Genomic DNA, 72,089 nt, shown 5'->3' on the forward strand with positions numbered 1-72,089 from the left:
CCCATCTCACTTAAGAGGCCGAGGGCCAGCGCTGTCCGGAGACACTTCCGGGTCACGTGGCCAGCGTGACAAAGCCGCATCTGGCGAGCCAGCGCAGCACACGGAAACGCCGTTTACCTTCCCGCCAGTAAGCGGTCCCTATTTATCTACTTGCACCTGGAGGTGCTTTTGAACTGCTAGGTTGGCAGGCGCTGGGACCGAGCAACGGGAGCGCACCCCGCCGCGGGGATTCGAACCGCTGACCTTTCGATCGGCAAGCCCTAGGCGCTGAGGCTTTTACCCACAGCGCCACCCGTGTCCCCATGCTTCTAGTATTATATAGTAAATGTGGAGTTGTGCTTGCTGCAATTACACAGCTTCAGCAGATGGCCGTTTAAACATGGGCCAGTTTAGCCCACTTTGTGTTAAGTCATCTTTGGCTTTCGGGAAGGGGAAAATGTTATGTTCTAGGAGTAAGGAAGGTAAAGGTAAGGTAAGGGAATCCTGGACAGTTAAGTCCAGTCAAGGCGACTATGAGTTGTAGCACTCATCTTGCTTCAGGCCAAGGGAACCAGCATTTGTCCATAGACAGCTTTCCAGGTCATGTGGCCAGCATGACTAAACAGAAGCAACTGAACACCCTGATGGAAACCAGAGCACACAGAATTGCCATTTACCTTCCTGCCACAGCAGTACCTATTAATCTACTTGCACTGGTATGCTTTCAAACTGCAGAAGCTGGGACAGAGCAACGGGAGCTCACCCCATTGTCCTGATTCAAACCACCGACTTTTTGAGTGGCAAGCCCAAGAGACTCAGAAGTCAACTAAAATATTTTAGACAACATAGTGAAGGTCTAGTTACTCAGGGCTTTTTGTTCTATTACATTCTTATCCCACCTTTCCTCCTAGAACAATGTGCTCTGTTCAGTACTTGACCTTTTTAGACTGGGGATGGGGCGGGTTTTTTGGCCCAAGGGATGCATTCACTCTCTGGTGGCCATATGCAAGCAATGGGTGTGCTGTATGGAAGTTCAGTTAGCCAAGTCTTAGTCTGAAATTCTACAAACACTTACTCGAAAGTAAGGGTGCAATCTTATGCATGCGTACTAGTTCCTGATGTCCCACTTGTTCCTGATGTAGATCCTCACTCACCCCTTCTTCCCTAGCAGGGAAGGGGGCACCATTCTGTGGTTCGCCTCAGTTGCCAAAATGTCTTGGGCTGGCCCTGTCACTTGGACAGTGCTCTTTAAGAGGGATGTTGCTTGGTATTCTGTGACAGGTGAGGCAAGCAACTAACATTATGGCATTTTATCACATTCACCTCACAGAAGTGCCGGTTCTAAGATCATGGCATATACAGATCACCAGTTTTCAAGTCCATTTCCCTGCTCTTTAAGCATTCCTCTCTGCAGCGTTGAATTTCCAATGTGATTTGCCACCTTCGTGCAAACTCTGATTTCCAGCTGCACATCACAGGAAGAACAACCCCAAACTCTTGGAGGCTGCAAAATGTTTCTGTGTGGTTAAAAACAATTTTGGCAAACATGCTTAATTTCAAGCATCTTTCTGTTATGCTTAAATGGCAGGCAATGGATAAGACCTTTTTAAAAATAAAAATGTCTCACAAAGACACAATGAAATGCTTGTCTTCCCCAATCACAGATTTACAAAAATACTGCTGACTGATGTGCCCAAAAGATGACATCTGTATTGTATTGGTCGACTGGCTGAACCAGTGTAATGGCTTGGAATGTTCAGTTGCTCCGGGAACAAAGCAGTTTGCAGACCAGCTTCTGCAAAGGAAGGGGAAATTTTCATTGGTTTGGCTGGGGTTAAAACCTCACACAGTGGATGGGAAAGCTCCCTCTAGCTCTCCTCATAATTAGCTTGGTATTTCTAAGATGTCACAGAAAATTCCTGGAAAATACTCAGGGTCTTTCTGAGGGTTCTCTGAAAAGCTTTGAAAGATCAAGTCTCCAAGTGATTACCCCCATCCCCATTCCAAGCAAACTTATTCTCACTAGCCACAAAGTTTATTTTTGTTAGCCAAGCAAGCTCATAATAACCGCTATGACTATGTTCTACCTATGCTGTTTTGGAGGCAGTATGCCTCTGAATGCCAGTTGCTGGGGAAAGCACTGTTGTGCTCATGTCTGCTTGAGGGCATCACATAGACATCTGGTTGGCCTTTGGTCTGATCCAAAAGGCTCTTCCTATGTCCTTATGCTCACAAAGTTTGTATGTGGGGGCAATGGTGACTAAGGAGTGCTGGACGGAGGCAGCAGAGGTTTCATGAACGTCATCTTTAAGGCCTGGTATTCTCAGGAGCATCCTTTGCTGCTGTGATGCATAGGAACTATAATTTTAAATGCCTCCTAGCTCAATTTATTAAAGTTGGAGGTAGGGATGGATCAATATGTCAATCTCAGTTTAATTCATTTCTGATTTCCCCCCAGTCTGAAATTCAATTAACCCTACTTCCGCATCAGTTTGCAAAAAAAAAAAAAATCCAAAAAAAAATATCAAATGAACATGAAAATTCAGCATTTCATGTGAGTTTCTCCTAATATACACCTTTTTGCCAACAACGTCCCCTAAAGTACTGCATTTTAATACCGGTATATGGATTTTTGTGCACACTTTCCCACAATTATGCTATTCGGTTGGAGAAATGTATCACCAAATTCAGAGAAGTGCAAATTTCAGCTGGTAGCTGTGTTTCAGTTCACATACTGGTTCTGGAATTGCTAACTAGGTAGACATTAAAATGTGAACTGAGTGGATTTCTCTCCCACCCCTGTTAACATTGGAAACTACAATTCACATGCATCCACATAGCAAGAAACACTGATGAACAGGCTATGGTGTATCTGGGCCTTAGGGATGTTGCCCCTACAAGTCTTCTTTATTCCTTGTTGTTGTTGTTCTTTAGTCATTTAGTCATGTCCGACTCTTCGTGACCCCATGGACCAGAGCACGCCAGGCACCCCTGTCCTCCACCGCCCCCCGCAGCCTGATCAAACTCATGCTGGTAGCCTCGAGAACACTATCCAACCATCTCTTCCTCTGTCGTCCCCTTCTCCTTGTGCCCTCAATCTTTCCCAGCATCAGGGTCTTTTCCAGGGAGTCTTCTCTTCTCATGAGGCGGCCAAAGTATTGGAGCCTCAGCTTCACAATCTGTCCTTCCAGTGAGCACTCAGGGCTGATTTCCTTAAGAATGGAGAGGTTTGATCTTCTTGCAGTCCATAGGATTCTCAAGAGTCTCCTCCAGCACCAGAATTCAAAAGCATTAGTTGACCCTTTTTCCTGGGGGGTTTTCCCTTTGCAATGATACATTTCCTTGGGAAAAGGGAGGGCTGCTAAAGAGGAGCACTGGGGTTGAATCCCTTATGGGCTATTATGGAATTTTGGAAGCAATTTAGACGCAACCCGGGAATTCTCAACTGCAGGAGATTGTTCCTGATTCACCCTTCCATTCCAAAATTTTCCATTATCACTACAGAAGACTTGAAAGAAGTCCTGGGAGATAGGAAAGATATATCTTTAAAGAGGACTCAGATTAGATTTGTATTCCCTGCCTTCATTTGCATTTGACAGATGGACAAAACCATCTGAATGTTGATATAGTTGTCTGGCTTCTTGAATGTTTCAAGTGGCCATTTTTTCTTAATTTTAGCCAACCTGGTGTCCTCCAGACACTGTAGATTACTGCTCTCATCAGACCTGGCCAGCACTGCTAATATCCAGGGGTGATAAGAGTTGAAACCCAAAACATCTACAGGCCCCCATTTTGGCTACCTCTGGTCTAGCCATTCTAGATACGCCAATGACACATTCATATTCATCCTGAAGTCCATTGTTCTCTGAACCTCCTTGTACATCACCTTTGCTTCTGCTAGGAATAGCATGCACACCTGAGGCGTGGGGTGCAGAAGCGCCTCAGCCTACTTGGGATGGATAAGTACATTCCAGCACACCTGGCCTGAAGTCCACACTGGTGGGGAGAGTGTAATATTTCCTCCATGCCACTGTTTGTCATTTGTGTTCAGATAAGGTGGGATGATACATAGAGGGAAGGAAAGTAGAACTCTTCAGGCTCAGTAAAAACAAATGTTTCCTTCACATAACGAAGAAGATTGGGAAACAATTTAAAACTAAAAAAAGACTCTGAGTAGAGATGCATAGGATTAACTCTCAAACGCAATCACTTGATGTGATTCGCCAGCTGCATTGCTAGCGTAAGTGTCATGCTTAAGAAGCAGCCAAGATATTTCACAATATATGGAAAAATGTACATATTCTGTAAGGGTGGACCATAGATGAGGCACTTGGAATGAATAATGAGAAATTCAGCTGGTTTCGTTTCTTTGATGGCCATGTTTATGACAGAAACCATTTAACAGCCTTGGTCTGGTAAAGATTTCTTATCTGAAGTCACTCTGCCTGTCCATGTTTTTGTCTCCCTATCTCCATGGAAAATTCAAGGCATGCTTTCTTTCCTACATAGATAATTCCTAGCATCACAGTAAAAATGGAATATAGTGACTACAGAAACACAATCCAGCCAAAGCAGAACATATTCAGCCTGCATAAGTTCACTGTTCAAACCAATGGGACCTATGAATGCTTAACTTTGGCAGTCCACTCATTTATCAAAGAATGCAACTCCTTTCCTGCTTTTGTAGCCTAGGTCATAAATGCCACCAGGCATAGCTGCTTTAAGGGCTGCTTGGCGTTCCAGCAGTTAAGAGCGTTCAGCCTCTTCAGACTTCATTTGGTTCATAAACACATACATTTTTGCCTTGCTGCCAGGCCCATCCAGTCCAGCATTTTGTATCCACAGCACCCAGTCAGATTTCCTATGGATGCACACAATCAGGGCAACAAAAGAAATGTCCATACCCTGGACATTTGCCATGTGTCACTCACTCTTGTACATATCTTCATAGAGAAGTTCTCAAGTGATGTTTACGTTTGCAAGTGCTGAGACAATGAAAGCTTCAAGTGTACACGATGGCTGCTGTCACCATTTGCAGGATAGGGAAAATATTCAGGTTAATTCACTGGCTTCAGATTTGGTGCTACGATGAGTGAGAGTCCGTTAGATCCAATCAATAGACTGGTAGACGTGTCACCCTGAATCTCAATGAGTATTCTACTAAAAACTTCTAACTCACATATAGAGCAACATGGGAGCAGGGTTGGATGTGTAGATGTTGGAGGAAGGAATTTATTAATACATTAAATATCAGGTGTGGTGCTGCCACTCCCTTGGTGCTTCACATGGGAGCTGGAATACCCGAAGAATGAGTTATTGAGAAAATCAGATACCCCTAGCATTCATTCATTCATTTAATTTGTAAGCGGCTTTTGCACAACAAAGCATGCTGTAAGCAGCTTATGACAAAAAAATAGGGATGCATTCAAAGCAAGCACTACAAAACAACAATAATGTAGTAAAATAAAAATATAATAACATACAAAACATCACATTTCAATACTATAAATATAACAATATTACCATATTTTTCACCCCATAAGGTGCACCTACTTTTTTTGGGTGGGGTGGGGGGATTCAAGGGAAAAAAATATGCGGCTCTTGGGGGCTTTTGCAGAGGTGGGGCAAGTGAGAGAGCCTCGCTCTGTCCCTTCCCCCACCTCCCGCAAAAGCCAGGGATAGCCGCGTGAAGCCTCCCCAGGGCAGCGGGATGAAGGCTCCCTGCTGCCCTGCGGAGGCTTCACGGGCTACCCCAGAGCTGCCTTCCCGCTGCTCCCAGAGCTTGTCGGGGCTGGCGAGGGAAGCCCGGGTCCCCCAACCCCAGGGACCACACATTCACTCCATAAGACGCACAGACATTTCCCCTTAGATTTTAAGAGGAAAAAAGTGTGTCTTATGGAGCGAAAAATACGGTACTTAGACAACATGCCGCATCATGTAGCAAAAATAACAAGGGAGCCTCATTGTTTCACTCATTTATTTATACATACATACATACATACATACATACATCTGGCTGAGTTGCCCCAGCCACTCTTAGTCCTAGAAACAGCTGTCCCATGTTGCTCACAGTTTCTCTGCTGCAGCTGCTTCTTAGCAGGCTTCCAAAGGCAAGGGCTGGGGGTGGGGATAGCTGGAAAGACCCACAATGTGATGAGGTGCTTTCTGCACAACAAACAAGCAACAAGTATAGCCCTGTTAAGGAGCTTGCCTGAGCACATGTGGAATTAAGCTGAGGATAAGGGCAAGGACATGTCTATACGTCCAATGTCCCCAGAAGCACAGGCTCCTCTGTAAACCTTTGCATGCTTAGAATCTTCTCCTATTGCAAGTCTCAGTAGTGACAATATAAAAGGATATTATTAAAATAACGAGGTGGCCTCCCTGTTAAGAAGCACCCTTCAAACCCAATGACAAATGGCCTCTATGATACAGGCTTTTAAGTGAGTCTTAGAACTCACCTTTCCTTGGGCCCATGTAGCTAGTGAGGTTTTTGCTTGACTTTTTGTTTTCAGATTTCAGAGCTGTTTGAAAATGTTTCATGTAAACTTTGATGGAAAAGTTCCGGTTGCTGTTTTATAGTGGCTTTACAATAGTTTGATTTTCTTACAGCATTACCCTGTTTCATATGTTGCCTGAAAGGTAGCCTTTAAAATGGATGGATAGATTCAACTTAAAAGTGCTTAAGGTGGACCTTGACCAGCAATGATGATGTTGATGATTCTGTGTTATTTCAAAAGAAACATCAAGAGCCAATCCATTAAAAAAAACAACACACAACTTACTGGGCACAGGAACTCCTCTTACTTATATAGGAAAAAGAAAGTTCAATTGCTTTTTGGACTCTCTGAATATTTTCTCTCCCCCCCCCCCAATATTGTACAGCCACTACTCCTAAATGATAGCAGCCAGTTGTCCTGAAACAATAATACCAAAGAGGACTTTTATTAACCATTTCCTGGCTGTGTGCCCCCCTCCCCAATTGCCAAGAGGGTATGGGAACTGATAATTGAAACATTCAGTGAAAATCAGGCAAGCTTTAACTGGAGCTGTGTGCATAATGCATTAAAGTGAGAAAAATGCATGTCTGTCCCATGACTCACAGAGCAATTAAAATGTATTTCAGTGAATTAATTTCCCATAATAGCTATGACACAGCTGATCAGGAGGAATCAAGTAAGAATTGAATTCACACATTTAAAAGAATAAATAATAGTAATCAACATCATCACAATCTTCTAAGTTAGGTGGAGAATTAGCATCAGCCTCACCAATTATTTTCCTTCAGGGGCCCCTCCTCTTTCTACATGAAAATAATACAATAAAATTGTCCGAGGCTTTGGCAACAGGCTTTTGTGGGATTGTGTGTGTGTGTGCGTGCGCGTGCCTTTCATATGATAATTGAGAGATTCTATGGCAACCATTGAAAAAGAAAAGGGGGGGGGGGGTCTGAAAACAAAAGCTGTAGCAGAAGAGGATCAGTGCACATTCAGAGCATCTGCAGGAATAACGGCAAGTCTCGCCTTCTAGATGTAAAAAGTGCCTGATGATAGGCTAGCAAAGGCACTGATTTAACTCAAGCAGAGACAGTATGTAATTAATGCAGTTCCCAGCTTTAGCTTTCAAATCTGCCCAGCTATGCTCTTCTGTACCATCCATTTAAATGCGTCCTGCACCATAGGGACAGATTACACCAGCATGCCCTGTTGGAGCAATTATTACAGCATACGATAGCACTGTTTATTTAAATAGTGCCATCAATCCACTAGCAGTCCATTATGGAAATGTTTCTGTCTCAAAGACCAAAGTGGTTCCAAAGTGCTTACAATTTGTAAGGTCTCTGCCCCAACGTGCTTACAATTTGAAGTTGGGTTGTGACTAGAGAACAGCAGGGGAGATTTTGAGAGCAGTGGGTCTGAGGACAGTTAATGCTGAAGGATACCAGAATCACAGAAATGAATATATTGGAAGCCAAGGGCAGAAAGGCTAAGAGGGACAAGGCCATGGAGAGTTTTAAAGGGAAGGAATTGTATATCTGATGTGGAAAAGGGGAAAGGATAGGACTGCACCATGGAATGGTCGGAAGCAGAATGGTGGGAAGAACCAGGTGGGGAACCCCCAAGGGAAGAAGGCTCAGACCCCGCAGATTGGTGGTGGGACAATGAAGAGGGAGGAGGGAGCAGACTGGGAGGCGGAGGTGTTGGAAGCAGAAAAGGTAACAGAGCATAGTGAGCTGGGAGAGTTTGTGGCAGAGAGAAGTCTAGAATCAGAGGCAGAAGCTGAAGCAGGAGAATGGGATGAAGCTGGTGAAGAGTCATGGGTGGCTCCCCCTCCTTTTGTGACAAGCTCTCCTCCTGGTTGTCTCCCAGATCCATAAGAGGCTTGAAAAGGGAGGAGAAGAGATTGGTGGATTTTTTGGGGGAAACCCTGGAGAGGAAGGATTTAGGCAGCTGTGGGGAGGTGGTGGCCTTCAGTCTCAGGAACTTCTTCTTCCGCTTCTGTTTCATCTTCGTATTTGTGCATGCTACACAGACGCATTCTCTGAAGGCAGGCAGTTTGTCATTTGTGGAAATCATCCAAAGCTGGAAAACCAATGTCATGGCCACCATCCTTCACATAGTTAAGCATGCCCTATTCTGAGTTCAATGAGCTTAAGTATGTCTAACTCTGAGTAGTTTGTAGCCAAAATGACCTCCAGCCTTCCTCATTATTAAATTCATCTCGGAGGGTATAATTAGAAATATATGATTTGGCTCTAAGGCTCTTGGTCTCATGGACAGACTCTGCTTCCTTCTCTTCAGCCTGCTCCAGAATGTAAACAGTTGCTCGTTCTAGGCAAAAAGCAGTAACAGTTTTTTGAGCCTTGCTTGAGTCAGAACTAAACATTACTTGCAAAGGTAGGTATCAAAACTTGAATCACCGCTTTTGTTAGAAAAAGGCTGTTTTCTCCCTCCTTCTTAATTTTGGAGAAAATAAGTGTGCGTGGGGGGGGGTACTTAACCCTTCCCCACCCATCAAGTCTTCTCCAACCTCCCATATAATTCTAGAGAGATGTTCCAGTTCACAAACTTCTGGCTGTGACCTGTTTGTTGATATAGCACGGGGTGGGGAAGACAGAAGGAAGTAGCAGATGGAGAAACATATACACACATTCCCAGTTCCAAATCTTATTTCTTTACTTAGGTCACTTCCAGACCACCTTTCAATCGAAAAGTCCCTCAAAGTGAGGTATCTTCCCCAGCCTCCCTTTCTTGAACAAACGTTGCCATGCAGATTTTGTTCTATGCATTTAAGTGTAATGCTTAGTTCCATCCATAGGAGGCAATGATAAAAGTCTACTGCTTATTCAGCAGGCTCTAATATGTGGTTGGCCGAGGAAAATGAATTCACATCAATGCATTTGGAGTACAGTGTACATACACTGTTTCTTTGTTTGTGGTTTGTTTGGTTTTGGGGAAAAGTTGTTTCTAATTGACCTAAATACTATTCATTTTCAAGCATTTTTAATTTTTGGCACAGGATATTAAAATTTTAATGTGGGGCACTGTAGAAATAGGTTCAAGCAGCACATGATCTAGTGGCGTGCATCAGAGTCATGAAACAGGCAGCTGTCTTGCTAGGATTGCTTCCTCCTCCTAAAAACCACAACCCAAAGTCTTATGATTCCTAGAAAACAAGAGGGGGAGAAGGGGAAATTCCTGACTTCTAAAGAACAGAACCACTAGACCAGGGGTGTCAAACTCAAATTCATCGGGGGCCGCATCAGCAGTTTGGTCACCCTCAAAGGGCCGGTTGTATATTGCCAAACACTGTTTATTACACATATGGCAAACACAAGGCATTAACTTTTTTTTAACTTTTCTGACTAGATGGCTGACATCGTTTTCCTGAGGTCAGTCCATCGATGTCTGGCGTTAGGTCTTGTGCTGTAGCAATCCGCAAAACAGCATGGAGGTTATCATCAGTGATGCGTGATCTGAGCTTGGTCTTGTTCAGATTCATGACTGAAAACATCTGTTCACATAGATAGGTGCTCCCAAACATGGACAGAACACGTGCAGCTTGAAGTCGGAGCTGTGGCATCAAAGCAGGGGGGAGGAGACGGTAAAAGTCGTCGACTGTCGCATCCTGGAACTTCGCTTTCAGGCTGCTGTTGCACTGAAGTTCTATTAATTCCATTTGAAGGTGATGTGGTGCACTGTCAACATCGATGTTGAAGGGATTGGCAAAGCTGGTAAAGGTTAAGTTTTGTTCTTTAAAGTCAGAAAAGCGTCGATTGAATTCATCAATCAGCCGATTCACTTTGGTACCCAATCGAGCACATGAAAAAGTACCTGGGAATGAGGTTGAGATGCTCTGGCAGATAGGAAAGTGGGCAAGACTGTCTTTTTCAAGCTGTGACTTCCATAGGCGCAGTTTCTCCTGGAAAGCTGTTATTGCCTCATACATTGAGGTTATGACTTGTTTGCGGCCCTGCAGCCTCAGATTCAGTTGGGCGAGATGCTCTGTTATGTCACACAACATGGCAAAATCGCACAGCCAGTTTGGATCTGACAGTTCTGACAAGGGCTTCCCTTTACTTTGCATAAAAAGAGTAATTTCTTCCAAAAGCTCAAAAAATCTCTTGAGAACTGTGCTCCTACTCAGCCACCTTATTTCTGTATGGTATGGCACATCTGTATGTTCCATGTCCACCTCCTTCAAAAATTGTTGGAACTGACGATGATTCAGACCCCGTGCACGTAGAAAATTCACTGTTTTTGTGACTGTGGACATTATGTTATCCAGTTGCAGAACCTTGCCACACAGAGCTTCTTGGTGGATAATGCAGTGATAAGTTATCAGCGGCGTGTGGCAATTACTTTTTTTCATTTTCTCCTTTAACAGTCCAACCAAGCCATTTCTCTCCCCACACATTGCTGGAGCGCCATCAGTAGTAAGTCCCACCAACTTTTCCCAAGGTAATTTCATTTTATTTACGGATTCCTCCACTGCATTGAAGATGTCCCTCCCAGTTGTTGTCCCATACATGGCGACCACATCCAAGAGCTCCTCACTGACCGACAAGTCTTCCTTCACACCTCTTACAAAAATAGCTAGATGAGCTGTATCAGTATTATCAGTGCTTTCATCAACAGCTAATGAAAATGCCAGATAACTGCATGCCTCTTCAGCCAACTTTGTTTTAAGATTACAGGCTAGGTCCCTGACTCGGTCTGTGATGGTGTTTCTTGACAAGCTGACATTGTTAAAAGCCTGTCTCTGCTCAGGGCACACCTGTTCACATACCTTCAGCATACACTGCTTTACAAATGCACCTTCTGAAAAGCACTTTGAAGCTCGCGCAATTTCTTCAGCCACAAGATAGCTGGCTTTCACTGCTGCATCATTTTTTGCTGTCATTTTTGCAAAAATATTCCGTTGTGAATACAGGCTACCTTTTAATTCTTGGACCTTTTGTTGCTTTTCCTGGTGGCTAAGGTTAGCAAATTTGGCTCCATGTTTGGTCTCAAAGTGCCGGCGTAAATTGTATTCCTTCATCACTGCCACTGCCTCATAGCAAATAAGACATACCGGCTTGTCTCCATTAATCACAAACATGTATTCACTTTCCCATCTCTCCTGAAATTGCCTTCCCTCTGCATCAACTTTTCTTTTCTTGGACATTTTTGGGTTATTTGATTGTAGTTTATGGTCCCTATACCACTGTAAAGGGACATGGAAGTGGTCAGTATATCCAAAGTTTACCGCTCAGACTTTTAAGCAGAATAATAAGCAGACCCTCCCTAATAAGCCACATGACTTGTGTTTGACACCCGTGCCTTAGGTATTGTTGCTTCAGGGAATTATACACGGCTTTATACACGGGAATTATACACGGTTGGATGGCGGCTAACAGATTGAGGTTGAATCCTGACAAGACAGAAGTACTGTTTTGGGGGGACAGGAGGTGGGCAGGAGTGGAGGATTCCCTGGTCCTGAATGGGGTAACTGTGCCCCTGAAGGACCAGGTGCGTAGCCTGGGAGTCATTTTGGACTCACAGCTGTCCATGGAGGCACAGGTCAAATCTGTATCCAGGGCAGCTGTTTACCAGCTCCATCTGGTACGCAGGCTGAGACCCTATCTGCCTGCGGACTGTCTTGCCAGAGTGGTGCATGCTCTGGTTATCTCCCGCTTGGATTACTGCAATGTGCTCTATGTGGGGCTACCTTTGAAGGTGACCCGGAAACTACAACTAATCCAGAATGCTGCAGCTAGACTGGTGACTGGGAGCGGCCGCAGAGACCACATAACACCGGTCTTGAAAGACCTACATTGGCTCCCAGTACGTTTCCGAGCACAGTTCAAAGTGTTGGTGCTGACCTTTAAAGCCCTAAACGGCCCTAGTCCAGTATATCTGAAGGAGCGTCTCCACCCCCATCATTCTACCTGGACACTGAGGTCCAGCACTGAGGGCCTTCTGGCGGTTCCCTCACTGCGAGAAGCAAAGCTACAGGGAACCAGGCAGAGGGCCTTCTCGGTAGTGGTGCCTTCCCTGTGGAACACCCTCCCACCAGATGTCAAAGAGAACAACAACTCCCAGGCTTTTAGAAGACATCTGAAGGCAGCCCTGTTTAGGGAAGCTTTTAATGTTTGATGTATTTTAATATTCTTTTGGAAGCCGCCCAGAGTGGCTGGGGAAGCCCAGCCAGATGGGCGGGGTATAAATAAATTATTATTATTATTATTATTATTATTATTATTATTATTATTATTATTATTTATCCCGTGAGTCCTGTATCTAGCAGTATTTTGCTTTTGTCTTCCCAGTACCCACATGCATCACGCCAATTTTATTCCAGGCAGTAAGTACTGGTACCTTACTCAAGACTGGTTAACGTGCTGTAACTACCAAAGCCTGATTTCCAATATGTGCTTTCGCTTGTGTGGGTGGCATTTTAATCTGCATTAGTGACTGACAAGGTGAAACTGGAGCAGGGTAGTGATTCCAAATCACCCCCCCCCCGCATTCAGAATAAAGGTTTGCCATCGACTGGTGTATTTGTCTCATCAGTATTGTAACAATTCGATTCGGACCATTGGTCCATCTAGCCCGGCACTGCCAGGCACTGACTAGCAGCAGCTCTGCAAGGGTTAAGGCAAGAGTCTTTCCCAGCCATATCTGGCGACAGTGAGGGTTGAGTACGGCTGACTAGCAGCGGCTCTGCAAGGGTTAAGGCAAGAGTCTTTCCCGCGCTAAACAGCCTCTCCCCAGCGAGGGGTTGCTCGCAGAGCACAAATGGTCACGTTCAAACCAATCCACAAACTCCTTATGTTGCGTTAGCGGCTGATGTGGATCGGTAGCCTGCAAATAGTTTAAACTGCCACTTCTTGAACAATAGACCCTGCGACAGGAGTAACCACTCTATTATGTTGACAAGCAAGGTCGAAGTTCCACTGGGATTTATTTAAGTGTTTGCTCCGGAGGAAGCGGTTTGCGGATCGTGGCCCTAATGCAATTCCCAGCTACTTTCCCCATCCCAATTTAATTATCCTTATGGGATTTTTATGATTACCAGGAGCTTTCCTCGCCTTGCAACTGCCTCTCTGCAAAAAGTGAACACGTGCCTTGGGAGGAACGAGATTTCTTTAGAAACCAGCACGCTTTTTCGTGTGGTTGCTGCTGGTGCCAACCAGGGAGGCGCGGAGAGAGGAACCTATAACTTGATATCTCTTTCTCCGCAACAACTGCTTTTCGGAGAAAGCTCTGCAGAGCGAGCCGCTAAGCAGGCGTGAATCCGGCGCTCTGATCCCCCGAGCTCGGCTGGCGCGCCAAAACTCCACCGCCCGAAAAGGGAAAGTCCTCTGTCGTCTCGCCATTGGCTAGCAGGAATGGTTGTGGCTTGCTATTGGGCAGCGTGGAGGGGAGAGCCCTCCTTTAGGAACGTACTTTGGCTTGTCTGGCATTTTTCTCTCCTGGGGGGGGGGAGAAAGAGGTGGGACGGCGCGTGCCTCCTTTCCCGCTTTGCTGCTCGTGCGGAGGGAAAGGCCAGCCTTGTTTGCACAACCTCGAGCCAGTCAGTCACGTAAAAGCATCAGCCCGCCCCCGGGGCCGTCCTCCTTTTCTCTGAATGTGCGGTGCTGCCACCCCGCCTCCCCGCCCCGGTCTTTCCCTCAATGAATACACACAAGCTTTCTCCTTAAAAAAAAAAAAGCGCTGGCGGCCGGCAGCAGCTACGCGGGCCGCATGAGGAGCTCTGCCGGGCCGGATCTGGCCCGCGGGCCTTGAGTCTGACACCCGTGCACTAGACTTTTCTTTTTGTAGGAGGCCATACTGTAACAATTCCTCATTCTCTTGTTTTGTATATAACCAGTTTCAAGACAATACAAAGTATAGGCATGCATGATCCATCCATCCCAAGTGAAGCACACCGTATTTTTCGCTCTATAAGACGCACCAGATCACAAGACGCACCTAGTTTTTGGAGGAGGAAAACAAGAAAAAAAAATATTCTGAATCTCAGAAGCCAGAACAGCAAGAGGGATCGCTGTGCAGTGAAAGCAGCAATCCCTCTTGTTGTTCTGGCTTCTGTGATAGCCACGCAGCCTGCATTCGCTCCATAAGACGCACACACATTTCCCCTTACTTTTTAGGAGGGAAAAAGTGAGTCTTATAGAGCAAAAAATACGGTAATTTTCAACCAAATTTATTTAGGTGGCAGAGCTATGCTCATGCTTAGTTCTTTCCTCACTGAAGTAAATGGTGCCCACTCTGCATTTGAAGTCACAATGTTAAGAGATGCAGGAAAAGGCTTCTTCCTCTGTGATGGTACCATAGCAATGGAACGTCCTCCCAAGGGATGTCTTTGTTCATTTCTTGATGACTTTCAGGTGCCTGGCCAAGGTAACCCTTTTCCAGCAAGATGTTGGGATAGATTTTTGACTGCACATTAATTTGATTTTTTTTACCGTTTTCTTTTCTTTTATTGCTACTGGATTTTATTGCTTTTAGACACCATTTTAATTTTAATTTTTTTAACATTGTATTTCTAAGTCAGTTTCAAACAACAAACTGCTCTCTCTTCCTATAAGCATTTTGGTACATTTGGTACATTTTTCTTAAAAATAACCTCTTTTAGTAAATGAGTGGCTCTGCTAAAAATGGTGTCATGATGACTGTATCAGTGTTCCTCTGTTTGAATGAACACTGAAGCTTTCATTAAACAGGATTCCAATGGAATTGCATACTATGAGGCTTTTCACCCTGAGAACTTGCCCATAAGTCAAGATAGAAAGCTGAACTGCAATAATGCCCAAATGATTAAAAATGACGTGTCCCCATTTTTGAAAGCATTAGTCTTAATATATTTCTTAAGAACTGCAGTTTACATCATTTTTGTTACCACGGGATGGAAATTCCCTTTCTGAAGTCTTGGGAACACTGCTCTTTTTTGGCATATTATTTGCCAGCTGCCCTAAAAGAAAAAAGAAAAGAAACAGAAATTAGTTGCTGAAAGTCTGCAGGGCAAAATCTCCATAATGATGCCTATTTACCAGTAAAAGTGAACTAATGTCACAAAACCAATTTAACTTTGATCCCAAATTTTACCCCTCATTTCTTAATATCAGGCATTCAAACATGGTACAGAAAATTATGGAGGGAAGCCTTTCAAGACTAAGTGATGGTGACATAAATCAAGGTGAGTTATGTAAAGAATACTATTGTTTGTTTTAAACCGATTTAATATTGTATTTTTAAATTGCTGGTAAGAACACCACCACCACAATGTGTCATACAGATTTATTCAGCAAGATTTATATACCATTTAACAAAACAATATCTAAGGAGTTTACATAATAGTGCAAAACAGTCGTTCAAAATGATGATAAAAGGGCAGACAATCAAATTATCAAAATATAGATGAAATCAACTGTTTGGAAAATATGAACAAACTTGCATTCAAGTCTGGGTTGGTTTGTTTCAGGAGGTGTTGAAAGCAATAGAATGAAGACAGCTGCTTACATAGCCTTTTTAAAGCACAATTATGTGCTAATATTTTATAGCAATAAGTTACGATCCCTATGAAGGGAGCAGAGGGGCCATGCTCACTGCCCTCATCCCCACAGAAATATCCCTGATGGTTCTGCTCCCCGTCCCCCCCCCCCCGCACATGCTGAACTATCCACATGCCTGGTGAGGAAAGGTCTGAAGCTCACTGCCTGGTTTAGAGTTCTGCACACAAGTGGAGAAGGCACCTTGCTTCAGATCTCCCACTCAGCTGCGGCACACAGATGCAGGTGGGCTGCAATCAGCATGGCCCCACTTTCCTCCTCACAAAATTCACAATGCAAGAGGTCTGAATGCCTGAATAGGCCCATAGACTTCCTTAATTTCATCTTTTATCAAGTGGTGCCATTTTTGTTGTTTAGTCGTGTCCGACTCTTCGTGACCCCATGGACCAGAGCACGCCAGGCACTTGTCTTCCACTGCCTCCCGCAGTTTGGTCAAACTCATGCTGGTAGCTTCGAGAACACTATCCAACCATCTCGTCCTTTGTCGTCCCCTTCTCCTTGTGCCCTCCATCTTTCCCAACATCAGGGTCTTTCCCAAGGAGTCTTTTCTTCTCATGAGGTGGCCAAAGTATTGGAGCCTCAGCTTCACGATCTGTCCTTCCAGTGAGCACTCAGGGCTGATTTCCTTAGGAATGGAGAGGTTTGATCTTCTCGCAGTCCATGGGATTCTGAAGAGTCTCCTCCAGCACCATAATTCAAAAGCATCAATTCTTTGGCGATCAGCCTTCTTTATGGTCCAGCTCTCACTTCCATACATCACTACTGGTAAAACCATAGCTTTAACTATACGGACCTTTGTTGGCAAGGTGATGTCTCTGCTTTTTAAGATGCTGTCTAGGTTTGTCATTGCTTTTCTCCCAAGAAGCAGGCATCTTTTAATTTTGTGGCTGCTGTCACCATCTGCAGTGATCATACAGGCACCAAAATATGGCCTACCATATTTTGAAGTACAGTGGTACCTCGGGTTAAGTACTTAATTCGTTCCGGAGGTACGTTCTTAACCTGAAACTGTTCTTAACCTGAAGCACCACTTTAGCTAATGGGGCCTCCTGCTGCCGCTGCGCAGCCGCTGCACGATTTCTGTTCTCATCCTGATGCAAAGTTCTTATACCGAGGTACTATTTCTGGGTTAGCGGAGTCTGTAACCTGAAGCATATGTAACCTGAAGCGTATGTAACCTGAAGCATATGTAACCCGAGGTATCACTATAATTTCAATAATTGCTGTTGCCATCTAAAGAGGGCCTCCCATAAGACCATTGAAGGTCTAATTGCCATATTTTGAAGAGCCAAACAGAGGACAATTTGCTGACTTCTACTTTTAACTATGGATCACTAAGACAACTCTCATTTTACATACCCATGAAAAAGAGGACATGTCCTGGAAAAAGAGGACATATGGCAACCCGCATTGTGCTACTATTATTATTATTTAAACACTAGGTGCATTCCGGGCAAGGGAGCAATTATCATTGGCACCATGATGTGTGAGGAGACGAGGTTTAACCCTTCCCACACCAGGCGTGATCTCAAGTAAAATCGCCTGCTTCCACACATAGCAATTAATAAGGGGGTGGGGAACCTCTCGTTGGTGCCAAGTGGATATTTTTTGGTAATGTGAATTGCTGTGTTTCTGTCGTGTCTCTTCTCTTCTGCACAGGGTAAAAAAGTATCATAATTTAAGCACAAGTGAAAATTTATAGACTGCTATCTCCTTAAAAGCCGTATTTTAAAGTTAGATTGTGCGAATTCAAAATGTTTGCTTTCTTTTCTGGTGGCTTTCCCAAACAATCTGTCTGAAGTGGCTTTACTGCACTCCATCCATTTATGCTAATTTTCCAAAAGGCAAATAATATGATATCCAGTCTCTCTAATGAGCCAAGACTGGCTGTGTTCTATATACCTGCTGCACTTCTATATCCCCTGTTTTTAAAAGGTAGACATTGTTGGCTCCAGCACACAAATGAAGTATGACACCAGGGTTTATTAAAGAAGAAGTTTTGCTGTGACCTGTTTCAAAGTTGCCACGACTTCACCTTTCCTTATTACCTCAGTGACCAAGTTTAGATCTAACTGACAAAATAAGCCAGAAAGGGCACGGATTGAGAATGCATGTGGTGGGCCACACACCTCCAGAAATCTTGCCCATACAGTATCCTCAAGCTGTACATATTTATATATAAAAAATATGCCAACACAATCCTACTGTCTTACTGAATGTTGCAATGTACATCATGAGCTGCTAACTATGCTCATGTATTTAACAGTGTGATAACTAGCAAATTATTTTTCTCTTTCTATCAAGCACAAACAAGCATGTGGTACAGCAGAAGCTTTGGAAGTTCTAATATTGATATAATTCATTCTGTCAATAAAAACACATTTCTAGTTTTTCACAAGCATATAAACAACATATTTTGTGCTTTCATAGTAGCAAATTCATTCTAATTATTTATTAGCTCTACTGCCCATATTTTCAAGATTGTTGACAATTCTGACATGAAATGAGACCAAACACTGCTATACATTGTGTTTCCCTAAGCAATGTATAGAATCTATACTGGTAAACATGAAAACAGTCCAATGTGCAAAACTGGGTATATTCCATTTTCACTGGGTTTTGGGAGCTTCAAATTAAGAAACTGGAGAATTATAATGATATTTTATATCATATTTGTAGCCTTGGCCACTTAAACATATATCAATTTGCTTGTGTGAATTTACAGAGTGAAACAACTCTAGACATCCATTGTACAATTGGGATTTTACTATTAATTGAACTGCTCAATTATCCATTTGTTATAACAACAACAACACACTTTACATTTGAAAAGACAAACTATAGAAGAAAGCATAAACAAAAAAGTTAAAGTTATTAATATTATTTGTCATGCAAAGATATGCTAATGACAACAATGAGTGCTAGAAGTTTGCAGCCAGATTGGTTATATAGTTGGTAATTCAAATTAATATGTGAAGTCAGGTCACCTTTATTGCTCTGGCTTAATCCTTTTGGCTTGCTGTGCAGCAGTTGGCAGGATTCTGCAGTCAGACTCTGTTCTAACCCTTCCTTACCTGTTGCCTCCTTTTCTGCCAAGCACGCAATAGTTTCTGTCTTCAGGTTCTATGCATTGCTTTTGCTCATCCTTACTCTACACTTTTCCGGCCATGATTGTTACCTCATGTTCCTGTTTTTCAAATTACTGATGATTTTGGCCCACTTTGTTCTGAGCAACTTCTCCACCACCTCTCTTTTCCCTCAACATCATTTCAGTCACCTCAAAATCTTTTAAAACTCACTTTCAAAAGTTTTGTAAGGAGGCAACATGCCCATGACTTTGCAGGACTTCCGCCTGGCATTCCCCAGCATGTGTCCCACTCAGATCTGCTCTGGAGGTTTCCCCAACTCTCTGGAGCATATTTTAGTGGGTGCTATAGGCGGTGCTTTTTCCCCCTAAAAACAATGTTTTGGGGTACTCTTATTTTCCTACTTGTATTGAAATACTGCCCCTCAATGAGGCCAAACTTAGATTCACAAAATGTTTAGGGGTATGCGTACCCCTGTGAACCCCCAGGGAAAAAAGCACTGACTATAGGGGTGTGAGAATAGGATGCTAGACGAGATGGGCCACTGATTGTGCAGGCTCTTCTTAGGAGCTGATGTTGTGCAGTTGGAAGCCTGCAGTAATATCTGCTAATGTTATGATGACATTGGATACAATCCTAAATAGCCACATGACATTTTTAATTTTAAAAAGGCAGACAAACACCCCTGGAGAACTGTGCAAGACTTACAATTCAGTCTTCCAATTGCTGATAATCTTCTTCTTTGGTGATCACTTGTGGCCGAGTAAGATTGTCTTCCATGAACACAGTCTTAATGGTGTGTCCGTAAGTGACTGTGGAAGCCAATTCTGGATCCACACATCTTTCCACAGTGGGGACATAGGTTTTCTGGCAGGAGTTGATCATGGTGAGGATTTGCCAAACGTGCTTTCCTCTTCACTCGTTTCTGCCTTTCATTCTGAGTTCGTGCTTCTTCAAAGTCCAGGGCACCTTTGGCAAAGGCTGGTCTCCAATTGGAGCACTCGCAGGCCAGTGTTTCCCAATTTTACATCCTTATACTGCGTTTTTTTAGATTTGCCAGTCGATTGAGATCTACCTGTCAATTGTGGGCTGTCCCTGGTCGATCCCGGTTGATCGTGTGATCTCCAGTGACCCTACCCCCCCAAAGCTCAACATTTCTGGTCAATCCAATGAGTAGATCACTGCCAGTTTATTTATAGTGGGAGTAGATCACAGTCTCTTGGAAGTTGAACACCCCTGGTCTATTGCATTGTAGTGCAGGGAGTGGGGAAAAGGAAATTCCCCATCTCCTAAAAACCTCTTCCTAGCCTTCAGCTGTGCCCCCTGTGAGTTTTAATCACAGCAGAACTGACAACTCCCCTGCCTCTTCCAGAAGCAACAATACAAACATCTCCCTCTCTCCCTTTGCCATTGCATAAGCCCAGGCAACTTTGTGGAGGCTTCAAAACTACAGATAAGCTTTGTACAGAATTGAAAATCTCTTTCATTTCCTTTTAAAGTCTTCGCTGACTGACGAGGCTTTCCTTGAGGGATGATCCAGCTATGATGATGTCTTCACTGGTTCATGGTGTACTCATTTGTACTTGTTTTATAAATGTGATTTCACGGTTGCTATTTACCAACATTGTATTTTTTTCTTATGTTGGCAGCATAGAAAATCTTGCAAATCAGTTAGATTAATATCGGTGCAGTGCTCTTACATAGCTCTCATTCATTGCAGGGAAGCTGACACCCAAGTCTAGCATAAGCCCCTGGCATCCTGGGACATTTGCTGGGGTAAATACACCCTGGCAGGACCCCCAGCATCCACCACCCCAACATCTGGAGCAGGGCCTGCTGGCACTGAATGTGGATGGTCATATGCAATGGTATTTTGATAGCTTTCTACCAAAATATTCTTCTTAAGACACCGGGGTGGGGAACAGTGACCTCCTCCATTGTCCAGAACCAAAAAACTGTGAAAGTAATTCTATGCTTCCAAAAGGAGTTTTCCCTTGTGTTGTTGAAAGGCAGCTCCCCATGCTACATGGCAAACTTAAAAAATAAAACTCAGGAGAGTTTCAGAAGCAATTTGTGCTGCTTCTTCTTGGGCTGTTATTAAATGTAAAAGACCAAAAGCTTCTTGGCATGCAAGAAGAATAAGCTACAGGGACACTGTTGGAAAGGTACGTGTCAAAGAACTGCCATCAGTGCCGGAGGGAGAGAGCAAAAGCCAGAGGGATTCCAGAGAGCATCCAGGGATTGGGAGAAGCAGCCCATCTTCTGGGGAAGAGAATCAGCGTAGCACCAGTGGAGAAGGGGGGCAGATGGGGGAAGCGGCGAGGCGGTCCCATGACTCCTTGCCTGGGACCAGCGGGGAAAGTAGGGGTCCTCCGTTGCCCACGCCCTCCTTGCGCAGAAAGCTTTCGCGCAGAGAGAGTAGGAGGAGACTAGGTGTCAAAGAGCTTCTTTGCTGGAAGAAGTTTAAGAATGTCTTCCAATTTGAACGAAAGCTGTGAAAACAAAAGGAAGGAGAGAAACATTTCCATCATCACATTGCATAAACTAGAATAAAGATGATGAAACATGAAATGTATGTCAGCATATAGGCGTGCAGGCTGGTCAGAGAAGGAGTTGACAGCTGCAAGTTGGAAAAGCAAGTCGTGTGGAGTCTGGTCTGTAAGGGGAAGAGCTGAACTGCAGGTAATTCCAGCAAGGCCAATGTATGGAGCCTCAAAATCCCCCTCAAGCCTTCTGAGAGCATGGGGGAACCACCTTAGAAACACTATGTCAAAATTACTGCATGACAACTATGGCCACTTTCGGGCTTCTTTTCTTTCTGGCTGTCCTCAGTCACTTTACATGTGAGTGTTCTGCAAGACCCTTTCCTTTGAGGTCCAGCACTGCTACCAGAAGGAAGATGACACTGGTGATAGAGCTACAGCTAGCAGTGTCTCTAGCAAAGAAGATCCTAAAATGCAAAGTTATTTTAGGTCAGAGAGTTGTTTTTTTCCTGATGAGTTGTAGGAAGCCAATCAATAGATTCAACAAACCAACCAAGACAATGTTCTTAGCAAGCAGAGTTTAATGGACTGGAAGGAACTTCATTTGGTCTCCCTCAAAGCAGAAAAGCAGAGGAAATATGTCAGCTGAAGGTTTACTTCCCAGTCCCTTGATGGATTGTCAGGTTTTATTTAGTGCTCTTGATAACTTGATTTGTTTTGCATCTCTTGGGCTGGCAATGTGTTTCAGTGAGCGCTGAAGTTTTCTTCAGATAACTTCTCATTGTAGCTTCATTTTTCAAAATGTGTTTTATCATTGGGATTCAGAGAGTTTTATATGCATATTATTATTCTTTTAAAAAAGTTTCATACTATTTTATTTGGTGTTATTTTTTTCAATGTGACTGTCATCTTTTACGTTCTTATACTGTTAGTCATCAGGAGGACCCAGGTGGGCTGGAAGGTGAGATGAAAACCCACATTACAAAGAGGAACAGACCATCTACACTGTACTGCATTTGCAGCTGTAAAACTTCACCACAAACCATACAGGCATAAAAAAAGCTTGGGAATGGTAGTGTTTTGATGTGTGCACTGTGCTTGGGTATATACATTTTAGAGTGTGTCCTTGCACTCTACCCAGAACTGCTAGGAAGGTGGGTGAATTATCCTCCTTTCCCTGCATTTTGAACATCTTGGTGCCAAGCAGGCAAAGAGAGGGGTTTCCAGAGGCAGCAGAACTGAGCTTTCCAGGCTACCAGACATTCTGGGTTGTACTAAGCTAAGTTTGACTTAAGGTAGACCTACTGAAATTAATTAACCTTAGGCTACTCTGAGTAAAGCTTAGTGGAATGCCACCCACTTTCTGCTTTCCACAAAGCCAAACCATGGGATGCTAGAGGCAGGCTCAACTGAACTTTGTATTCAACTGTATTTCATTATATCAGACATTCCGTGTCATGGGAACATGGCTGATGGAGCTCACTTCATCAAAGTGGCCTTTGAATAAAAATTCCACTTTGTAGGCCAAGTAGTCAAACAGGTCTAGATTTTGTGATCTGGCCAAGTTTAATGATTTAGGTTGTTGCCACGGCATTGGATCAAAGTTACTCCTTCATGACATGTTTCAAGAGACAATTTAAGGATGTGTAATATCACAGCACGAGCAATAATGTGCTGGGATTGCATACAGGTGACCAGACAAAGAGGGGAAAATAAAAATGCAATAGCAAAACTAATAAGGTTCCATATTTATTTACTATTTCCCAATGCATTTTGCTGATCTTTATCATAGTAGCCTTTTCAACAGTTCAGCTGAATTTACACATGCATCAGATTGAGGTGGAAGTGTTTGGAGTTACTAAAATTAAATGTACCACTTTGAAAACAATTTTGAATGCTCCTATGCATGGAGAATTCTCTCCAGGTAGCAACTAAAATAGCAAGGAGAGGACTATGCTGAACCTTTGACTCTGATGTGACAAGGTTTTATAGCCTAGGTGTACAAAAATCACACTTGCAGCTTGATCTTTAAAATACAGGGGGAGCAAAAGCAATCAGCAGCATTTTTATAGCCATACTACAAAAAACATGGGTTCTTGTAATGGTTGAGTTTTACTCCCATTTAAGATGTCTGGATTGAAAAGGCGCAAGAATCAATTACTACTGAGTGCCTGTAGAGTATACACACTTCACCTGAGTGGTGGATTGCAGAGATAAGCCAAAACTGGGAATGAACCCTTTGTGGGAGAAGACTGATGGTGTTTACAAAGATAACTGGAATTTCTGGAGGGAAAAATGGTTCTGAAATGGGGTTTTTTTCCTTTAAGTGAAATGACCTTTCCAAGAACCTTCTACAATTACTTCAAGCCAACAAAGAGGATGTTAAATTCCAGCCTTCATTTATTTTCTTTAGTAGCTAGGGGCTGCATTACATCTGTAACTCCAAGATTCCTCTTTCTGTTATTTTCCTGATGGCATCAAATGCCTCTTGACCCCTGTGACAGCTGAACAAATAAGGATGGAGAAAAGGGGCCTAATTATGACTTTCAACATAAATATGGAATATTATTGAATTTAGGTTGATCATGATGTGATTCCTCTCCCCGCCCTTCATTGGCATAGTGAGTCTTTTCGAAATCAATACTTGGAATGGTTTTGGTTATGAGAATAACACCTGGATAACAATGACCATTGGATGTGTACAGTGGGAGCTTCACTCCAAAGCTTTAGAAAACCCAATTAGATGTTTGCCTCCTGCCTTGCAAACCTTTAAGCTGTTGCTGCTGTTGCAGCTGTGTTGTGCCTTGTGGGACGGATTTGTGACACAGTGCGGAGGTCAGCACAATGCTGGGAATGGAGAAGATGAGCCAATGGGAAGGTAAAATCCCCCCCCCCTTTGTACAGCAGGCACTTATTTCAGCTGAGAATACCTCCTCTGAGTTAGTCTCTTCACAAAATCAGTTGAGTGTGGTTTCTTTTTGTGCCCTTTCTTTTTGTGAGTCTTTTAAAATCATTCATAGCCAACACGGAGGTCTCTGGATGGTGTTGGACTTTGACTCCCATCACTTCTGACCATTTGCCATGCTGGCTGGGGCTCATGGGAGTTTGGAGCACAACATATTGTTGCACACTATCCCAATCTCTGAGCAGTACAAGATTCCAGGGGTTCCAGGCGCTTAACCAGGGTTTGTGTTTCCCTTGGAAATGAGGCACAGTGGAGACTGTGGTGTCTTTACAATATATGGTTATTTACACATTTATACCTCAGCCTACAATGGAGGGGTTCAAAGCATCACGGCGGCTCCTATTCCACAAGCTCAGGAAAGGAGAGGCACTGGTGTGTGAAATGGAGGTTGAGTTTTGAGCTGGAGTTACCTTGAAGCACTGGCACAGGAAGAGGAGTGTGGGGGAGTGCCCCACCCCCAGCAGTGCGATCCCCAGGCTGCCATCGCAGCTGCCCCCCCTGCCCCTGCAGGCGGTGCCTCCCCTCATCCCCAGGATGCGTGCTACACCCCTGTGGGCAGTGCGCCCAGCCCCTGGTACGCACACCAGTCCCTCCCCTGCCTGCTCTCTGCCACTGGTGCCAGAGCATGAAGCTCCGCCACTGCCTTGAAGCTGCCTGATAAACATTTTATGAACTCCTACAGTATGGATTCATTCACCCCATGCCTAAGGCATGTTACTTTTGCCTTGCACATTGCTTCAAAGTCTTTTCTGATTATTATACCAGATATACCAATTCTCTTCAACCAGCTCTTCACTGCTGATCTACTTTAGATAAAACCCTTCATTTGCGCACACTGAGTTGGAAAGTCAGCATCTTTCTGTACACATATCCTGCTACCACCAAATAATTGATGACTAAGATAAAATTTGAAGAAAAATTTGATCTCCCTGAGACATCAATACCTGATAATCCGCTTTCACTTCTCCATATGTAGTCCTCCATTTGCCTATATGTTTCATAGAAGTCAATGAGTCTTTGTTTTCAATCAAGTGTTACAATCAGGGTGTCAGTTGAAAAAACAAATTGCCATGTCCTTGGAAGAATAGGGAACAGTCTGAATGACATTTAAGATTCTTAACCAAAATAGGAAACACTGGAAATTTCATCAGCAAGTCTGATTTTGGCCTGGTTTCCAGTCATATTTTACAGGGTTGCAGTGTATTGATAAACATCTGAACTCTTGGGGCCCTACCTGAGAGCTGTGATTTATCAGACTGTAGATCTTATGCTATTTGATTGCATATGAACTGGCCCCAAAATGGCTAAATAGAGGAAATTAATTCTTAATTAAATAAGAAGCGCTCCCTCAGGACATTAAAGCAATCAAGACAGGTTAAGATGCACTGCCTGTTGCCAAAGAGGAAATGTGTACACTCAGCATGGGAATCTAGCCCAAGATTTTCTGGCTCAGAGATCCTATTGCAGGGGAATCTTTTTTTAAAAAAAAAAAAAGTCTTGTGTTGCATGTTTTTAAGTACAGTCATTAGAGAGTGCCTCTAATCATTTCAGAGGTAAAAATCATTTTCTTTCTTTCTTTCTTTCTTTCTTTCTTTCTTTCTTTCTTACCAAAAATTAAAACCCAGTATTACAGTTTTTTTATATTATTCAGAATAATTTCTAAAAGGTACATGGCTTCTTAGTAAATTATTTGATGTAAAACTTTTGGCTGTCAGGGATCTGCTCTGCCATGTTTCCCCCTCTCGCCTTGTTCCTAGTAATCAAGATGGCCAAACGTACAACAATGCATTAACACCCCAACAATATGAATATGAAGTCATAACAATGCCAGCCATTGTGTGGCCTGGAATGCTGGATCATTCGCAAGGAGCAGAACTGACATCTTGAAATAATATACAGTATATGTCTTCTGTGCAGTTTTATTTCCTATGTCAGAAAAGTCAGATACTGTAAGAAAAACTATGAAGGCAAGGAAGAATAGAAGTAAATTAGCCACGCCAGCCAGGAAATGTGAGGGCAGCATTTTGATAGGCAGGATTAACCAATTAATCAAACCTATTGATTTATCAAGGCCGAAATCCTATGGCGCTTACCTTGGAGTCAGAACCATTGAACATAGTGGGAAACATATACAGCAGAGGTACAGACCCTCAGTTCTAGGGTCCAAATGTAGCCTTTCAGCTCTCTTTGTCCGACCCTCCAGGTGGCATTCCTCACTGGCCCTGCTCTGCACTCTCCTTGAGTACCTTCACCTGGCTGGAACGTGTCCTCATGGCCATGCCTCTTGCTTGCCTAGATGGAGGATGAAGGTCTCTCTGTGTGTTCTGTTGTGATCACTGACTTCAGCAGAGGCAAGGCCAGGGTACCCTGGACGGGGCCATGTAGGGCCCAGATTGCATACTTTGTGAGATCCAACCTCAGATGTTGCTTCAGCAGCAGTCATTCTCAGATGGGTTCATGACTGATGACATCTGCACAGCTTAGCTCACTATATCCCCTCTTTGCTGGGAAACTGCATGGGCAAAACTTTCGTTTTCCATTCGGGGCACAACAATTTTTTGTTCCCAAGAGAGTGCAGGCATTACACTGGCCCAAACTTTCAGCTTTTAAGTAAAAGAGGCTTTGCTTGTTTCTAGATTTGCCAGTTTTCTTGGTGATCTGAAATGTCTTTGTTGTATCTTAAGGTGGGTGCATTAAAAGGGAGGGGCAGACCAATATATTATATTAATTATATATTATATTATATTATATTATATTATATTATATTATATTATATTATATTATATTATATTATATTATATTATATTATTATATGATTGATCTGTTTCATTTTACAGTAAGTCGGGGACATAAAAAGCCTGAGAGTTCAAGGACGGCAAGACAGAAAACACCGCTTCCTTTCACTGAAAGAATGTGGCTGGAAGTATCCCTGAAGGAGATTCATCCTGTTGTTGTTTCAAGGATCCTGGCAAGGCTAGTATTTGAAAGCCACCCATGAACAATAGAACGAAAACAGCTGCACAGCAACCCTAATCTGGTTAGTGACTGTGTAAATACAGTGTAGAGCTATGAAAAGGTCATTGACAGAGGTGCCCTGCTGTGCTACAATGCACGCAGGTGCTGTGGGTGTATTCCTAATTGCATCATATCACTGATGGCGGGGAAATTAATGGGTCGTATATAGTCTGGCCTCTTGTTCCAGTCATACATTCCATAAAAAACTGACTCTGACTTCAGTGCATTATTCTACACAGGCTTCACGAGGCGGTAAATTGCCTCATTGCCTGTCCCATGTTGACAGAGAGCCCTCGCCCTTCTGACTTGCCAAAATAAAATAACTCTTCACAGCTATCTCCAAGGAAATGGGCCATGTCAGTAAGCCATGCCCCCCCCCCCCCATCCTTTGGAGCCCTACAGGCTCTGCGTTCGCTGGCTTTTTCTGCTTCTTCTTCTTCTCCTAAAATAGTTTTGAGAAGAGATAGGAGGTTTTCATGAACAAAAAGCATGAGACTATGCCTCATCCTAAATTTTAGTAAGGCTGCTGTTGTGACATCACACTTCATTAGGCCTCACTGGTGAAAACCCTTAGCGATGCTTTTGTATAGCAAAAATTCAGATTTGTGGAATAATATGGTCCTTTACTGAACTATTTTAAATTAAAGCCTCTGCAGCCTGTCAGGTTTCGCATAACTTTTAATCCAGGCAGAAAGGAATGATAGCTAAATTCTTAGCTGTAGAACGCACATAGTTGCTTATTAATGCAAATGCCTGTTGGCTCTCAAAGTAGCAGTCAAATCACATAATATTTTAGCTCTGCAAATATTGTACTGCTGCTGCTACTTCTATTGCTAAGGGCCAAACTGCACGTCACGTTTATCACAAATTGGCAGCATGGGGACCCGGATCCAGACTGGGAAACTGGTATGGGGGGGGATTGTGGGGGGCTTTAACCTTTGTCCCCGGCTATAGTACCAATCTGCAACAGTCCCTCCACATGCAGTTTGCATTGCAGGAAGGAGTGAATCCCTCCCACCCCATTCCAGGGTCTTCACATAGATCTCACCCGCCACTCCTGCATCCTGACCTGACATTGTGTGAAAGAAAAAGTTTGTTCTCAAAGTACGTGCAGATAAGCATCACGTGTAGTTTGGCCGTTGCACCACCAGTGGGTTGCCTGTTGTAATGATCCAAGACTGGTGCTTATTCTCTGCTCTCATCAGTGCTGAAATAGCCTCTTCAGCCTGCTTTTCTCACCGAGCTTAATTCCATCTGACTGCAAGCACTATTGAATAAGACATGGCTTCTTCGTTTTTCTTAAAAAAACAATCAAAGCCTTTTCATACATTACTTGAATTGTAGAGTTTGCATTAGCACTAGTACCTTACACTTCTGATTCCCTGCAATTAATGTTTAAAGTGGGACTTGTGGATCTCACCTCCAGCCTGAACTTCCTGATTTCCCTGCAGTCAATCATTCCCCCTTAAACTGCACCATTGTTTCTCACTTCACCCCCTGCCCTCCAGCATCGACAGATGCTTCCTGCATATGAAATAGTTTGCTTATAGTCTACAGGCATGGGTATAGATTAACTTGAACCATTTTGTGAGACTTTTGTATGAAAAAACAATGTATAAAAATAAACAGCATTGTGTTAGGTGTTAGTGAGTTGCAATCAATTTCTTTCCCTTGTTTTCTTCTATATATCTCTTGGGAAGAACCACTTTCCTGGCTGTTCACTGAAGGCTTTATAAAAATGTGGACTCACATTTCAAACATCAGAAGAAAATATCTTATATTGATGATGATGGTGATGATGATGATAAGTTCTAAGGCTTCAAAATAAGATCATGCCGGATCGGACCAATGGCCCATTTAGTCTAGCAACTTGTTCTTGTGGTGATCAACCAGATGCTTATAGAAAGCCTCCAAGCAGGACCTGAGTGTGGCTTCCTATGATTTCCACCAATGGTATTAAGAAGCCAATTGCCACCATCTGTGGAGGAGAAGCATAGCAATCATGGCTAGTGAATATGTATTTTATGGCTATCCAGGTTGGTGGCCATCACTGCCTGCTGGAGCAAATTCAAAAGTTTAATTATCTGCTGTGTGAATAAGTATTTTCTTTCGGCTCCTGAATCTTCCGCTTCCTTGGATGTCCACAAGAGACCCTCAGGGTCCCTTCAACTCTTCAATTCTGTAATTCTATGATTCCAGGACAGGTATCCATTTCACTCTATTAGTACTAACTTAACACCATTCCAAAATGATAGTTTGTGTATCATTATTAATAGAACACATTGTGCACTGACTAACAAGACCCACCGTTTGGCCATCCTGTTAAAATTCCAGCCTGGGTCATGTTAAGCTCTTTCTGTTCTTTTCGTTTCCTCTCCCTTTCATGAGCCCTCCTGTTAGTAATACAGACTCGGCCACCACAGAAAATTGAAAGAATTGTGCTTCACTTTGGAAGCCACTGTGGACTCAAAACAACATGTGCAGCGTTTCTGCTTGCCAAAACAGCGTTCTGTCTTGTTCATGATGATGCACACAGAGTTCTGGTTAAATAGTAACCTCCACCCTCAAATGAGCGTGACTGTGATTTACGTGTTAATGTTCTCTAAAGGAATGGATTTATATGTTCCCTGAGATAGTGTATGAAAATCTTGTTCCTGTTTACAAGGACCGTTGCAGTCATGGGAATGCCGTATTTGCTCTCTTTTCTTCAAAAAGCCACCAATAAATTATTGGCTATTCTTTTGCTTCTTTGTGGCCCACTCTAGATTTACCTATAAAATGTGTCTTCTAAAGGTTCATCAAACTGCTCTGTTTTATTATTTTTTGATGCTTTGCTGAATGTTTATTGAACTTTTTGTTGATGTATTTCTTTGTATTGCTTATAGATTTTTTAAAAGTGATCTTATTTTGTTTTCCTCAAGACAGATTAAGGTTTTGCATATTAAGTAGGGTATAAGTATTATTGAGGAATAATAAAATGGCATTCAACATTCTTTCTCACAAAAGTCAGTCTGAAATTCTATGCAGGTATAGTGAGCTAGGTATAGTGAGGCAACTATAACCATAAACAAAAAACCGAGGGCCATTTTTTGTGTGTCAGAAGAATATCTGAGGAAGAATATATTACATTGGAAGTAGACCTTATTCCCTCCAAAACAAACTGAAGCCATGGATAGACTCTTCTAGCATATTCTAGAACAGGACAAGCAGAGGATCAAGTAGTTGTCTATTTATCCAGCCACCTTGCTCCAACCACCCATCCCCATTGTCCATAACTATACTACATGAGCAGAGTTTAAAATTATGAGCAACCTCCAGAAGTAAACCAGGCTGTCCAGAGCAGATGTTTGCTCTCTAATGCGGGGAGGAAAGCAGGTTGGCTGGAAGGGCATGTTGGACGGGGAGGGCCAGCCATTCCCATGATATTCCAATTCTGTGTGGGAACTGGATTTTTGAATAGGTCAATCATCATAGAATCACAGAATTGTACAGTTGGAAGGGACCCCAAGGGTCATCGAGTCCAGCCTCCTGCAATGAAGGAATGTCAACTAGATCACACATGACTGATGGCCATGGCAACCTCTGCTTAAAAGCCTCCAAGGAAGGAGATTCTACCACCTCTTGTGGGAGTCTGTTCCACTGTTGAACAGCTCTTACTGTCAGAAAGCTCTTCCTGATGGTTAGTTGGAATGTTCTTTCTTGTAACTTGAATCCATTGGTTTGGGTCCTACCCTCCGGAGCAGGAGAAAACAAGCCTGCTCCGTCTGCCATGTTACAGCCCATTAGATATTTGAAGATGGCTAGTTGAAAGGATAAGGTGCTGAAATAGTCTTTCAGTAATCAAAACCTAGAACATTCAAATCTTAACCTTTGTCCAGTAAGTCATTTTGTGTGTCACCTTCTCACTTCCCTTGTTTAAAGCTGTTGGGAGCAAGGTGTTAAACCCAGTGGAAAAGTCTTCCTGTTAGCACATTTGCTAATGAGATGGTTTGGAGGCTGGGTAATATTTCTTCCATGCTTCTGGAATTACACAACATGGTTATTGCAAACAAATGAAGGTTTAACTTGGCAAGTCAGTATGGCCCAAGATCTGTGTTTTCTACATAAATTCCCAGCATGACCAATTCTCATGCTAATGTAACTTACAGCTTGTAAAGATTGCAGGGGATCTAGAGACACTCATATGTTGTTTTTTTAAAAAAATGCTTTCAAATAGTTCTGTAAATGGAAGCACTGGGGAAACTGTGTATCTATAGCTGAAATCAGAAGGCAATGGTGTCTTCCATAGGAAAGCAGAGCAGTGGTTGCCTCTCCACACCTTAATGAGCATCTGGGCAACCCTGGCATGTCTGCAGTGCAAACCAGCTGTTCCTCACCTATCACACCTGGTTCCTATGCAGTGGAGGGTAAGACAAGGCAAAAGCAGAGGGGAAGGAAAATGGTCTGCACTCAACAGCAGCACTCACTTTGGTTTCCAAAGTGAAATCAAAACTTATGGAGCACCACTCTTTGCCCACTTTGTCCTCTCCCCCTGAAAGGAGGTGTGGACTGGGTCCCACTGAGGACACCTTGCAAAGACCTCATCTCAAAACCTAAAGGCAGCATGGAAAGGAGCCATGTTGAGGCATTCAGCAGAATGCACAACGTGTAAAAGAAATAGATGAGGTGGTGGAAGCAAGCATGCAAGTCCTCCACACAACATCCCTAGGCTTATTGACTGCTTTTGAGACCTGTGTGTAATTAGGAAAAGCTCTGAATAAGGTTTTAAAGCACCTTCAGGAGAACACACTTGAAAATCTCTCTCAGAATTCTCAGTCATGGAGTTTCTAATTTTATTCAACCAAATTCCCAAAAACTCTTTCCAGACCTTGACACTAATCATGCAAAGATCTGAAAAGCAGACAATGTACCTAGGCCCTGTGTTTACACCCCGTGTCTTCAGGGGAAGTCCAAATATGGCATGTAACTGGGGGGTGAGGAGGCATCAAGATCCATCCAGTCCATACCTAGGGATGAGAGAAGTAGGCTTGGAGTTTGCAGGTTGGCTGGCACACTGACAGGGCCCCACTCAACTGTGTTCTGGCAGGAATGGGAGCCTGAACCATATTATTAGGGGAAGGAGCATTATTTTATATAGTCTTTAAAATTATTTTACTTCTGTATTTCCCTGCCTGCAAAATAATCATCTCAATTTTTCTACCATTAAAAAATAAGTCTCCCCTTCCTTCTCTCTCTCTCTCTCTCTCTCTCTCTCTCTCTCTCTTTCTTTTTTGAGCCTTGGAAAATATAGAGCCCCCACCACCCCCACTTCCTGTATCCAACCTTCACATCTCAAAATTTTAAGTAGCACCAACATGGAAAGTAGCCTCCAAGAAAAACTTAGATTGTAAAAATGGCATACTGTACAAGAGGCCCTGCTCAAATATTTTCCAAGCCCTTTGTGAAAACATACCTAGTGGTGGATCACATTCCCCTGCCGCTGGCATGGAGCAAAATTATTGCAACAATGTCATATACTTTTCCACCTACTTAAAACTCAGATCTAAACTCTTTATGTCTCTCTCTCTGTGTGTGTCTGTGTGTCTTTCTCTGTGTGTGATGCATGTCTCTGTTAAGCACGAAATATTTTTGCGTCTGATAGATTTCTTTTTTTAAAATTCCCAATTCTTTTTAAGTGGCAGAGCACGTTGTTTCTATTAACTGCTTCCTGTCAACCAGATAACAAGAAAGAAGCCAAGGTGACAATGTTATTTTTAAGTGTGTGTGTGTATGTGACATTCAGTTGTGTTTGGTTGATAGTTTTACGAGTCTGGTTGCAGAAGCCGGGTGGGTAGGTGAGAGAGAAGAGGAGAGAAGAGAGAGAGGATATGAAAGGTGGGGCAGTGCATCTGGATGTAAAAGTGAAAAATATGGCAACTGTTAGCTTCTGCTTTTTCTGAGGGGGTGGGGAAGCAGAGAAGAAAGGCTTTGAACAGCAAGCATCTACATAGTTCAAAGCCTTAACTAAGCCTGAAGGCAGCGATCATCTTAAAGAACCACCCTAAAGCAACATCTTGCTGTTAAAGCTAAAATGAGGGCAGATGTTGCTCTTTGATACTTGGCCACATTCAGGAAAGCAATTGGGGAGACAGCACATTTTTCAAGGCCAAAGCCTCATGTGCCTCTTGCAATTTAATTTTGTGACACAAACTTTCCCATCAGCCTGAATGAAAAACAATATCCAGCCAGTTGTATATCTCACAAACAAACTAAATAATTTGATTTCCCATTACAAATAGAAGTTGCCCAAATAACCTTTTTTCGTCAACGTGGCGGTGGCACCCTTTGCAGTAGGCGCTGTGGGTGTGGAATTGCAAGTTTGGCTACCCCACATGTTAGCAATACATAGGCACAGTTAAAAAACCTTTCCAGGCCTTTGGAATGTAATTATTAAGGGCTCATCCATACTTCCTTTTGTCCAGCTGCTTTCTCCTGGGGAAAATCGCTCTGGGTTTTCTCTGGATTGATGTTTGCTCCGATTTAGAACTAAAGAGCAGGTTTTCCTTGGGAAAGAATCAGGGGGGTCAAGTATAAAACCGTGCTTTCTAGGTATGAGACAAGTGGACATATAGATGAACCCTAAATCTTCCACCTCTGTGGCAGTTTTGTTACAATTTTGTGCAGTGGTGCCAACTTGAATAAAATATTGTGGGGGCCCAGGTAAGCCCCTCCCTGCATAATCGATCACATGATGCAGTGCACAAACACCATTTGATGGAGACTCCCATCAACTTTGTGGGGGGCCAGCCCCATCAAATATTTTATTGTGGTGGTGAAAGCCCCCACAGCCCGTAAGAGTTGGCTCCTCTGGTTGTGTGAATGATGTTTTTATTTATTTTAATTGTAATTTATGATCATCTTATTCATTTATATTGTTAGCCGTTCACTGCTCCCACTGATATTCATCAGGTAAACACTTAACATTTCCCCTCAGGTTTTTGATAGACAATGATGACATTCCTAGCTTGTGTGCTGCTAAAGCTTTCTGCTCCTGCAATGGGGCGAGGGGGGTATTATTGCTTTTACTGAATTGCACATGCTTTTGTGTAAATGTGTTCATATCATAATGTACTGTTACTTATGCTTTTGTATTTAAATATGTTGTAAATCACTTGAAGAACTTTTTGTATAATAAACCAATAACTTGTTTAATATACTATTACTAACAATAATAGGAGGAGGAAGAGAAGGATATAAGACCATTGAAAGAAAATTGTATTTCAAAGGTTGACTTTGTCATCCTTCCAGCACCAGGCAAAGATATTTCTCTTCTCCCAATCATTTGGACAGAGTCAATGATCAATCTTTTCATTACGTATTTTGTTATTTTCATCCTTATGTGGATGGGGTGATTATTTATGTTGTTGGGTGATTTTTGCAGACAAATACTTTTAGTATATTTGTTTCACTGTAAATGGACTTTCATTGATTATTGTGTGCTGTTGTCCCTGTAAATAGCTTCAGGGCTATTTATGGCAGTGTGAAGTGATACATACATTGAATTGAAATGGCTGTGCTGGCTGTTGCTCACCTCTTCGTGTCCATATTGCTTCTTGATCCTTTGCTTCCGAGGCTGTCAAGAATGGTCGTGTTCACCTTTTTTGTAGCACGAGGCATGAAAAATGCTGGGCATGTAATTATAAGAGTGAAAATTAGTATTTGATTTCACAAAGGCACTGCCGTTTAGGGTGATGCCTCTTGGGAGCTTTCTCCTAAAGTACATGGAAGGTTCCACTAAGTTTAACTCAGAGTAGTCCCATTTTAATTAATGATAAATGATGAAGTTAAGTCTGGTAATTTCAATGGCTCTACTCAACTTAGTTGAATACGACACTTGGAGTTCAGATTTCTTTCCACCAGTGGGAGTATCTCTCTACCAACAACGGAGGAGAGATGCTTCAGAGGAAGAGGGGAATGAGTGGAAATCTCTATCCTTCTGCCAGTTGGATCCACCATGGACTGAAAGCCTTCCTTGAATGTAAGGAGCCCTTCCATTCATTGAATCAAGGCTTAGGATCCAAACCCATGTGTTATTTTTATCGTCTGTGGGATTTTCAGGCTGTAAGTCATTATTATATAAAATGCTGATATGGGAAAGAGTTGAGCTAGTAATAGCCATGGACCTTTCTGTTTCCCTTTTTGTGTGTATTGCAATAAAATAGCATTATTGCATCCAGGGGCACATATACCAGTGTTGCATCAGTGCACATATACCATTTCCCACTGTGTGACATTTATACATTTTTAATCGTGAATAAAGAAAGGGGGGGACTCCACCTTGCAGTGAGACCCCCCCCCCCCGTAAAAATATGTTGCATAATCCACTTCTAATGTGTACAAAGCAAGCCACTGGTTTCTAACTGAGCATATAGTGTGACTGCCATAGTATATTGTATGCAGTGGTACCTTGGTTCTCAAACATAATCTGTTCCGGAAGTCCGTTTGACTTCCAAAATGTTTGAAAACCAAGGCGCAGATTCTGATTGGCGCAGACGCCCTGGAAACAATAGCCGACAACCACATCAGACATTTGGCTTCTGAAAAATGTTCAAAAACTGGAACACTTACTTCTGGATTTTGGCATTCAGGAGCTGAAATGTTCAAGTACCAAGGTGTTCAAGAACCGAGATTCCACTGTTTTTGAAATTTCAAAGTCCTAAGTCTTTTTAAAATGAAAGATAAATAATTAAAATATTTATAAGGACCTATAATAACACTTCTGTGCTCTCCTATAAATAGAGGAACTATCTATATGACCTGACTGGATAAAAAGTAATGTTTACTTAGGAACTAAAGACTTGTGTGTAGTATTGATGTGATAGATGCTAACACAGTAGGACAGTTTCTAATGCTATTCTAACTTTGAGTTCTATGACCAAAACCCTTTTTATGCCACATACTGCCCAGGGGTCTAATCCTATTATTGGTCAAGTGATAAAGTGATGAAACTCCCATTGACGTCAGCTGGAAGATCTCTGTGATAGGATGAAGATGGAGTGTTTGTTTGTTTTTTTAACTTCCCGGGGAACAAAATACACATCCTGCACATTTCTACCAGCTCCTTTTGATTAGCATCATGAGTAGCTCGGTTCTCAATGGTAAAAAAAAATTATATAGGCTTATTAGATTTCTGTATGTTGAAGGAGTGGTGAAGATTTTGCTATGTGAAGGCACTTCCCACAAAGATGAAGCATTGGTATTATTAAAACGAAGGCAAAGGCAAATAAGACATCATAATTACCATGTTGGGAAGTAACATTTAGAAGTATTATTCAAGTTCCAGGAAAGAGTGAAGAAGGTCATGAAAAGTCATGTGAAAAACAACAAGAACGACACTTGATTATGCTCTTCTGGGGAAGAAAACAGGAGGCTCTTGAGTGTATTTGAAGCCTTGAAGTAAATTTTATTTATTTGCTCCCAAGATTTCTACCCTGTTTTTCTGAGGCTTATGCCCCACTTAGTGTGGCTGACATAAATTAAAATCACAATAAAATAAATTCATAGCATAAAGTTAGGCAGGTGTTTCAGAATAAGAAAAACCCAGCCCTCAACATGCCCCTATCTAAAGTGAAAGCTTTAGATATCTGCTGGTATAGAATGGCCTTCAATGACTGACAGAAAAGGCAAGAAATGAGTTGTCTGGCTGAACTTACCTCAGAGCACAAAGCTAGAGCTGCTTTTCCTTTCTTGGCAAGCCAGAACACAGGCCAGGTAATGGGGTAATTTTAGAAGAGGCTCATAAATTTGTCATCTATCATGGATGTTTTTGTCAGAGCTCCATCTTGTTCCCATGGTTTTTTGGTATGAGATAAGGCTTATTTAGCATGAGGTAAAGGATGGACAATTTCTAGGCTGGAGTGAATACTTTTCGCTCCTACCAGTGCTGATTACTGAACCAGAAGAAGCATTGGCCTCCTAAGACCCTCACATTCCAGCCTTGTGCATGATTTTCATTGGGACTTATTTACTCTCTATTTATCATTTTTTATTGCATTTATATCCCACCTTTTCTCCAAACAACAACAACAACACCTCATGGTTGTCCCTCTTAGTTAATCCTCAAAATAAAAATGCATCAAAACACATATAGCACAAGAAATGACAAAATAGATATTAATTGTGGATAACAGTATGTTCACCATTTCCCAAACCATGGTGGGAATGTGCTGGATGAAGCATAAAAGGGAGTGTGTATGCAATCTCCCTCTCTTTCCTTCCTCCATCTATAACCTAAAGGAGATCAATACAGGGGCAGTCAAATCAATATATTGCTTGTTGTGATTAGATAGTTATATTGAGTACAATAAAGTCCTTACAACTTCAACCCATGGTATGTGCCCTTAGTCTGTATGTGAAAGAACTGTGCATAGCACACAAATAGCAATGGGCATTTGATAGAGGCTGGTAATCTGCAGCCCAGTGTTCTTTTATGGAATATTTTTTTAAAAAGCAAACTTCTCAGTAGTTGATGTATGAGAAAAATATCATCTGACTGACATGGGACAGAAGTACTTGAAGTGGGTGTGTATCCAGCAAAGGCAGTGCCCTGAAGATTCATTCCCACGGTGTTTTATGTATGAGCACCGTTTTAAGGCAAACAAATTCCAAAACCACAGTATGCAACCACATGGTTGCATCAAACATCTCTATTCAGATTCAGCAATCTCTTGAGAGTGCAGAAACCCCAATGTGCATATGAAATCCCCCAAAACGAGGCTTCTTCATTTATTTCAATGGAAGGTGCAGTCCTGTGCGCATCTCCTTTCTTGTTTCGCCTTCATATGTGCAAGCTTTATTCCTTCCCCAGGGAAATGAATTGAGAGCTAGTTACACACAGGCTCCTAAAGGGGTGCTCCTAAAGTCTCAGTTGGGTGTAACAATATCTGAGACATGTATCATTGCAATGTTGAATCTGTTTTGATGGCCACCTTTACAAGAGGGGAATTCAAATACACATAAAAATGTGAAAGGATTAACAGAACCCCATTCTTCAACTGTAGTTGTGATGAGGTATTGCTCCGTTATCTAATGCCTGCTCCAATATGCCTCCCTTTTTATTTTATGCCTTTTGTTTTGTTTTCATTACAAACTACAATATTCCCTTGAAGTCAGGAACGCAAAATACGCCATTCGTTTTCAGAAACACCCACAAGCTAATCTGGTGGTTTCCTTAAACTGTGTAATCTATCAAACCTAAACCATCAAAGGGCTGTTTACGTGCTTCATATCTGCAAACCACAAAAACATAACCTGTGGATCAGGCCTTGTACCCATGACCCACTTGACTTCTTGACATCTCAGAGGTTAGGCATTCCAAGCACGCATAAGCAGGAAACGCCAAACTTCTTTCAGACACATCCTGGTGTGTGACTGCAGTGTGAATTAGAGCTGTGTGAAAACCCTGGGAAAAAATATGTTTTGGCATTTATGCTTACCCTTCCTTTCCTTTCTCTTTCTCTCTTTTAGCTAAGTTTGTGGAGCGAGAATGATTTTAATTAATCAATGGAAAAACTAGAATACCGGAAAAATGAAGACAACCATGAATAAACTAGTGGGAGAAATCCTTCATCGTGAGAATGAGCTCCCACTTACAAATTGCCATGAATGATGAGATATATCAAAGTTGCCTTGGGGAATTACACTGAAGTGGGATAAAATATCACCATTAAGTGGCACATCATCACTAATAGTTTAACAGCAGAATCCTATGTATGTATGTCTACTCAGAAGTAAGACCAATGAATTCAATGGGACTTACTCCTGGGAAAGAGTGGATAGGATTGCAGCCTTATTCATTTACTTAAGGGGAATGGTTCTATGAGATTTTTATTGTTTTGGAGACACAAGGGTGACCATTTCCACTAGTAAAATAAATTAGTCTTCCTCTTCCTACAATAAATTTTTGCAAGGAAATGAAGCCTATTGGGTTTTTTAAACAATGGTTTTATGGGTAGCCAGAGGCAGATTAAAATATTGCACAGAAAATAGATTAGCTGTATCCCATGAATGAGAGATAAGAATAGAAAATAATACAACACACAGCATAGTCTGTTCTGCTGTTAATGACAGTCACTTAAAAGATGTCCGCTGGTTGCCTAATAAGATGTGATCTAGGGAAACAGTGTGTGTTCTATCTATTGTTAATCATACTCAGAATACACTCAATGAAATGAATGGAGATGACTAATTTAGGTTGATTAATTTCAGTGAACCAACTTTGAGCAAAACTTAGTTGGTTAAAGTCAAGAGATATAGGAAGGCGTACAGCTATGTTAACATATGGGTCACAGAAACAGAACAACGTAACACTGTGGCTTTTTAGGGGCCCTGAGTTTGACATCACACTTTGACTTTGATTTGTCTCGATACTAAGGCCACAAATGCCCATCCCTAAGAGATACCACTGTTCTATGACTACATCATGGCTTATTATTCACCTGACAAACCTTCAGTTGTGACTTGAAACTTTTCAGTTAGGGCAAAATGCATTTGAAATTAGATGTTGAATTTGGAGAACTGGGGACCTTCTATAAACTCTAGCTTTAAGCCTCTTGACTTTTGATTTATTTATATACTAGTTTATTTATTTTCTAATTACTCTTATTTGCCCTTAAATCCAACTGATCACATCAGGACTTTCTTCCGAACGGGATCAAGCAGCAAGTGTAATCACGTTTGTTGGTAACATGCAAATTGCGGTTAGGCATTTCTTACTCCTGCTATTAGGGCTTTTTTATTTACTCAATGTAGTGTGTTACATATAGTATCCAAACCACATCCCTTTGAGTGAAGTCACCCTTTAGCTGACTTGTTTACTTCTCCACAAATATGATTAGCATACTGTTTATCAGCACTTTTATCTTCTGATTCTAAAATAAAATGTTTTGGCGTTGACATACTGGTTTTCTAAACACAGAAGGCAGTGCATATTAATGTTTGCTCTATAAATAGATTTCAAACTGGAAGTCCACTATTATAGCATTTAAGTTGATCTATACTACCAGTAAAATCCCCACCCTGAGCTTAAACCGCTTCAGCATGCAAAGAAGGTTTGTTTGCTTAAAGAAATGCTTCCCCTGTGGGAAATTCCTTGTATGTGGAAATCTAGTATGCCAGGAAGACATCTAGAATAGATTGCTCTGCATCCCACATGCTACATTTCTACAGCAAGGATTTTTCTATTATTTTTGTATATGCAGGATAATCAACCATGCAGGCACTAACCTGGACTGCTAATGTAGCCCTGGCTCAGTGCAGTTCTACCTGTGCTTTCTCTGAGCACTACGTGGTATTGTATACATCATTATCACTTAGCTTCAGCCCCATTTGGAAATTTGAGAAAGAGGAACATTTTTGCCTGGCGCCTAAAGGTGTATAATGAAGGCACCAGGCAAACCTCCCTGAGAAGAGCATTCCACAAACAGGGAGCTGTTTCTTTTCCAACGGATAGTCTGTGACTATTGAGTATCCTCAGACCTCACTGGGCTGCTGTTGTTTCATCTTCTTTGTTCTATTGGGTGTCTTTTAAAAAAGTACTTCCAAAATGGGGTTCACCCAAGAACACTGTTATCTCTCTCTTGTTCCTCAGTGGTCCTGCTTTGGCTACAATCCTGTCAACAGCACATGAGCTTTCTATTAGAGGGAGAGAATAGTGATTCATGTAATGACAAATGAACCTGGATGTATCCTTTGCATGATTTGCATATGGTGAAAGTGATATAGCACTTATTATCCTGCGGATGTATACTGTTTACGATATTTAACTCCCACATTTCTTCATGTGGTCTTATATCAGAAAGAAATGACAGGAGCTTCTTTTTGGCCTATGTCGGTTGACCAGCAGCAGCCGTGGTTCAGAACTTGGCTCTGAGCTGTGCTCACACAGAGTTTACCAGATGGAAAGCTCTCCTAATTAGTTAAGTCTGCTTTAGTGTCCAAACAGAAGCTGGCAGGCATGACAGCTGCAAATACTTTCTCTTGCAACAGACAAGCTCCCATGCATCAGTAAGAATTAAATTCCTGTTTAAATAATCAGCAAATTAGATTAACTGACAAACAAATTAAAACAAACAACCTGAAGCCAAGCCTTTCTGTCCTACAAAGAAATGGAAAGTTCTGCAGTTTATCTCACATTGGAACTACTGAGGTCTTTGTTGTGACCTTGTACACACATAATGCTTCTGAACCCTTAGCATCACGATGGCCTGTGGACAAGGTGACTTGCATGAGCTATGCCGATTTCCCATCTTCACCTTGCAGAACTGTGGGGATGGAATTGGTGCAACGGGCAAAATACAACACACAGGGTTCTCCCCGAATTTCCCAGAGACCCAGGGTTGTTCCAAGACATTTTGCTGCTTGAGATGAAGGAAAAGGTGACACCCACTCATTCCATGTTCAGAAGCCAAACATACTAGCAGCTGGACCATACTTCAGTACTGGGAATCGGACAGTGGGCAATATGCCCTGAATGCATCCCGACATACAAGGATTTTCACTTGTGCAACAAGACTTTCTCCACTTCTCTGCACCCTGCACACTCTCCAAATCTGCTCTAGAGGGTTGGGGGAACCCCTAGAGATGATTTTGGGGGTGCACAGGGGAAGGAGAAGGGGAGAACATTCCATTGCACAAGCAGAAGTCCTACACAAGAAACTACCTGGTGTTCTGCACCTCACATGGGGGTAGCCAGCAAGCTTAGGGGGCTTCAACAAAGAGGAACATCCTGCCACAGAGGGCAATAGTGGCGGTGGCATTCAGAAGAAATGGTGGGACACTGTCACTTTTCAAAGGTGGGTTAGTGGATTGTGATATATCAGCCAACCCGAGCTTAATTCAGGATTTGCTCACGTTTTTACATTTAAATTTGATTATGTATTTGGTGGTTTTATATTTTGATTTTATGCTGTGAGACTTCCCTGAGACTTCCGGGTATAGGGCAGTATATAAATTCAATAAACAATAATTATAACAGAATAAAATTCCATTCAGACCAACTGTCCCAAGTAAAAATTGGGAATGACAAGAACAACAATAAAAATAGAGAGGAAGCCTAGCATATATATATTCTATCTTTTATATCTGTCAAATGCTATAAAATGGCATCTACATGGAGCAGGAAGGAATTAAAATAAGATATTGATTCCACTGAGAGACTATGGCTGCATTCCTATACACACTTACTAGTGAGTGAGGCACATTGAAGTTAATGGGACATCTGAGTAAACCTGCTGCATTATGAAGAAAGGACCATGTGTTTTGGAATCTTAGCTGCCATATTTGGACTTCTGAAACTATGCACCCTTCCCTTGGAGTAAGCATCTTTTAACGCAATGGAACTTACTCAATAAGAGTGCACTTTTTGGTTTATGTGTCTTAATTTATGGCTACTGAAACATTAGTAATTCATTTTAATTCAGAAAGAAAGAATGAAATCCGTTCCCAAAATGACTGGTGTACAGAGAGAATACTATTCTTCTCTCCGATCAGTGGAGTTTAAGGTATCTTCAAGAGCAAAATGCAAAAGCAATATCAAAAACTTGACAAGTTCCATATGTCTTTCTAAATGAGTCTACTTTGGGGAGGGGGTCTGCTTCCTTACTACCAGGGAAGTAGACAGCTTTAATTTTCTTAGTCTCTTGCATGAATTCCTAACCAAGCATTAAAAGCTACAATTGCAAAGTCTGAATGGCCCAGGGGGGTGGCAATATGATATGGAGTCTTTCAGCCCTAGGTCACTGGTTTGAATTTGGTCTAGGTTGGTATGGTAACCAAAATTCTTACCATATGACTGTTGAATATAGCCTTAAGTCTATTAATGAGCTGATGTTGTCTACATCCAAGCTTTCCAGCTGGCCTTGTTGACATTTTGAATGACCTTCTCACCTTTGGATATAGCCCATCCAGGTCATTGCTAAGGCACATTGATTGGACAGTGATGGTAGCTCACATTACCTGTTTATAGGCTGCCTCAATAAACTGCCATTCAACACCCACAGCTATCTAGTTCCTTAAAATTCAAAGTACTAAGAAAGAACTGTATAGTTTATGGAATATATGAGGAACTGCAAGTTCCTCCCCTCCCCCCAACCCCCCCCCCATAATTTTCAAAATAGGGCTTTGGAAAACATGTTTCTTGTGGATTAAAGACTTAGATTTTATATATTGCCAAAACAAGCTATCCAGCAGAATTATAAATAACACACAAATAGCTTTCTCTATAATTACTGTGGTCAATTATGCGAACGCCAGCAAATAGCTTTTTCCTGCAAACAAATATTTGGTTAGTGAAACTCTTCACTGGTGATTTTTAGGAGCAGACAAACTAGAACGGTAAAAGAACTAGCCCCACTCTGAACTGAAAACACAATGCATTAAATTCCACCTCAGTTAGAGCTGAGCAGCTCTGAACTACTCTCAGAGGTATATCTCAGACTTTTATGTAATATGCAGTTTTGAAAATATAATGTTAAATTATGTCATTTGAGCAAAAACAATTTGGTGGAAATTTAAGACATCAGCTCTATTAATCTCTAATATTTTTGTACAGTAATTTGGTGAAGTTGGCTTTGGTGTTTAGAGGCTTCGGTAACATACAATTTGTTCTCAAAGGAAAAAAATAAACTAGCAAAATCCATGCATATAGAATATTACGAAAAACACAGGGTTGCCACAAAAAATGGGACTAAGTTTCATCAGCAGACCTGTATTTGGTTTTTTGAAATACGTAATTTTCCCTTTCATCTTTTATATGAGCTAAGCCTTCCTGGATGTGGTTATTAATTTCCTTAAGATATATTTGAGCCCACTTTTCAGTTTGGAAAGTAATTCTTGAAGTGGATAACAGCATAGGTTCTTGTGGGTTAAACCACAGAGCCTAGGACTCACTGATCAGAAGGTCGGCGGTTCGAATCCCCGCGATGGGGTGAGCTCCTGTTGCTTGGTCCCTGCTCCTGCCAACCTAGCAGTTCGAAAGCACCTCAAAGTGCAAGTAGATAAATAGGTACCGCTCCAGTGGGAAGGTAAATGGTGTTTCCGTGCACTGCTCTGGTTTGCCAGAAGTGGCTTAGTCATGCTGGCCACATAACCCAGAAGCTGTACACCAGCTCCCTCGGCCAATAAAGTGAGATGAGTGCCGCAACCCCAGAGTCAGCCATGACTGGACCTAATGGTCAGGGGTCCCTTTACCTTTATAATGACTTGGGTCCAGAATACCATCCATCCCCTGCTTGATCACGGAGGTATCTGGGGGCAGTGTGACTGTCAGTGGTCCCCCATAGCTCAGATGTATGGTTTGTATCCACCAGGAGCCATGTGGCCCAGTTTTATGGAACTCTCTTCCAGCTGAGGTCAAAAAGCCCCCCTTTCAGTTAAACAACAGGCATCTACTAAAGGCTTTATTATTATTATTATTCTAGCAGGCATTTTAACTGAATTCTAATTTTATAATTTTAACTGGTTTTTCTTTTCAATGTGTTGAGTTTTTTGTACATGGCTTAGATATAACTAAGTAAGTGTATAAATTGTATAAATAAAAATAAACAAATAAGAACAAAAGTTTAACAGAGAATTACAGACTAAAACACAGTTGTAGACATCATGTTGGGGCAGAGGTGTTTACGTGACCGCCTGGCAGGTGAATCACTGCTACTTGCTGAATGGGGATATCTTCAGACAACCACCTTTCAGGGATTTTTCAGAGACTACAGTGAAAGAAAACAAATGTGTTCATTTATTCAAAATGAAGAAAATCTGCAACCCAGTTGTCTGGAAACATCTTTGTGACCAGTTCTGGAAACATTGCTTTCCATTTAAATTTGCATCAGTCCCCCTTAGTGACATCATCATATGGCCAAACCTGATGTCGCCACTTCACTGTGTGGACTCAGAATGGCAAGGATTACTCTAGGGAAGGAGAAAGAAACCCTAACCAGAAAAAAGGAGGAGGAGGCACTGCAAACACACAGTAGTGGAGAGAGTGGGGAAAGATGACCCACTGAGGCGTTCCACAAATACTCCAGGCAATATTTTGCCCCCAAACGGTTTGTTTTTTAATTGAAAATAGAAATGGGTGAAGATTCACCATAAAGACTAGTGTGAAGAACCAGTGGTGGTCTCAACATGAACAAAGATCTTGAAAAAAACTGTCTTGGTGAAAGCTAATGGTCACTGCTAAAGTTCTGCTTTTCATTTTAACTTTACAGATATGACTATGCTGACAGTTTGTTTTGTGTTTATTGAAACTTTGTGTGTGTGTGTGTGTGTGTGTGGCAGCATGCCATTGCAAAACCAAGCAGTGCAGCAATAAAACATTTTTCCCTTGCTAGAAGAGGAAGTGAGGGATTTGTTTTCAAGAAGTAAATTGCTTCAAAACACAAGGGAAATCCTGAAGGTTTTAGCTGCTTTAACCCAGTGGGGGAAACTGCTGTAACTTCTTATTAGGAACAGGGGTGGGGTTTTTTTTTAGCTCAAACTAACTGGCATGCCCGTCAATAAAGTATTAGCATACCAACCTCTTGTAATGTATTTTATTTACTTTTGTTATAGATTGAAGCAAGCCAGGTTCTCTCTACTATGGAAGGAAGTTTCACTTTTTATTTTATTCAGTTATAAAATGAAACAATCAGTGACCAAAAGCCCCTGGGGTGAAACAAGATTCGAGAGAACCTAGCCTTCTTCCACTCCTCCTTTCTCAAACTAGATGTTGTTAATGCTACAATATCAATGTGCTCAGGGGATTGGCAAATCCGCTCCTCCCTTGGCCAGCTTCCTTAGCAAATTGAAAGTGTGTGCCAGAGAACATATCCCAGTATCCTTTAATAATACACTTGAGTAGCCAGCCAAGATGGAACAGCTTGGCCAGTTCTTCAGAGCGTTCAGAGCATCACTCGGCAAATGTTGACTTTCTTTTTCCTCCAGCATCCAACCCCTGAGGGGATAGTGGAGGTTGGTCCAGTACGGCAAATGGAGCACTGTTCCACCAACCTCAGTATGTTTTCAGAGTCCCCACCCACCTGTTTCCTTAATGTCCACTCCAGGCACTGGGGCTGGTTGTCAGCTTATTCCTCCTCCATCTCAGCATTGCCTTGGTAGGACTCAACAAGGAGGACAAAGAGAGCAAAACTAAAATAAATTGGCTCCACTTGGCATAGACTCTGTCTCCACCTATTGTTGGCCCCTCTCCCTTCTATTCTACCACTCCCAATGAGCATTAGCCACCATAGTGAGGGGAGAATTACAGAAAAATGTGCAAGTGAGGATCATGGTCCAGTCTTATCGTGCCACCATCATTCTTCTGTAGCTTGCCACGAAGCTGAAAAGAGAAATAGTCAGGTCAGGTAAGCGAAGACAGAATTTATTTCCTTGTTTGAAAACTTCAGCAGTGGTAGAAGCACTTTATAGAGAGAGCTCTTCTTCCTCTCCCATCGCCTGCCTGTCATCCAGGACACAGCAGCACAAACATGGCATGAGCCAATGGGTACCTGGAGGTCCTGATAGCGAAATAAAGTTAAGATAAAAGTAGAAGAAGCCACACATGCCATCATTGCTAAAGGCAAGAGGCACATTCCACCCTCCTGCAAGTCAGAGAAATGGGCCCCCAAATTTGCAGCCAGTGAACAGGGCCATAATATTCAGGGGCTCTTTGAGTGCACCCATAGTAAATGGGAAATCATATCCAGTTCTTGAATAGTATGTTGTGAATACTTACTGCTGTGCACCATATGCACGGATGCCTTGCCTCCAGGAGCAGAATGAGAGTAAATCAGACCAAATATAGACAAAAATAGGCCACGGTTCCATTGATTTCAGAAGTACATGGGGTTAGCTCAGCATGGGGCAAGGCTCAATGGTTGTGCAGCCTACTGTCTGATCCTACCCTCAACCTGTTTGCTGGGTGTTGCCAGCCTAACCCTACTGTGGTGCAGGCCATGCATCATGGTTCCAGCTGGAAATGTGGGCTGTGAGGCAAAAGCTCCCCCACCCAAACCAGGGCAAAGACCAAGGACTAACACATTGTCCCCAAGACCCCATGTGGGGCTCTCACTTAAGGTCCAGATCTTGCCTAGTGCCTTTTCCCACTGGAGCTGTGACAGAAATATGTATTACCGGTAAATATGCCTAACAATGCAAACAGCTTTTATTGGGACAGCTTTTATTGGGTGGAAGGCAAAATCCTCACCACCAAGGGCCAATTAGGTGTGAGCTAAAATTGTTTCTGGCTCTGTCAGGCAACAGCAACCCATGTTCTCAACAGAAGACCTCATCTTGAGAAAGGGTGGGTGGGGAAGCCATGTTCCAAGCAAGCCTGGCCTTGCTGCCAGGACCACCTTTTATAGTTGGGGAACACGCAGGGAATCTTCTGAGGCCAGGCCAGCAAGGCAGATAGCCACTGCCTCCTGGGTTCTTGCCATGCAGGACACCCAAAGTAGGCCAACCACAGGAGGGAGCAGCAGCAAATTGGGAGTTAAAGTGATTGTATGCAAGTACTCTTCTTTCCTCATTTACCTAACATCTCTCACTACATTATCCAGTCTCTCTCTCTCTGTCTCCCACAGATTTAGATACAGTTTGAATGAAGCAAATCCAGCTGTGGCAGGTGCAGACTGGCTAGTGCCCATTACCAACTCCTCTTCTACAATGCCTGGAACAGTTATATGTGTGTGTGTGTGTGTGTGCAACACCCACCCACATATTGTTAAGGTGATGAACAAACATTTACATAAATGAACATATGTGTACCATGAAATAGCCTTCCTAACTCATGAAGGCAGAAGAGGCTGAAAAAATCTACTGTGACTGTTTTAAATGCTGTTATCTGTCTTCATTGTTCATTCATAATAGAAATCTCAGGCTATGTATATGGAAAGGCAGAGCCTTTGACTAAGACTGACATCCTATATGCACATCCCAGAAACACACTTACCCGGAAGCATGCACCATTGAACTCAGTGGGACGTCCCTCTGAGTATCATGTATAGAGTTGCACTGCTATTTAGTCTGTGGGAATGTTTTCATGCTCCTTTGTGAAGAGTTTGCTGGAGGTCTCTCTGTACAAGTTAGGATGAACTTCCTGTGCAAGCATTTGTGAGGGTTTTTGCTTCTCTTGGGTCCTAGCAGACTTTTCTTTAGATTCAAGGGAAAGCAGCTTGCCTGAAGTCCTTTGGGCACTGTGGTATTTGCTATGTGACTGTGAGATATATAGTTCTTTCACAATCTCTTATGTAAACATCAAAAGGAGTTTATGACTGCACAGCACTTCCTCATGCTCTATGAATATTTAAGACATTGCGGGAAAGTTCTGATGACCACTCAATTTGCTGTCAAACGGTGCATTCGCATTCACACTGAGTTTTTATAGGACTTGAAATGGCCATACTTTGAAATGATCTATATGGATATGAATGGAGTTCGGGCAAGAGGAAAGGTTGGGGTTGGGGGTTGCAATCAGCTCCAGAGCCCACCCTGTGGGAACCATAACACTCAGAGTTGATCTATATTTTATACAAAATAGGTTGGACTGAAGCAATTGAATTCTTGACTGTGCCACATTAGACTATGAGGCTAAGGGCCTCTTATTTTGTAAGATTTATCTACCTAAAATGCACATTTCATGCAGTTACACAAACATATTATGTAGAAGGCTAAGCCTTGTTCTATGATGTGATAGTTAACCATATAGCTAACCACCCACCCCCACCCCACATATATAGCTAGCTAACCATATGAAAGGAGCTTTTTGCATGGAGAGAATTCACCTGCAATCTGAATGGTACAGTCCAGAATTTTACTGCTCCGCCCCTTACCGTGAAGACCTGGAAAAATCTCCTGTTTGAAGAACTGCTGCCTATCAGTGTAGCCGATACTGAACTAGATGGATTAACTCTCTGACTTTGTATAAAATACTTTATGGCTACGGCTTAACTTGATATTCAGCAGTTCCCTTTGGCCATGCTTATATCTCTCCAGCGCACATTGCTCTGGATGGTTTTCCCTTGGGCTTCGGTCCTGCTTGCGGGTATCACATAGGCATCTGGTTGGCCACTGTGAGAACAGGATGCTGCAGTAGATGAGCCATTGGCCTGATCCAGCAGGGCTCTTCTTGCGTTTTCACTGACACCTTTCAATCAGCCACCCTTAAGCATTGAAGGCTGTTCATCACAAGCGAGATGCTAACACCAATGACACGAGTGATGTTGGGTTCAAATGCAAAAACCACATTTATAAAAAATGTACAATCAATTTCAAAATAGATGCCCCACCTCTCCATTCGGATGTTTCATTCACAATATTCAGACATGACACTTTTAGAGTAAAATAGATCCTTAGTAACCATTTGTGACAATCTCTGAAATGTCACAGCCAACAACCTTAAGCTTTTAAAGTCTCACAGTGTTCTGGTTGCTCTTCCTTCTTGTAGGGTTGGCTCTGGGACTGCGTCTTACTGATGGGCCTCAGTATTAGGAAATTTTGCATTTCAAGGAAATTTCTGTGAGAAACTATGTCCAAGCAAGTCTGGAATTTCCTCCACTCAGACACACACACACACACACCAGACATTTACAGGCAACTAGTTGTTTTGTTTTTAAAACCTTTTATTTGTAGCTCACATAAGCAAAATGAGCAAAAGGAAAAGTGGAAGTGAAACGGAATGACAGCTGTCATGAATTGCACTGCATTTCCACATTGGAAATCCCCAGGTGGTGAAGGAAAATAAATACATCTTTTTCAAATAAGCCATTCCATTGCTTCCTAACTGAAATGTTAATGGACCCACATGGAGCAACAGGAAATTCCTTTTTTAAAAAAAACCAACAACCATGGAGTATGGAGAGTAAAAATAACCCCCCCCCCTTTCCTGTCTCCTTTTACATATTGCCACCACTTTTGCTCTTAGACTGAAGCCCGTCATAAATTAAGGGACTGGGATTGGAGTCCCTTGGAAAGAGATGAAACTCGAGAGTCAGCTTTGGGTGAGTCAGCTTGCAGCCAAACTCTATGGGATGGAAGCTGTCTCTCATTAAATGTTTGAGGAATGCTGACCACAAATCTTGCTTGCTTTTGTCTGGTTTGGCAACTACAACCAGCTGTCACTGTTGTGCATGGGTTATTAATAACCATTTATACCAGCAAAGCTTCACTAAATCACCCAGGCAGGTTTATGAGATACAAACCAGGAAATGGGACATCCATAGTCTCAGGCTCTCATTTACATTTGAAGCTACTGCCCTGTGAACCACTACCAGTGTAGCATCAGGTTCTGCTGAAATACTTTCAAGGCGCTATTGGTAGGAAGAGTTGTACAGGTGTACAATTTGCCTTGTACAGTCACTGCCCTTTTTGACCAACTGGAGTGATTTTCTTCCCTTGATCTCAATCTTACCAGCAGAAGCGTTCGTGCATGCATTGTCTAGAAGAACTTGATGCCACAACTGCGCTCAAGCTGTACTGGCCTGTAGTTTGTCGGTGCTTGGAAGGGGAAATTCCTGGGTATAGCCCTGTGGGTATAATGTCTTCTTTGTAGAAGAAGGTTGGGATATAAAATGTAATATCATTCAGGACTAATATGGATAGTGGGGTACAGCTCTGATAGCTGTTCTTGGAAAATGGAACAAATTTCTTCCTTCCTTTCTTTTTTGAGAAATAATCACATGGGAGATTCTTTTAAAAATAATATTTATTAAGGATTTTTTGGAGGTTACAAAAGTACGTGCGTTGTCTCTTTTTCAGGTCATAGAATCATTTCTACTGATCTGTTACGTTTAGTGTGAGACATTTATATTGTATACAGTATAAGGTTGGAAGGGAAGCGAAGGGCAAGGGGTGGGGGTGATAAACTTCTTTTACATAGTGCATGTGTAGGGGTTTTGTGTCAGCATCACTTGGGTAGGTTATCTTTCTATTCATTTATTGCTTTTCCTTGGCAGTGAGAGAGGTTGGGGGGCAGGGCATGGTAAGTTGTCTTTAGTTGACTTTATATACTACTTATTGCCAAAATAGGTTTACAAGGTGTAGAAACCAGTTACACAAACATTTAACTAAAAACACCCATGATTAAAACACAGAATGAAACAATCCCATGAAAACAACACTGAGGATGATAGTACCCCTAAACATATTTATTTTAGGGGGGAAAGCACTGTTGAATTGTGAAGTTATGGTGCTGTGTGCTTTCTCTGCCTTTGCCAGTGGCAGTATACTGCCTGCTATGGGGTACCTGTGGGGCACACACAAGTCATCAGGGTGCAGACTCATAAATACACACAAGAGGGCAAAGAGCCAAAGGCAAAGTGCTTTCACAAGAAATGCTCAGATACAATCTGGTCATTTAAGATACAGTATACATCACATTTTAGTATGGAGAGATAGATATACAAAGATGGCTAACATCTAGGGGGGGAAGCACAATTAAAAATACAAAGAGCAACATAAAATCAGGAAAGTTATAAAAGAGACAGTGCAACATGTTGAAAACCAGAGTCTCTATATAAGCTAACAGAGAATGTAGAAAGTATGAAAGACCAGCCACATTAAGCTAGGCAAACCCATCTGAACCAGGCAGTAGTAATCACAAAGAAAATGATGCATGAAGAGAATTCCACACCTGTGGTGCAGCCAATGAACCCCTCATGCCTCCTGACCAGGATTGCCATAGCCTGTGTTAGGAAGTAGAGATGCGTCTCTCCACCAGATATTAGGTTGTGGGCAGGATGGTATGAGAGGACACAGCTCTTTAGGAACCCAGAAGTCAAGCCTCTTAGGGCTTTATAACCAGTACCTTGTATTGGGCCTGGAAACATATTGGTAAACAATGCAGCTGTTCTAAACCTGGCATAATATGCTATGTATCCATGTTCCTGAGAGCACCATTGCTAGATTCTGAACCAAGTGGATTTTCTGGAGACTCTTCAAAGGCAGCGCCATGTAGAGCGCATTGCATTAGCCCATCTTAATGCACTCAAGACTTGTGTCACCACGGCAAGTTCTGATCTTCCTCCAAATGGGTGCAGTTGGGGCACCAACTGTTAGGTTGTGGGTGAACATATCAGACGACAAAGCGATTCTTCAAACAGCTCTTGTTTATTCACAGGCCAGAACTGAACTGAAGGGTTCAGCCAGCCTGCTTATATAGAGCTCCACTAGAACACAACAGTAACCATTTTCTGTAACTATCCAATCACTGAACATTACTTTCAATCCCTTATTTGCATATGTGGACCTGAGTGAAAACTATCTACAGTATCCCCCATGCTGGCCTAGGGTGAGAACTTCAGTACATAACACCAACGCTGAAGGGGCAACGTTGGTGCCAATTCAAAGAGCCATGCAGTGAAACAAACACAAACTGCCTTCCGTATTATGCTGGTGTGCTTTTAAATGATATTGTGAATGGTTTGACGTGTATCTTGGGCTGAATCAGGATGTGGTGAGTCATGCGTCAAGGGACTTTGAAGCATTCGGGGGACGCCACACACCACATTCTGTTGAAAGGACTAAATTGTGTTCTTTTAATCATGTAGGAAAGTGTTGAGTGAATTGTTTTTTTATATTCAAGCAAAGCTGGTTAAAAAGGGAAAAAAGAAAATCAAAAGATTTGTTGTTCTGCCGGGAAGGTTAGAGCACCCAGAGCAGGCAGGAGTGCTGAGTATGCAGGGTGTCCACAACAATGCACACTGCTCTTTGCAGAGGTAGTGTTGTGGCTGTCAGCAAGGCAATTAGTGCTGAGTGAAATAAACACATGGAGATTTGAATATCATGTTGTGGCATTTGCTTGAATGCCAATGAACAATGGCAACGGAATCATTTTAACTCCAAATCAGAAAGAGCCTGATTCACAAGGGTTTACTGCCTCCGTTATGTAACACAGGGAAATCATAATGAGATACATTTCACAGATTTATTTATTTATTTTCTTATTTATTTCCTCCACCTTTCTTCCATCATGGATCCCAAGCAATGTACATGTGATTCCCAGACCCGGAGCTGCTTTGGCTTAAGCAAGGCAGTTCCCTCATATGCCTTCAGACTATATCCAGAGACCAGTGAGTCCAGACAGACAGACATAATTTTATTGAATGCTGCCTTTCTATAGTTAAAACTGGGCTCAAGGCAGCTTACAACATGAAAAAATACAAAAATTACATACACAACCAAAGCAGTCGTGAACAATAAATAAAACAGCCAAAAGTGTACAACTGAATTGAAACAATTTCCACATAAATCATAATGGCATCTAAAATAAAGATACAAAAAATGTAAAATCAATAACAGCAGCAATACTTCCTGACAAACAACACCATCTAAACAGGAGCTCCGCCCAAGAGTTTGCTCAGCAGCCTTCACTTTTCTAGCTGGAGGCGGCCAGGGACCTGCCCTCCCAGGCCAGGTGGGAAAGACCTGCAAGGCAGGGAGCAGGTCTTCCAGGACTCACAGCCAAGATGGCTTCTGGCCTCTTCAGCAGCACTGGCATAGTAAGGGTGAGGAAATGAAGCTATTAGCCAGGCTTTTAATGATGACGGCCATGGCATGTGCACGGGAGGGATTGCTGCCTGAGCAGCCAGAACCCTGTTTGCTGTTTTGTACCGCTGAAGATATGGGCTGCTTTTCACTCTGAATTTGGTATTTGGTAGTTCAGTCTGTGCTATCACTTTTGTATGGCATCGATTATCTAGTCCAGGGGTGAACAACACGGTGTCCTCCAGTTGTTATGGACTATAACTCCCTTCTTCTTGGTCCTGCAGATGATGGGAACTGTAGTTCAGAACATTTTGAGGGCAGGTTGTTTATTTATTTATTTATTTCATTTTATTTATATACCACCTTTATCTTCCACTGAGTACAAGGTGGTGTACATGGTTCTCGTTGGCTACTCCTAAATTCCATGCTGGTTCCCAGCCTATATTTGGACTGAAACAGCTCTGGTTGTTCTAATGCAAGGGTAGGGAACCCTGGAAGGATAGCCACTGCCCCTCATATCCCTCCTTCCCTCCAGCCTTGGCCAATTAAACTTGAGAGCTGGACCATAAAGAAGGCTGATCGCCGAAGAATTGATGCTTTTGAATTATGGTGCTGGAGGAGACTCTTGAGAGTCCCATGGACTGCAAGAAGATCAAACACATCCATTCTTAAGGAAATCAGCCCTGAGTGCTCACTGGAAGGACAGATCCTGAAGCTGGGGCTCCAATACTTTGGCCACCTCATGAGAAGAGAAGACTTCCTGGAAAAGACCCTGATGTTGGGAAAGATGGAGGGCACAAGGAGAAGGGGACGACAGAGGACAAGATGGTTGGACAGTGTTATTGAAGTTACCAGCGTGAGTTTGACCAAACTGTGGTAGGCAGTGGAGGACAGGAGTGCCTGGCGTGCTCTGGTCCATGGGGTCACGAAGAGTCGGACACAACTAAATGACTAAACAACAAACCTGACATCCAAGCCCATCCATTCTGATAGGAATATGAGCCCAACCATTGCTAGTGGATCCCTAGGGCCACTGGCTAATCTTATGCTCCTTAAAATATAGATGGGAGGGTGGGTTTCTACAGTAATCCACTAAAGGAAGGCACATCTGCCTTTAATAGGCATGCCGATACTGCTTTCCTAAAGGGTGGGCTGAATATAGCCTGAACACTTGAGCATAAAATCCCTTCCCCTGGAAATGTGGGAGAGAAGTGTGATTTGAGGCACATTGTAATAGCAAAGAAGCTTTACTGTGAGTTTGTTCCATGTTATTTCAAACTTCTGCCATTACTGAGTGGTGTTCTCTGGACTTGTCCCAGAAATAGCTCCCATGTGATTAAAGATAACGTTGGCTGGGGCCACCATAGACAGGAATGCCAAAACTGGGAGTGGCTTGCAATATCCATGTCTGACTTGGAAGTGGAAGATAGGCATAAATTCTTCCCACATTCTCAATTTTATGACGGGAGTTATCTGCACACAACTCCCCTATGAATGGAAATCATTGTATTACTTGGATAAGTGTTACACCACAATAAATAAAAGAAGATTTCATAGCAGGATATGTTCACGTTGATGTGAGCGGCATGTCATCCGCACTGAAATGTGTAGACAAATGAAATTGGATTTGAAAAATAACTGCAGCCACAGTGAAATGTCGCTTGAAAAAAGTGCTTTGTTTTTATTTTCGGGACTCTAAAAGCATTTCTAAGATGTCATTTGTTCTAAATAAAAGCTAACTTTGAAAATGTTCCTTTCCCACACTGAAAACACAGTCAAGCAACAATTGATTCTAAAAGCATGATGTGACTCTACGCTGAGCGCTGGCTTGTAAGCGAGAGCATTTTTGTGCAGCAGTGTGGCATCAATGAGGCTACAGACTTTGTGCGCACATCAGAATAGCAGAAAAGAGAAAAGAAAAAGAAAGGAGGTGTTTTTGTTTGCACTTTTTTGCATTGAAACCTGCAGTTTAAGCGGAAAGGGTGGAGTGTTTTAGAATGGAAAGTGTGATTGCAGTGATCACATAGCAATTATTACATCATTATGATTAAACTTGGATTTGAATTGGGATAGGAAATTCAAGCCCATTTGCTGCATTAGCAGATATAAGTCATTAAAACAGATGGATCTGTATCTGCTAACACTTGAGCATACTCAAGCCACCATTATTTTTGCTCAAAGATAAGATGATATTTATTCAGACAGAAGAATGGCTGATAAGCGGATGTTGGGATTAATTGATGCATTGCATATGTGGTACAGTTTCTGATTTCTTCATGATTGTATCCAGAAGCACAGTGGTAACATCGTAGGCACTCTTTGCACAAACACAGTCATTGCTTCCACACCAGAGCCTTTGCACTGCTGATGCATTGCTTTTCCATATTAGCAGGAAGTTGAATTAAAACAGATTTCACACAACATATTTAATATAGTGCAATATAAGGCAGGGATGCCTTCTCCAAAGCCAATATACTTTTATTGTGTTTCTAACAAGTAGGTTCAGTTCATCAAAGTTCTTCTCCTATGTTAATTAAGAGTTTTCTGTTTGCATGCCTTGCCTATTTTATTACTACCTGTTGATTACAGCTGGGGGACAAGTAATGAATGAATCCCCTCTCACCACCAGCACCTTTCATAACCCCTTTTAATTGCCCGAGTGTCAGTTGCTGTTCCTGCAGCATGGAGTCACTGTATTTACAGGGGTACCTCAGGTTAAGTACTTAATTCATTCCGGAGGTCCGTTCTTAACCTGAAACTGTTCTTAACCTGAAGCACCACTTTAGCTAATGGGGCCTCCTGCTGCTGCCGCACCGCCGGAGCACAATTTCTGTTCTCATCCTGAAGCAAAGTGCTTAACCCGAGGTACTATTTCTGGGTTAGCGGAGTCTGTAACCTGACGCGTATGTAACTCGAGGTACCACTGTACTGGTTTCCTTGCATTTTTTAAAACAGTGAAATAATAATATTTTCCCATTTAAAAAGAAGGAGGAAAGTGATGATGAAATTGAAGCCACCCTTTCTCCAGTGAAAATACCAGCTTTGCCAGGAACATATTTTAGAGTTGCCATGAGATGAGGAAATTGGGATCTCACTCTTTGGGCTACATACAACTTAGTGTTACTTAGAATAGACTCAGTGAAACTTATGAAACTAATTTAGTATAGGGTTGCCATATTTCAAAAAGTGAAAATCTAGACACAAAAGTTGTTGAGACGGTTCCCCCCCCCACCCTTTTTGACCAAAGTTGAACGTTTTCTGCAAAACCAAATTTGTTGCTTTAGAGCTAATTAGCTATTGCTAATTAAAATTTAGCAAAAATGACACTGTCAATATGGCTTGCCATACATCCGGATTTTCCGTATGTGTCCAGGAAATTCCGAACATATGGCAACCCTACGTCCATCAATTTCAACATCTGAGCATGACTAACATTGCATTGGTTATTTGCATGATGTTTCTCAAAATTATATCAATCCAGGACAGACCAGGGATGTCCCAGATTTACAAAAGCCACACCGGTTTCTGCACGGTCCCAGAATGTTCTGCATTGGAGCATGTGGTAGGATGTTCCTATTTTCATCAGAGAAATGTTGGAGGATAGGGAGTTATGCAACCCCTGAGCCAAAGAGACAAGTAACTGTACAACCTTAAGAAGACATCTGAAGGCAGCACTGCATACAGAAGTTTTTTATGTTTAATGTTTTAGGATGTTTTTATATATGTTAGATGCTCCCCAGAGTGGCTGGGGCAGCCCAGTCAGATGAGCGGGGTATAAATAATAAATTTTTTTTTTTTTTTATGGAATAAGACGCCCTATGGCTCGCCAGATGCAGCTTGTCACGCTGGCCACGTGACCCGGAAGTGTCTGCGGACAGCGCTGGCCCCCGGCCTCTTGAGTGAGATGGGCGCACAACCCTAGAGTCTGGCAAGACTGGCCCAGACGGGCAGGGGTACCTTTACCTTTACCTTTATTTTCATCAGAGAACTGTTGGAGGGCATGCCAGGATCACTCCAAAATGCCTTTCTTGTTTCGTTTTCCTTATTTTCAGATCCTTCAGACAATTAAGGAAGTGCAAAGCACTAAGCAAAGATACAAACAACAAACAAGCAACTCTTCAACCCCAAAGCTGCCTCTGTAGGCAACTCTTAGAGTCCTTCTCTCCCTTGCATTTCCTCTTTTTAATTATTTGCAGGCCTTTGTTCTAGGAAGTGCTAGCAACCCATCAAAGTTTCGCTTCTTTGGAAATAGAAAGTGCTGCTTGCTAGTTAAACCCTCTGTGTGCTGCAAAAGAATTGCGAAGCCAGGGATTTTTACATTTGTTTCTCATCACACTGGACAACTTGCCTCTCTTAGTTCAATAAACATTGCACACACAAAAGTGATTTCTTCACCATTTTGCTTTCCCCCTATGGTTTGGTGTGGACAGAACGGGGGTGGAGAGTTCCATGAAGAAGTATTTCAAAATTTACTTTACAATTAGATCTGCAGAAGTGTTTGTATAAGGATTGCCCTGCGTGGGGGATAATCAGGCCCCAAGCAGATGCTCTGGTGCTTGCAGCAGCTAACCATTCAGAATGCATTATTGTTACTGTTTCTATGTATCCTAATGGCATGTCTGTGCTTGACTTATTCTGGGGGACTAGCTGCATTAGGGCACACTTAATCTCTGCTGTCCATACATGATGCAGGCGTTATCCCATAGAACGACTCAACCTCCCCCTGTCCACAGGGGAGTTGTGAGGATTGGTGGACCCAGTGAGGACTTTATCAACCCCCTAACAGCTTTATTCAGGTACTTTACATATACACATAAACAATAGACTTATCCAGGCATTCAGACTCCTGATAGGTAAAGAAAAATGTGAGCAGAAGTAGGAATACACTGCCAAGCCCTTCCCTCTCTAATATGCCATTTGTACACAACACACCTGATTGTGTGAAGAGCCTTGGCAAGATACTGGGTTTTAGTGTTGATCTCTGCTGAGTGAACATTTAGGGGCAAACTAGGGTTTGGTGCTGGAGGAGACTCTTGAGAGTCCCATGGACTGCAAGAGGATCAAACCTATCCATTCTTAAGGAAACCAGCCCTGAGTGCTCACTGGAAAGACAGATCCTGAAGCTGAGGCTCCAATACTTTGGCCACCTCATGAGAAGAGAAGACTCCCTGGGAAAGACCCTGATGTTGGAAAAGATTGAGGGCACAAGGAGAAGGGGACAACAGAGGACAAGATGGTTGGACAGTGTTCTCGAAGCTACCAACATGAGTTTGACGAAACTGCAGGAGGCAGTGGAAGACAGGAGTGTCTGGCGTGCTCTGGTCCATGGGGTCATGAAGAGTCGGACACGACTAAACAACAAAAATGTTACCTAAAGCACTGAGGCCAGGCTTTCTCTTCACTCCTGTTGCTGGTAGGGTAGCCGTTTATATGTTGCCAAAAACAAACAGATAGGATATGCCTCGCAAAAAGAGAAAACACAAGAGGATGCCAATTTGCATAAAACTTGCTTGTTTATTTATATTTATAGATGCAAAGTTAGGAATAATTACTATAATTAAAATAGCACAATACAGTATGAAACTATAGTAAATAAAATTGCGCAATACGGTTGTGGGGAAGGCTGTGACTACATGACCTGCATGCCTGTGAATTTCCATGAAGACTCAAACTGATATGCAAATGTGAAGAGAAAACTGAACTTGAGATTGGAAAAAGGGGAAAACTGACAGGAGGTGTAATGGACAAATCCAGCTATCCTGAGTAATGATGACCCTCAGTGTCATGTGCCACAGCTGCCCTCTGTGGTTTTCCAATGAGAAATACAAACAGGGCGGCAGCAGAAGCAACCAAGAGAGGGTGTATTCAGTCAAGGAGCCATCTTTTGCTCTTAAGATTCCCCCATGCCACTGGCGGACTAATTAGGACTCGCTTTCAGCAGCCACACCAACTGCTGCCTTTCTTTGTGCTGATTTGGATCTTGTAGTACAGAAGCAAGAAAGCCTGGCAAGGGAAGGGGCTGCTGCTGTGCTGTGTGCGCCAAAGAGAATAAATGTTGGCTAAATCAGCCACATCTCACTCCGAGACGATGCCCTATTCTCTTGCTCTTTCGAAGCTTGCTGTGTGTGCCAAGAAGTACCCACTTGCTCACTCTTCCTACACCCATTTCTCTTCTTCCTCCCCTCCAGCTCTGATGGCGTGCACAGCTGCTGCCACCAGGAACAAAGCTGGCCACACTGCCATGGCCCAGCAGCTTAGCAGAACAAAACAAGGGGTTTAAGGGGGGAAATCAAAACCACACAGCATCCAGAATAACGGATTTGTAGAGGACAAGTAAAGGCACTGGGCTGGTCCCTCAAAAGAGGACTACCCAGTCTAAGAGAGGGCATCTGGCCACCCTAGTATCTGTGCCCATTCACCTTCTTCTTCTGAGCCCAATTTTCATCTCTGCCTAGAAGAAAAGCCTAGTGGAAGCTCTTCTTTTTCCTTGCTCCTGCAACTCCTGCAGGTAAACAGGAAGTGAGAACAGCAGGGCCATCTGATCTGGAGGTTGGCAGTGAACCTCATGCTAGTGCTACAGCTGAGTTACCACCCCACGATGCCAACCGTTATTAAGAGTATGAGGAGATGTCTTGAGCCTACTAGCTATTTGTATTCTTCTGAGCTGGTGCCTCAGTGGCAGTGGTGCTTCCTTCTTCGGGCTTAGACTGTTCCTCCCAGTGCCTTCTCCTCACAGCAGGACAGCTGGGAAGGGTCTCTGCTGGAACAAGCAGTCAGAGAGGCAGTCAGGCCAGGCTATGCATTCCAGCAGGCACTATGCTCTGGCATCACTGCAGCATTTATTTGAGCAGGCACCAGGCAGAGTGGGGACCACTATTGTCTACATCAACTGGCAGCAGCTCTTCAGGGTTTTAGGCAGGAAATCTTCCCCAGTCCTACTTGTGCATGCCTGGGATTGAACCTGGGACCTTGTGCATGCAAAGTGACCCCATTTCCCTTCCTTAGCAGCTCCTGTGGCTTTGAGGCCCAGCTTGGAGTGCTATAGATTGCTCACTTGATCCTTGCTCTGTTTTGTTGTGAGAGGAGGCTACGGGTGAGCACCTATATTTTAAATATACATATACTTAAGACAGGCATCCCCAGACTCAGCCCTCCAGATGTTTTGGGACTACAACTCCCATCGTCCCTAGCTAACAGGACCAGTGGTCAGGGATGATGGGAACTGTAGTCCGAAAACTATCTGGAGGGCCGAGTTTGGGGGTGCCTGACTTAAGATTTTCCTGTACATTTTTTTTTTGGGGGGGGGTTGTCAACAATTTTGGTGGTTTCCTTTAAAAAGGCTCAACAATTTTGGGGTCTGCCTAAAACAAAGCTCAACTACTCTAATATACTGCTCTTCCATAAGCAGGCAAAGAAAGTGATGCACAGTCATTAAAAACAAACCATCAGCAATAAAATCTGTCATCAAACAAATGAGACAGAAGCAACTAGGCAACAAGTCTAATATTAAAACCACAAGGCCTGTCATTAGTCCCCTAATCACCATATACACAGCATCAGATATCAGACTTAACCCCTAAGTTCCTGTCAAAACAGAAATGTTTCCTTAAAATTTAGAAGGCACCAGACATAGATAGTAACACACATGCCTTTTAAATGAAAAAAAAAACGCCAGCTTCCGTCTCAACAAAGGATTGCAAGGAATAGGAGTTCCCCTGCAAAGATATAGCTAGTATTGGGCTGGTTACTGGTGGGCAATCTGTGGCCCAGAGACCACATGAGCTCTCAGTTTCATTTTTTGCAGTCCTGCCACCATTTAATTTATTTATTACCCAGCCTACATCCTAAAGTCCCAGGACAGGTTACAACATAATAGTAAAAACAGGTAAAAATAACTAATAAGCACAGAAATAGAGTGGACCCTAAAAATACAGCTCGTGTCAAAAGCCAGGGTAAAGGGATGTATCTTCAGCATTTGCAGAGAGGCATATAATGAAGATTCCACACATACACCAACGCGGAGTAAGTTCCACAACTTAGGATAAAAGCTCCCCTGTTCTTCCACTCCTTTAAGAGCTCCTTCTACCTGGTTTATTACCTCCTTATTTTTTCTGGCTTTTAAAGAGGTGGTCTTATATGGTTTCTGAACAATTGGAAGAGGTTCCATTTTATTTGATAAGAAATAAATTGATTTAAAAACAAACAAACACTTGTTCCTGTTGCATGGCATAAGGAAAATAATTTTCCCCTCAGTTGTCCAAGAACAAATTGGTATGCTTTTGCTGCTTGTGTGTGTTGCACACTAATGCCAGAAAGGAATTACTGTTACTTATTTTCCAGAATAGTCACTTTTGCATTTCTGCACTCCCTGGGAGCCTGTTGTAGAAGAGAAGATGCAGGAAGAAAGTACCTCAGAGGAGAGTGAACTCCGAGATGGAGGTGAAGAGCTGTTCCTTATAGATCTCTTCACTCCATGTGTACCAGTGGTGCAGGATTAGAATGCAAGAGGTGTCCATGCATGAGCAGGAGGAATTGGAGGTGTGTGTGAATGTGCAGGAGGAGGAGCCAAGCACCTGAGGAAGTGACAGTGGAAGAAAACATGCAGGAAAAGTTGGAGACCTGTGTGCATGTACCAGCAGCACCTGCTGAATTGACTGAGATAAAACCCTCCAATGACTTTACCCCTTGGGTGCTCCAAGATAGCTTTGCAGCATGGGGACAATTCATTGTACAGGGTGCTGCCCTTAAGTAGTCCCCAGCAGCCAGGGTTACCCACAGTCCCATGAGCTTTGGGGCCAAAAACCACTGGAAAGGTTACTTGCCTTTGTTTGGGCCCATGAAGCTGTTTGAGAGTAGGCAGAGAGTGGACATCCTGGCCACCATTTTGGGTGGACTGGGTTAACTTATCTAGAAGAAGGTGCCCCTCGATAAAGACTTGTGGCATAACTTTGTTTTGCAATTTGGGGCAGGGGATGGAGTGGACTGGTCCAGGGGCAGAAAGACGAAAGAAGATGACGGGGACTTCAAGTGTACCAGTGGGAAATCAGATTTGATCAGGGAGTGTGTGAGCTAGAAGCAGGCAGATGCCAGAGAGACAGAGCCATGCTTGCTTTCTGCTTGAATCCAAGGCTGTGGGAGAAGCAAGATCTTCTTGGAGTGTTAATGATGTGAGCCCCTCCATCGTAGGCTCAGATTGTATATATGTGTAAATAAACCATATATCATAAAGACACCACAGTCTCTGCTGTCCCTCATCCAAGGAAACCAAACAGTGGGTAACTGCCTGGAATTCCTGGAATCTCGCACCACTTAGAGATTGGGATTGCGTGCAACAATAGAATAGTTTCCGTAGACTGTGGCTGTGCCATCGTTTATGGTCATAGTCCTTGTCTCTTGAAGTGAGGAGCAATTGGTGCCTAAGTCTTCACAGTGGCTGTAAGGATGATGGTGCTCCTGGAAAACTAAAAGCTGGGCCCCAGGAGAAGCCAGGGGAAAATTTTTATTGAAGTAAAAGCTGTTGGGGTGACTGACAAATGAACTCTGAAGAGGGAAGTGAGAAAGAACTACATGCCATGGCTGAAGTGGGTAGTGGTGAATTGCATTTCATTTTAACTCCAGTAACAAAGGCAAACAAAGTGAAAAATGGAACCAAAAATGGCAGTTGTTGTTTATATTCATCCTTGTGGTTTTTAATCGCCTGGGGAAATCATTATAGAAACCTATGAAGGGACTAACAGGAATAGTTAAGGAAAACAACCCTTACCTTTGGGATGAATGTGGTATGTGAACTCACATGTGAGCCAAGCCAAAGGTATGTGCTTAAACCTCAATTCCACATTTCCCCAGGTAATAACATGGGTATTACTGAGCACAGGATGTCAAGAATTGTGCATTTCCAGGGCAAAAAAAGAGAAGGAAATCAATAGGTTCCAAAACATTGGAAAAGAAACTCTCAAAGAGGCAGCAACATTTCCATTTTCACCAGAGTCAGCTGCATACAAATTGTGTGACACTCTAATGATCCAACTTGTCCTTTATGTAGGGTGACATGTATTCATTGCCAAAAAAAAAACTACCCTCCACCCAAAAAAAATAGATGAAAGATGGCACACATTTGCATGTGCCAAATTCTATCTATACTTGAAGATTTAAAAATACTGACTACAATTTATTTAAATTTCACAGATGGAAGGCCAATTAATTTCCCATCCAAATAATTCCCCCCAATTATTTTTCTCTAAATTTTATCAGACCACCAAATCACTCCAGATAAGTAGTTCTTTTTAATTAATTTATACTTAGTTAATTCCCTATGCAGATCCAAAATCAATTCTATTTCAATTAATTACCTGCACTAATCCATTATCATTGTTCAAAAGTCATAACCAATCCCAGCCACCACAATAACTCCATATACCGCCATCAATCCCAGCCATAGGCCACCCAGCCTAGCTGCTTGCCTTTGTTCCTTTCCTTTATGGTGGGACAATCAGCAGACATGCAACACTGCAGGCCTGGCCAAGTCACAGGCCTGTGACACCATCTAGACTTGATGAGTTATCTGACCCTCACCTGAGTTTACTCCAGCTGAGGAATCCCACACCTGCTCCCCAAACTAGTGAGTCCCACCTGAGGCTCCAGCTTTCACATATTTCACTATTCAGGTCAACTTTACAAGGTTTAATTTCCATTCCTCTCACCAAACCTTTCTTTGGCAGGTCTGCTATAATCCTGAAGTCTCTATGTTCAACTTTTTGTGCCACAGATGAACACAGGTTGCACTTGAATTCTTCTTGATCACATTCACTTTTTTGACCTGTATCAAGCACAAAGACTCCATTCTTTTCAAAACCTTGTACATACAAAACTCCGTCTTTGGACTTCCCTCCCAGCTGATATCAGGCCTGATGATGTTCTGGTGTCTTGGTGAAGACTTTTTGTAATTTCGGAGACATTTTAAGTGAGGTATTTCTCTTCTTTGTAACTGATCTTATGGTGCATTCTGAATCCCTCCTGTACACCTCTTAGATACTATGATATCCATCGGTATACAAAATTATTTAAATAGATATAATTTTGCACTGCACCAACCTTATTGGGCAAGGTGGCAATAAGGTTGGTGCAGTGCAAATGCACCAGTTGAGCCAGTCTGGTGTTCCTGCTGGTGCATGTGTGCCACAATTCCCCCTTGCCCACTTCCTCTCCCCTCCACTAATGCCCATAATCTACTATTAACACAATTCATTTTGGCCTTTTTAAGGAATGGGAATCAAGAACAGGGCTGTAATGGACATTTTCTGACATACTAGTTATCTCAAGGCCGATTAAATGCCTGCACTAAATGGGCACAGCTCATTTGCACCATTTTACCAGTAAATGATCATACTTATTTGCGGTGTGGACCAAACATAATTTTCAGTTCAGATCCAGAAAACAACCCAATATTGGCCAAAATTCTTCAGAGGCTTCCCCAGTTTGCTTCAGGCCCGATTCCTGATTTAGAAAAATGAAGCCTCATACCATTCCCATTTCCTATTATGAGGACATGCATTTTAAGAAGCTAATTCAAAGAAGTGGGTGAGATTTGCAGGTGTAGTAGCTCCACTAGAGCAGATAAAGCTTTACGAATCATAGACTAATATGTCTAGGTCTTTTTGTGCTGAGCACATTAAAAGTTTTTCCTGAAGGACCTAATGTTTTCCCCCTTCTGAGAGGATGAATCCTGCCAAATGCCAGAAGGAAGGCTATAGAAGTTCTCCTGCAAGGGCAGTCGTTTCAGTTTTGAGGTGGTTAAAGAAGTATTCACTTACCATTTCCTGTAATTTTGTGGGCAATCTGTATGATATAGCATACATGAGTGAGGTGCCCCTAGACAAAGAAACTTGCCAAATTACAGACAAATCAGTTTGGGGGTTTTGTGTTAGTTAATTTTGGGGTGCAACAAGTAAATGGAAATTGCTTCCCTCTCTGTGGTTTTGTGGGAAATGATTTTTTAAAAATGAAAATGACATTGTAAAGGTTTTCTTAAGAAAGTAAACTGCAGGTTTTTAGAAGCTTGGGGGCTGGAATGAAGAGTTATGGTGATTTGTTGTTGTTGTTTAAAAAAAACCAACCAGCTTCAGGCTTGTGTTCTGCTCAGTTGGCATGAAAAGTCACAGAAACTATGTGCAAAACTGATTTGACAGGTGAGGCTGGGTGGGCATGTGGCACAGAGGCAGAAGGACTGGAACAAGCAGCACTAACGGAACCAGCAAAGAGCACAGCACAGACAAGAACAAGCCGATACATTGCTTCAGTATCTCTTCCCCAAAGCACTGTGATTGGAGGGCCTGGGGAAAAATCATTCTCTTTGATTAGAAGCTACACTGTCAGTCACAAAAGAGCTCTTCCTCCCCCTCTCTCCTCCTCCAGGCATTTTCTTATATGGCAAATGCAAGGAGAAAGGTTTTATTTCTTGCAGACGTCCTGTTTGCAGAGGGTTTTTGGGTTTTTTTACCAGCAAAATCTCCAAATCTTGGAAGTGCCTTGCTTCAGGGTACGTAGGAGAGATTCTGCTTTGGCTTGGACAAGTCCCAAGTCTGTCTGAAGCAAGCCCACCTAATTTAGCAGAAAGATTTCTGCTATTTTACTGGTACCTCACAAGAAATAGCAAGGGCACAAACCTTCTTCATACATGTTCACAGTGCCTGTGCACAGAAGAATCACCATAGTCTAAGAGTGTCCACATTCTGGGTATCCAAAATACTGATTTTTGCCTTTAAAACCATCATTTACTAGTAAAAGTTGGCCTATAACAGGGCAACCCTTTCTTCCCACTTTCATTCTGAGCATGGTATATTAAGGATCTCTTTACCTCCATGCCAAGCAGATCCTGGGAGAGGTTTCTACTTGATAATATCTGACTTGTGGGTAAGCATACATGTGTAAACACAGCAATCATATTGCAAGGGATCAATAACATAGGATATACTCACTTGACAAGTACCATCCCAGAGATTTAAAACCTTATTAGTGAACAGGGGAGCTCGCTATTAGATTAGTAATTTATTTTATATCCAAGTTGTTGGTTTGTTTAATCACAGTTATTTCCTTATTTTATGGGTTTTGTCCAATTGATTCATAACTTTCATTTCAATCATTTTCTGGGTTGAATTCAACTAAGCCATACTTAGAGGAGACCCACTGAAATCAATAGACTTCAGTTAATTATATCTGCTTATTTCAATGGGTCTACTCAGAGTATGACTTATTTGTATTCAACCCTCTGTCCTTTGTTGTAGCTGTCCTCAATATTCTGGAATGTAAAGGGCATCCGAAATTGGTATCTTACTTTGTACCACTGAATGGCTCAGTGATTTCCATGGATTAATTTTCGTATGTTCTTATTATGTGAAATAAGCAACTTGATTTTAATCTGACACGCACACTGCCCGAATAATTAGCAGATGGGCTAAATGTTGCAAAGGACAAGGGAATCATCTGTCATTGTACAGGGCCAATGAATGTTGCAACTTTGTTAATAACCCTAGTGAGTGCCGTGAAGAACCAAAACAACTTGGCTAAGGGTCTTTTTTGGATCCTCTTCCTTTGTCTTTTAGTTGCAGTGCTAATTAAATTTGTGCTTTTAGCGAGAATGCAAACATTATATCGGCTCATTTTCCAGTTCCAGTTCAGTTCAAGGTCAATAAAAGCGACAACTGCACACTTCCATGCAGCACCCTAAATGTTAAGCTGTTACAGACAACAGCTGGATCCTAAGAGAACAGAAGGGAATACATGGATCAAAGGTTTCACCCTCCTCCCCCTCCCTGCACCCTCCTATGTCTCCCCAAAAGCTCTTCTAGAAGGTTAAGGGGGGCTCCATGAACAAGATGGGATCAGGTGTGGAAGGCTGCTTGGGAAGGAAGGGATTGCCCCAAACTGGGTAGAACCTCACCCAGTTGTCAGTGATTCCTCTGTCACCCAGCCAAACCCAGACCACACCTCACATTGTTGAGGAGGGCCCCTTGCCTTCAAGACTGGAGAGCCAGTGTGGTGTAGTGGTTAAGAACGGTAGACTCATAATCTGGTGAACCGGGTTCGGGTCTCCGCTCCTCCACATGCAGCTGCTGGGTGACCTTGGGCCAGTCACACTTCTCTGAAGTCTCTCAGCCCCACTCACCTCACAGAGTGTGTGTTGTGGGGGAGGAAGGGAAAGGAGATAGCCGCTTTGAGACTCTTTTGGGTAGTGATAAAGCGGGATATCAAATCCAAACACTTCTTCTTCTTCTTGGGGTGGGAGGCACAGTTGGGTGCAAAGAAATATTATTGGTGTGGATCCTAAGATAAGTGACATAACATTGTACAATGGTATGCATTCATCCATGTACAGTGGTACCTCGGGTTAAGTACTTAATTCGTTCCAGAGGTCCGTTCTTAACCTGAAACTGTTCTTAACCTGAAGCACCACTTTAGCTAATGGGGCCTCCTGTTGCTGCCGCACTGTCGGAGCATGATTTCTGTTCTCATCCTGAAGCAAAGTTCTTAACCTGAAGCACTATTTCTGGGTTAGTGGAGTCTGTAACCTGAAGTGTATGTAACCTGAGGTACCACTGTATTCAGCCAGAGCAGTACAATGGGAGAGGAGCGCAAGTGTCTTCCTTCCACCAAGCACACATAGCCCTCAGTGTGAACAAGGCTTTCCTCATGAGTACATGGCCACTCAAAGCCACAGTTCATGTGAAACACAGAACATATTGAACTTCTTTCTCTATAGGTCATACTACTTGTTCCTTTAGCCCTACTATAAGAAGAGCCAGTAGTCCGTCTAGCCCAGCATCCTGCTATTACAGTCACCAACCAGGTGCTTATGGCAAGAAAGCAAGCTGGACCTGAGCACAGCAACTGACATTCAGAGGCATGCTTTATCCAACTGTGGAGGCAGAACATGGCGATATGGAGGAATCATGGTGGAAGGCAGAGATATTTTCTACTGCCAGATATCTGGAGAGTTTGGGGACGGAAGCTATGCACTTCTGGATGCGCATCATGTGCTCTACCACTGAACTGTGGCCCCTCTTCTCCCAATTTCTTGAGAGAAAATTCATCATGTGATGGATGGAGTTCTGCATAACCAAGAACTCATGTGGAGAGCCTGGCTTTCAATGGAGGCTGCCTGGTGAAGAGGAGGGCTTTAGCTTCAACCATCGTACATGAAATATACTCGGAGTCCTGTAGTGATTTCATGCTCTTTATTGCAGCTTATGAAACAGTGATTTAATTGCCCCCTAAACCTCAGGCTTTTATATGCATTATTTTCACAATGAGTCCTGTCTGATTGGCTGATTCTGCTTCCCTCCTGGAGCCTGATTGGTCTTTTCCTGCAGACCAATCAGTTGTTGCATTCTAGGATCCTACTTGCTATTGATCCAAGCTTAGTACATAACAGTACAACACCACCATGGCTGAATACATGGACTTAAGCATTGTTTCTCATCATGCCATACCCTTGAAAAGCTGTAACAAGGGCCAAGAGTGCAGCCAACAGAGCTGTAATTGATTAATGTGCGTGTGATTTTATGTTTAACTCTAACCGATTTTATCTTTTGTATATCTTTTCTTTATTTATTTAGCAGGATTTTATACAACTTAATCATCAAGGCCTCTAAGTGGTTTACATAAAACAATATAAAGTATACATTAAAAATAGCAATAAAACCAGAGGTTAAAAAACAAGCTTGCAACCTCATTGTACCCCTCTTAGAAAAAAATAAAGTGTTGCCAGACTCGTATGTTATTATCAAGCCAGGTTCAAAGTTCTTAACAACTTGGGTCTAGGATACTTATAGACTGCCTGATTCCTTATATCCCTGTCTGATCACTGAGGTCTTTCTGTTTTTATGATTAATTTTAATTGTTACCACCTCATCACAATTCTGCTAAAATCCTCTTTTTTATTTAGGAACCAGAAAGTCCAATATTTAGAATTTATTTCTGTCCATTATTCTCCTATATCTATGTGTATCACTCCTTCCATCACCAGCTATATCAGTGGAAGGCAGGAGTAAACTCTTTTCTCACAATAAGACTGGGTGCAATTCTGCCTTTACATATTGCATCTATGTCTTGTGTCTCAAATGGAGGCCCAAAGCTTTCTCTTTTTGGAGGCCAAAACAGGCATTCATATTGAGTCCTGAGGATGTTAGGTTTTTGTGTGTGATGAAAGAGCGTTTATAACACTGATCATGGCTTATATTTTTGTCCGCTTCTTAGCAATTGGCCTAGTTGATTTATATTTAGATTGTTTATCGGCGTTCCCATTTTTAATTCATATCATTACATCCATTCCTGCTCCTTTCTCTGTTCATTAGGGGCTTTATAACACAAGCCTGAGGAACTTCTGTTAAATGAATTGCATGCCCTTTGCAAGAGCTCTTTGAATGACATGTTTAATTATTGACAATTAACAAGATGCTAATTATACCTTCGAATTATAGTCTTACTGAGCAAAATAAAAAAAAATCTTTTTATGGAAGAGGGGAAAAATATTAAAGGGACAAATGCTATATTAAACCAAATGGCAAAATTTTGGCAACTGGCAATGGTACAAATCAGCCAAACTGCTGAGCACATCACAATTCTTGCCAGTATGGATGGGTGCCAGTTAGCATTTCGTTGTATACATAACAGTGCATGTGTGTGAGAGTGTATGTCTCTGTGTTTTTAAAAGCATGATTTAACAGCATTGCTTCTGCTCAGTCAATAAACAGAAATCAGAAAAACAGGGTTGTTAAACTTGGCAGAAATGCTAATGCAATGGGCAGCTCAGCATTATAAATACTGTGTTTAAATAGAAGAAAGGAAAGAAAATGAACAATACCAAATGATTGTAATTTCAAGTGCTTCATTAGCTTCACAATTGGAAAGGGAAAATGATATACAAGTTCCTGAGGTCTAGAGCAATGCATGTTAGATCCTGCAACTGACCTGGCCCTTCAATGCATATATAACCTGATTTTCTCATGTTATTGGATTTTATTTATTTTTTACAAGGTAGATTGAGAAGCAGTCATTTTTTCAAATGAAAGTGTTGCCTTATTCTATTTGCTGTCACTTCTAAAATAGTGATTTTGTTTGTTCCAAGCAAATATATGACTATGGTCTGTTAATAGATTATATCCAATACAAATTTACATATGCTAAAATCCTTGTTTCCAATGGCTTATTGCAGGCTTAGCTTTATATTGTGACCATGTGTTTGGTCCTAAGCCAAGTGGACCAAAATGACATAAAAGTTGCCATTGAACAAAATAGCCGATTCTGTATGATGACTGTGTGGCCCATTTTTTTGCCTTTCACCTATGCAGGATTGTTATTATCCAATCAGAAAATCAAACAATACTAAATAATTGATCTCTTGTAAGACAATGACTTGAATCCAACTAAGTAATACATAGAGTAGGTCCACTGACTTCAGTGAGTTTACTCTGAATATGATCTAGTTGGATACTCAATAGCTAAACATTTCATAGTGTGCTCACCAACAGGTGAATGTTAAAATGTTCAGCATATTCATGGACTAACATAAGAAAACCACTTCAGCTAGAGTGTGCAATCCATTTTAAAAAGGAAGGAAGCAGCTATGTAAGTTGGAAGACATAAAATGGGAAAACCTTTGAGATACCTGAGACAATGGATCTTTTAAATTTGAAAGGTCAATAAGACAGGTCATTTTCCAGCCAATATGCTGAAACAAAGAAGAGGAAAGGAAAGGAAAAGGTCAGGTAGTTGTGCAACTTGTATAAAAGAAATCACCAGGGATTTGTGAAGTAAGGCATTTAAAAAACCAGACAAGTCAAATGTGAATTATATTTAAACAGTTTTAAAGATCATCACTTAGTGCCAGGCTTTTGTCAGAAGATGTTGAACTCTGGCAGGACCTGTCACGAAGGAAGATATGACATGAGCTACTCATAATATGAAAATAATAAGACTCCTTTTTAAGCTTGATTTTGTTGACCTGCTTTTGACCGAAT

At 42.3% G+C, this 72,089-nt stretch overlaps 1 protein-coding gene and 1 long non-coding RNA gene across 2 annotated transcripts; one reads left to right on the forward strand and one right to left on the reverse strand.

Annotated features, from left to right (window-relative positions):
• Positions 1-9,831: 9,831 nt before the first annotated feature.
• LOC310673750 (general transcription factor II-I repeat domain-containing protein 2-like) lies at positions 9,832-11,646 on the reverse strand (the record flags this gene model as incomplete). Its single annotated transcript, XM_083432339.1, has 1 exon — positions 9,832-11,646. The coding sequence occupies one exon, from the start codon at positions 11,644-11,646 to the stop codon at positions 9,832-9,834; it is 1,815 nt and encodes a 604-aa protein (XP_083288465.1).
• A 3,938-nt stretch (positions 11,647-15,584) lies between these two features.
• Positions 15,585-48,427, forward strand: LOC310674497. The gene is made up of 2 exons (XR_014509616.1): positions 15,585-15,660; positions 48,177-48,427. It is a non-coding gene; the product is annotated as an uncharacterized lncRNA (long non-coding RNA).
• Positions 48,428-72,089: the final 23,662 nt, after the last annotated feature.

The sequence above is a fragment of the Podarcis tiliguerta genome, assembly GCF_965153285.1.
Source record: "Podarcis tiliguerta genome assembly, chromosome: 3".
Taxonomy (NCBI): Eukaryota; Metazoa; Chordata; class Lepidosauria; order Squamata; family Lacertidae; genus Podarcis; species Podarcis tiliguerta.